The sequence below is a fragment of the Aegilops tauschii genome, chromosome 5 (genome assembly GCF_002575655.3).
Source record: "Aegilops tauschii subsp. strangulata cultivar AL8/78 chromosome 5, Aet v6.0, whole genome shotgun sequence".
In the NCBI taxonomy this organism is placed as follows: domain Eukaryota; kingdom Viridiplantae; phylum Streptophyta; class Magnoliopsida; order Poales; family Poaceae; genus Aegilops; species Aegilops tauschii.
Window position 1 is genome coordinate 350,355,709 of NC_053039.3, and position 72,089 is coordinate 350,427,797.

Genomic DNA, 72,089 nt, shown 5'->3' on the forward strand with positions numbered 1-72,089 from the left:
CGCCACCGGTGCCGAGCTCGCCCCAGGTGAGGGTGCAGGAGGGCGAGCTCCGGTGGAGGCCGGCGGCCCTAGCGCTGGAGAGCACATGCCGGATGGCGATCCTGGGGCGTCGTCTTCTGGGGCCTGCACCCCCCTCCTGAGGCACTGATTATTGAGGAGGTGCAGCATGCGGCTCCCGAGGCCAAGGCTCGAGGAGCCTCGGGAGGTTGTGGTGAGACGGTGCCCGGCTGCTTGCCGCGACCGGGCACCCCTAAAGATATCCTTCCAGGCTCTTCTTCAGCCCTGCTGCGCACTGGTCGTCACATCCAGCGTTTCGGTCATCTTTGTGTGGACTTCGGGGAGCTCCGCAAGAGGAAAGGATCTCCTAGCGGCAACAATATCTTCGGGCCGTTGAAGCGAAGGAAGTATATCACCGTTGACGTGTAAGTGCCGCACTGCCATGGCTTATTGCGCGCTGTCTTCATCTCCTGACGCCAGTTTTTCAGGGCTCCTTCCATCGAGGCTGCTGCATCTCCTGAGAAACGGTCTCCTCCTTCCTCAACTCTTCCGCCAGCCTCAAACGCTCCGAGTCCGCTTGTCGCCCCAGGAGCAGGCTTGGCTGAAGGGGCACTCCTGCCTTCTTGGCGTGCCGAACCTGCGGCCTTGTTGCCCCCCCCGGTTTGGCGTGGAGCTTGGCAGGCGTGCCCAGGACTCCTCCGCTGGTCATGGACGGCAATTTGTTGGCTTCGATCTTCGTCTCCTCTTCAAGCAGCGGGCCCTGGTCAGCTTGGGCTCCTCGCAAGGACTGGTTGACGTCAGGCTCGGCGTCAGCCCCCAGCCCCCTGCCTGGAGGGGGCGCACCACTCGACGCCACGCCCGCAGCCCCCGAGGTGGAGGACGAGGTGGGCCGAGCATTCGAGCTCGAGCGTGGGCGGAGCGTGGTTCGTCACGAGCTCTTCCAGGAGGCGATGGGCGCAATGTGCCGACTTGGTGAAGAGCTCGCGAGTGTCGATTCACGTCTTGAGGCTGAAGGTCTCCGGCTGGCGGAGGAGCGGCGCAAGCTGAAGGTGGCCATCAACCTCGGCCGCTATCAGCGTGACCTTGAGAACGCGAAGGCTGAGGCGTCTCTCAAGGTTTCCCATGAAGCCCGCTCACGAGCTTTGGATGAGGCTCCCGAGGCTGACCGCCGCCGCGAGGCTGCGGAGAAGCACGCGTGGGAGCTCTAGGCCTGGAGCGCGTCTCTTGAGCAGCAGGTGGAGGCGCACAGGGCCGCTCTTGCGTCACTGAGGGGGACGCCCGCGGAGGAAGTGGAGGTCCGGAAGCGTGAGGAGGCGCTGACCCTGGAGGCCGTGGAGTGCAGCCTCGAACTCGAGCAACTGGAGACGAGGGAGCGTCAAGTTGGCCAAGCAGAAGATGCCGTCGGGGCTCGCAAGGCCAGAGTCGAGGAGGAGGTTGATCGCCGGGTGGCCGAGGTTCGCGCAGATCTGGAGGGTAGGTACGACCTGAAGCTGAAGCTCGTAGGCGTGGAGGATGAGGGCAGGGCCGCTGCCCTCAGGCCCGGGTTGGACGAGGCTGAGAGGCGTGCGGAAGCCACGGCCGCCGCCCTGGTTATGGCGCAGGCGGACTTGGCCTCCGCCCGCACCGAGCTGCGTTCCCTCCGGAGGCGGGTTGATGACGCTGAGGCCGTCGCGAGGCAAAACACGGAGGAAGTGCTCCAGCGACGAACGCTGGAGCGCGGGCATGCCCCTATGCTTCAGGACCTCTGGAACATGGCCAATATCGCCCTGGGCCATATTTGCGACGTGGAGCCGCCGGCCCCTCACTCGAATGATTATGCCAGCCATCTGATCTTCTTCACTGAGGTGGTGACGCGCCTGGAGGCTCGATCTGCCAGATCTTGCCAGCTTGTGGAGGAAAGGGGGCGTAGCCTGCTCGAGCGCGCTTTCTCCCGTGTCTTCAGCCACCTTCTGAATGCCGACCCCAACTTTGATTTCGACGCCGTCATCGCCCCTATCCCAACGGTCGTCCGGGATGACTTGGCGCGTTGGGTTGAAGACAACGTGGATGCGTTGGTCAGGACCTTCACTTCGGAAGATGACGGGGTGGTGGTCGCCGCAGACGAAGGTGACGTGGTTGACGACGGCGTCGGGGGCGTCGCCGGCGGTGGCGACGTTTCCGATGAAGATGAAGATGACGCGAGTGACGCATCCGCGGGTGACGCAGCGAGCAAATTTCCTGCTGATCTCATGTTCTCCTGTCGTTTCATCCTGCTCACGAAGCTCGGGCATGGCCCTTGGAAAACTTGTAAGAGCATTTTGGGAGGGGGAGCCCCTCATGTAAGCAAATTGCAGTTTTTACTTTCCTATGCGATGTGAGTTTGTATCCTCGTGAACTCGTGAATCCAGATGTGACTTCTCTGTCATGATTTACCTTTGCCAGCGCCAGCTTTGAGCTGGGTCGCGACGCGTCGAGTTCCTAATTACGGTGCGGAGCTCGTCACCCCGTTAGAGGGGGTCCCACAAGAAGTGAGCACCAATTGTAGTGCGTGCATGCACTTGGCGTGCGCGCTTCGCGCTGTCCCGCTCGCGAGGAGCTCGTGAGGGGAAGGCGGCGGACATGAGTCCCAGGAAAAACGAGATACAGCAGGCAAGAAATTGCTCGAACGAGAAAAGGCTCCCCCACGCACATCGATAAAAACTCTGCTTCAACTCAAATCCAGATCCAGAAAGCAAGGCTACGAAGAGAGAGAGATCCAAAGAAAAAGGCCGCGTCCGGCACCTAGTCTAGTCTTCTGGTCAAGTCTTCTCACCAGCGTGGAACTAAGTGCTGCCACTAGGCGTGGGAGGGAGCCCCAGGGGCTGAGGCCGGCACCCTTGAGACTCCGGGGTGTGTACAGCCCCAACTCATTATTACGTGAGAGTGTCACGGGCGGCGAGCTTCACAGGCACTGGGCCTTCTTCACAGGTACCGGCCTTTCTTCATATCGCCAGATGAGGGCCCCGCCTTGCGCCACCTTTGACCTCCTTTGAGCCGACCGGTCACCGGGAAGACACAAAGGAGGGAAAGAGGACGCCAGCGGTTCCCCCGGCGACCACAGGTCCTCTGCCGGGGGAAGGGTTGTCGAGGCCTCCCCGGCAGAGGGCCTACCTCCGGGTGTCGCCAGGCGTCGCGCGCCGCGGGGAGGGGCCTTGCTCCTGGCTCCCTCCCGGCGGCCCCCAGCGTGTCTCCCTTGTCGGAACGGGTGCCGCCGTGCCAGGGTCGTCGATCGACGCTGCAACCTGATTCATCCGCAGCCCACGGTTAGCATAAGCCTGGTCCTGAGAGATTAGCGGTATCCTATAGTTGCCGTTGTCAGCGCGATCATTGTGGTTCTCCATTGGTTCTTGGAAGGCTTCGGCTCCTAGCGGCCCCTCTCCCCAATCTTCTCCAATGAATGAGCCGGGGTCATCCTCTGGCGCGTACTCTTGGTCCATCATGCGGGGCACGTAGGCTTCCGGGGCCGTTACCCCGAACACCTCGCCGCGGTGCCCCATGCTCCATGTCGCTCGGCCCAGGGTGGCGTCCTGAGGATGGTAGCGTGGCATCCGGCTAGGACCATGGAGGGCGACGCTTGCGCTCGTGCTTGTCGCGGGCGGCATGGGGGAGTCGGAGCCCCCTACGCCGCTGGTCGTGCTGATGTTGATGAAGCCCCCGGGCGTAGTTGATGGCGCGCGGATGTGGTGAGGTTCACCGCGCGGCCCTGTAGTGGCCTGAGGAGGAAGTCGATAGCAGAAGGGTGGTGCTCCCGACGCCGCTGCATCCAGCAGCTCGGCAACACGCTCCAGCAGCGTATCCCGGCCGCTTTCCATCAGCCTGCATCGCAGCAGCTCCCTTGCCACGGTGAGCGCTGCCCGCATGTTTACTTGCTCCCGCCGTGAGTGCAGCACCGTTGCCGCGGCATGGCTCGCTGCTCTTGCGGCAGCCCGTACTTGCCGTGGTGTGAGGGCGGACGACGCCTGGCCGCGCTGCCCGCATCCGACGGGGTTTGGCGGCGCTCGTGCCGCCTGGAGCACAGGGTCAAGATCTTCATGGGCAGGCGGCGCTGCCCGGGTTGGCCAGGCTGCCCAGCGGTCAGAGCCGGCCCTTGAGTCACCGGCCATCGTAGCTGGGGAGCGTTGGTGAGCTGGTTGGTGGAGAAGAAGCTCCGGCGCACCCCTACCTGGCACGCCAAATGTCGGATGTGGGGTTCCGGCAAACCCTTAAGGTTCGAACACTGGGGTGCGTGCGAAGTCTTTCCCTCCTACTAATCTACGCCCTAGCTCGCTAAGATCTCGCGGACGAACTCGACGAACTCGCAACACAAGAAGACACAAGGTTTATACTGGTTCGGGCCACCGTTGTGGTGTAATACCCTACTCCAGTGTGGTGGTGGTGGATTGCCTCTTGGGCTGATGATGAACAGTACAAGGGGAGAACAGCCTCCTGAGGTTGAGGTGTTCTTGTGGGTAGGCTCTCGATCGGGTTGGATCAAGCTAAGATGAGATGCCTCTACTATGGTGGCTAGCTCTACTTATATAGGCCCTGGTCCTCTTCCCAAATATCAAGTGGGAAGGGAGCCAACGACGGCGGGCAAATTTGAAGGGGGACAGCTAGTACAAGCTATCCTGACACAAGTGGTCTTCGCCTGCGAAAAGCTCTGGTGGTGACGCCGTCTTGGGATCCATGATGACCTCCGTCTTGCCGTCCTCCTGGTCTTGGTCTCGTTGCACCAATATAGCAACCTTTGCCTGATGCCTCGATACTCTTCGCCTGCGCTGGCCTCCTTAGCACCAAAGAGGAAACAAGGACGCTGTGCGCGCTGGCGCCCGCCTGGCGCCGTTCGTCATGGCTCACATCACGAGAGCCTCATGAGGTTCGCCCCGCCATGATATCTCCGCTCCTCGTGAGCCTGCCTGGCTAGGCCACTCCAGAGGAGGTCTTGCATCGTCCGCCTCGCGAGGCTTGGACCCTCGCGAGGGCCTTGGATGCCTTGTTGATGAAGATGGGTCGTACGGCCTGCTGGCTTAGCCACGCTGTGGGCCGCAGGCAGGCAAGTCTGGGGACCCCCATTCCCAGGACGCCGATAGTTTCACATTATATATTTTTCCTATTGTAGATATAAATATTTTTCTCTACAAACTTGGTCAAAGTTTGCAAAGTTTGACTTCTTAAAAAATCTATAGGCACTACATTGTGGAACGATGTGTTGCCACACGATCAAAGTTGATTAATACATATTCACCGATTTGATGGAAAAAAGAGTCTAGTTTTGAAATAGGTATATCACTAAAAATATGTTATGTTTCACTCAAAATATATTCCTTTGGCGGTTTTGATGAGATAATGGAGGAATGTTGTTGGTTTCAAGATTCGGGAAGTGGTATATGTCTAATTTCTACTCTTACTAGCAAGATGCCCGTGCGTTGCACGAAACATCAAGATCTTGTGGGAGAAAGGGATGAACGAGGGAAGGCCTTCTCTGCAAATGTGAAGAGGGGTGCGGGTAAATTGCCATAGTTTCCTTCCTGTCCGTTAGATATAGATCTTTCGGTCTATATTGCAGGATGGCAGGCACACCATCATCACCGACTATGCTTTTTATATGAGTAGAGATAAAAAATAGAGTTGGTGATGATGGTGTGCCCGCCATCCTGCAATATAGGCCGCCCGATTTATATCTGGCGGATAGGAAGGAAACTGTGGCAATTTTGCCAAAAGATACCCACACCCCTCTCCACATTTGCAAATAAGGCCTTCCCTTGTTCATCCTTTTCTCCCACAAGATAAACTACTCATACAAATGCATCTTGATGTTCCATGCAACACATGGGCATCTTGCTAGTTGTTGCATAAAGCCCATGTGTGTGTGAGAGAGAGGAGGACGGAGTGCATGTGTGACAAAGACACAAAGAGTGTGTGTGCGAGAGGTATCAGCTTAAAATGAGGCGATAGTGTGTGTGTGCGCAATCGAGAGGGCGTGTCTCAAGAAGGGAAGAAAAATCTACATAGATACAAGGAGCGCGAGAGAGACATGTATGCGATAGTGGAAGCACGAGTGTGCGGGTGTATAAACCTATCTAGAGGCTAGTCGATAAATGTTTGTGAGAGAAATATGAGTAGGGGGTGCGAAAGCGAGTGTTTTGTGTGTGTGAGAGAGAGACGGTAGTCGGGAAGGGGAGTGGAAGCAGGAGTTGTGTATGTGTGTGTGAGAGAGAGGGGGGAGTTTGTCTGATCGGTAAACAAATGAATAATGTCAGTTTTATAACTGGGATGGAGACGGAAAGGAGACCCAAACAAATGTTGTGTCTGCAGGAGAGAGTAATTTTAGTGGTATGAGTCATATCTAGAGACATATAGGGTGTGTGAGAGAACCCCATAGAGAGAAAGACAAAGTGAAAGACGAGTGAGACTATGTGTGTGGCGGTGAAAAAGAAAGCTTAGGTACCTAGTGATACCTGAGAACGGTAGATACGTGAGAGATAATGAAAACCGTGTAATGTATAACGATAGGGAGAGTGTGACACTTCTCAAGGGAGACGTCGAGAGACCATGTTTGCGAAGATAGGAGAAACATGAAGTGAGCGTACGGGTGAGCTGGAGAAAAGAGAGTGATAGCTACATGAAGGAGCATGCATGCGAGAGAGATGGGCGTGAAAGGAGTCAACATAAAAGGGATTCAAATATTTGAATTCGAGATGATGATACATGTAATTCATACTCGAACCAAAATTGATCTATCAAAGATGCATACTCATATGAATTCACGCGCATCTATGTTATTTAAATGTAGATATTACTGATCCATACATTTTAGTAGAACATAATTTGGTTTAAATTTTTTGATTTCAACCTTATGATTTTGAGATCATTGTATTTGTACATCATATTATACATATAAAGGAGCTGAATTCTTTGTTGTGCTTTTGAAAGCATATATATAATAAATGATGTATATAGAATTTTATTCCAATCGAAAATGGATCCTGCCCGAAAAAAATAGAATACAAACTGGATTCGAATTGAGTTGGCACGGTAAACGTGCACTCTTGCTCTGCCAAAATTTGAACGAAGTAGGAAAGTCGCACTAACTGCCTGAAACCAAAATCTACGAGATGGAAATTACTGCCTATCCCTGCCACGCAAAGCCTATCGGCTCGAGTTCTACAGGTTTCGATAGGGGTAGGTTTGTAATTTCACTCAAACGTGACATAACCGCCTCTCACCCGGATTCATACACGGTGGGCGCCAAAACACAGTGTCTCCTCAGCCGAAATCGACTCCCTCCCCGATTCATACATGGTGGGCGCCAAAAACAAACTTTTGTCGGCAAATATTTGGTGTATGCGAGATTACCGTCCTATCCCCAACTGACTAATATTGCTATGATGTAGGAAATTTAAAATGGGGGCTAAGTTTGTAAATTTCCTCGCATTTGAGACAAGCGCGCCCTGAAGACATGGTTCCCCCCTTCCTCTCTCCCTCCATTTCCCCATTCGTACTCCGTGGGCGCCAAAACACCCTCTCCACCCCAGCCTCCTCCGTCCGCCACCCCATCCACCGCCATCATCCTCCACCATGCCGGAGCTGATACCCCAACGCCTTCAGCCATTACAAGAAATCGACCTCTCTCATCCACGGCTTCGGACCAGGATCCTTGCATCGCGTCCTCTCGCTTCATCCCCGCCGTCGTCCACCTTGTTGGCACCGCTCCCACGGCCGTCTCGTCCATTGCGCCCCGCCGCCACCGTCTACCCTCCTAGATCTGCTTCCACGCCGCTGACAGCCATCGCTACCGCAGCACCATCAAATTCTCAGCAGATGCATACACGGCGCTGCACCAGAGGCGGTACTCTTTCGTATCTGCTCAACTTATTTATCGCAGCAACAAAATAGATCGCCACTGCTTTACTCTGTTTTCTTGTCCATCACTTACTTGTTAGTTGAAAGCAAACATTGGTTGCGAAGTTGCCTTTGTCCGATTTGCACCTTCAGATCCGCCATGGCATGCTCAACACTATACTCGCAATGCTTATGGTTTTCCCATTTTATATTCCACACTAGTTAAATGACAGTAGACTAAATTTCAAAATTGGGTCAGTCGATTTTTGAGAGCTCGCCAGAGTTCGCCGGTGCGAAGGAAGGGGCTCGGGTGGGGATGGTGGTTGTGGGGGGCGGTGGTGGGGCCTCACCGAACAAAGAAAACTCGACGCGGGTGGGGCAGGCCTGGGGGGTGGTGGTGGCGGAGGAACACAGGCGGTGGGGGCCGGTGGTTCGGCCGGCGGCCCGTGCGGTGTTCTGTATGGGAAGAATCAGAGACGAGGAAGAAGAAGGGTTAGGAGACGTATGATCTTCATCCAACCGCCTGAAATGGTCGACTGACACAAATGAAAAAAGTCACGCAACTTGCATACAGATATGCCTTTATATTCAGTACCATCATCGTACCTGCTTAGCATTGCTCCTGAATCCATCAAGCTAAACAACGTGCCACTCATAATTCCAAACTTGTTGCTCAAATAGGAATCTGATATGGTGCTGATATTACTAAAACATATAACGTTTAATTGGTCAGCTAATGTTCCTACTTTACTTTCGAAAAGCACGTGCACCACATATAGAGAGACAGCAGGGAGTTGCATTCTTAATGCGCTCTGGTTCATCATGTGTGGGCACTGCGCAACGAACATTTTATTATCCAAAATCTGCTTGCTCTTCTTTAGCATGTTCCGCTTTCGTTCTTCTTTAATAACTACTCTCTCTGTTCCTAAATACAAGTCTTTGTATAGATTCCACCATGGACTAGATATGGAGCAAAATGAGTGAATCTACACCCTAAAATGTACCTGTATACATCTGTATGTGATCCATAGTGGAAATCTCTACAAAGACTTATATTTTGGAACGGAGGGAGTATGATAGTAGTACAGTATGTTCCTTGTAGTGAAGATGAGCAGGGACATTTGCAGTGTAGAGGTCTATACGATCGGTTGTGATGGACACTTTGAACTCTTCGGGCCTCTTTGATTCGTAGGACTTTGTAAACATAGGAATAGGAATTGCAGTGGCCTGCCCACTTGAATCCTATAAGATTAGCGAGGAAATGTGGGGAGCTGTGTCGCCTTTGAGAGTTACACGGATATTAACAGTACCGCACCTTTAGTTGAAGAGAGCAAGTATCCGAAGCCTTTCTAGCCGTACCGGCAATACTAGCACATATATTCCAGCAAGTTCCACTTTGCTGATTTTACTTGTGATGCTTACTATTTTCCCGTTATATCTACACTATGGTCTGCATAGCTGCTTTGTGCCGCACTAGCAGCAGTCCACTCTTGAAGCTAAACAACACACCAATCATAAGTCCAAAGCTTACTTCTTCAAATACGAATTGTGATATGATACTGATATTAGTTAACAGACACACATTTAATTGGTCAGGTAATGCTCCCACTTGATTTTCCAAATGCATGTGGCCACATATAGAGAGACAGCATGGAATTACATTTCTTTGGGTGCTGAGATTCATCATGAGTGGGCAACCAACACTATATGCAATGAAGCGGAACCTCAAGAATATGCTTCCTCTTCTGTTCTTTAACATGTTACTCTTTTGTTATTCTGTATTTAGTACGTACAGTATGTTCCTTGATAGGAAGGGGAGCAGGTGATGAAGCTATGTACCTAGGGTAGGTTCATAGGCCTGACCTAGATACCCTTCCCAAGGACATCACCCTAAAACTAGAAGCATTCAAGGAGGAGTCACCATCCACTCGACCATGGAGACCATCACTCGACCGCCAGAAGATCTAAAGCCACTCTGCGCTGCAACGGTCGAACATTACACCATAGCTTTAATGATCATTATGTCTCTTTATTACTAGCATTACCAGTAATGCCCCACTCTTGATGTACCTTAAATCCCTTGTAACGTGGGCCGGCTGGGGTCCTGGCGCACTCTATATAAGCCACCCCCCTCCACATGCACAAGGGTTCGCATCCCTGTAAACACACATACACATAATCCAATCGACCGCCTCCGGGCTCCGAGACGTAGGGTTGTTACTTCTTGTAAGAAGGGCCTGAACTCGTAAAACTCGTGTGTACAACTTCGCCATAGCAAGGATCTTGCCTCTCCATACTACCCCCCCCCCCCCCCCGCCCCTATTCTACTGCCAGTCTTAGTACCACGACAGTTGGCACCCACCTTGGGGCAGGTGTCCTAGCGACTTATTGGAGAAGTTGCAATTTTTCCGATCACCATCATCATGGTTTCAGGCGGAGGGTTGGCCGAGGGCCGCGAGATCCGTCTCGACGCGCTCGTGTTCGTAGCCGACGACTCCGCTTGGCTCCAAGAGGCTCCACTCGACGTCGAGGCGCTCCCCGTCCGTGGGGCAACGCACTTTCGCGCGTGCGTCCGCGGCGTCCTTCTGCGGCAGCCGTCGACTCAGTATCGATCTGCTCCTGTGACGTCCTCGCTCCCTGCTGCTCGCCGGCGCAAACGTTCCGGTCCGTCGCGGCTCCAGCGGTGGGTGAGGCACGCGGTGGCTCGCCAGTCGGCCACCCCGCAAGTCGCGGCAATCGATCCCGACGAAACTCTCTATGGCCTGTTCGACTGGCTCCGTCGAGACTGCATCCGAGTGCGACAGCAGCGACCCCGCGGCGGAAGTCCTGATGGTCAATGGACCGCGCAGTCCTCCTGGCTTCCCCCGCGACGACGGTGGCGATGGCGGAGGCGATCCGTCGCACGTCCACGAGGAATACCGCCCCGAGCCCCTCTCTTCGCAGCAGAGGGAGGAACTTCGTCGCCGTAACATGGATGCACTTCACACTCCTATCGTTGGAGAAACCCCCGAGGCCCGGGCCTTGGAGGAGGCGCGCCTGGCCAACTTGGCTGAACGCACTCGACTGGAGAATCTCCAGCACGCACTCGTCGAGCGTGCTCGGCAGCGGATTCCTGAGTCTAGTCGACGACAACTTTTTCCGCCTCCAACTCAGGTATACCGAACTCCGATTCAGAATCTCACAGCTACAACCTGAATAGCATAGTCGATTCAGCCCTCCCAGTCAGAAGCTGGCAGAGGTTTGATGCAGATCAGGGCTTTACTCCGGGCAGCGGCAGAGCAGAATACAGCAGTATCTTAGTTGCGAAATAGGATCCATAGCAGATCCGTGGTAGCAGACACAGTCCAGTCAGCTCACAGCCCAAGATCGCCCCCGAGGCGTGAGGGACGTGGAGACCGACGAGACCAGTACAAAAACCGTGAGCAGTATGATCACCGACTCAACCACGATGATCATCGTCGAGTGCCCACGCCTCCCCCAAGGAGTGGGTCATATGTGCCTCGGCAGCACGATGACAGACGCCCTCACAGTGGTGGGCGAAGGATTCCAATCGACCCCCGGGAGCCAGGCCTTGATGCAAGATCTATTCTCGTTCAAGGTATGGTTGACAGGAACAGAGCGCACAGAGAAGGCCATGACAGAGATTTCTCGACTGGCAGCAGAGTGCATGTTTCAGGTCCCGAGTGTTTCAGCAGAGCCATCAGGGCTGCAGTGATTCCTCCCAACTTCAGGTTGGCGACTGGAGTCAGCAAGTTCACTGGTGAGTCCAAGCCTGACACTTGGCTTGAGGACTACCGAGTGGCTGTTCAGATTGGTGGCAGCAATGATGAAGTGGCCATGAAGCACCTTCCTTTGATGTTGGAAGGCTCGGCCAGGGCGTGGTTGAATCAGTTAGCACCGGGCAGCATATATAGTTGGGAGGAACTCGCCCGAGTGTTTGTTAGGACCTTTGAAGGTACATGCAAACGACCAGCAGGGTTAACAGAGTTGCAGTCCTGTGTGCAAAAACCGAATGAAACCTTGAGAGATTATATCCAGAGATGGATCACACTGCACCACACGGTGGAGAATGTGTCAGATCACCAAGCAGTTTGTGCCTTCAAGGAAGGCGTCAAGTATCGAGAATTGAACCTGAAGTTCGGTCGGACTGGGGATATGTCTCTGAGTCGGATGATGGAAATTGCCACCAAGTATGCTAATGGTGAAGAGGAGGATCGGCTCCGGAGTGGCAAGCACAAGACAGTCGCCCATGAAATCGGAGGAGGGAACTCCAGTCGGAAGTAGAAGCGCAAAGCCGAGCCAGCTGCTCCTGGTGAAGCCTTAGCCGTGACTCAAGGAAAATTCAAGGGGAAGCCCAAAGGGCCGTGGAATCCCAAGAAAGTGAAAGATCAAGATGGAAATGATGTATTGGATTTACCCTGTCACATTCATACCAAGAAAGATGAGGAGGGTAACCTGATTTACCCCAAACACACCACTCGACAATGTCGACTCCTGATTCAACAGTTCCGAGAGAAACAACCCAAGGAGAAGGAAAAGGAGTCGGACAAGGGTGAGGATAAAGAAGAAGATGATGATGGTTTTCCCAATGTCAATTCCACTCTGATGATTTTTGTTGATGTTGAAAGCAAAAGTCGATTGAAAGTTATAAACAGAGAGGTGAATATGGTTGCTCCGGCAACACGCAGTTATCTGAAGTGGTCCCAGACTGCCATCACATTCGACCAGTCTGACCACCCAGCACGTATAGCCACCCCCTGGGAGGCAACGCTAGTGGTCCACCCAGTTGTTGAAGGCACTCGACTGACTAAAGTGCTGATGGATGGTGGTAGTGGCCTAAATATCCTGTATGCGGAGATCTTGAAGGGAATGGGCATCGCTATGTCCAAGCTCAGTGAAAGCAATATGAGTTTTCATGGCGTCATACTTGGCAAGAAGGATGAATCACTCGGCCAGATCGCCCTTGATGTGGTTTTCGGTGATTCCAAAAATTACCGCAAGGAAAAGTTGACGTTTGAAGTCGTGGATTTCCAGAGTGCTTATCACGCTATTCTGGGTAGGCCTTCTTATGCACGTTTTATGGCTCGACCATGTTACGTGTACCTCAAACGGAAGATGCCTGGTCCCAGAGGAGTGATCACTATCACTGGCAATCGGCAGAAGGCGGAAGAGTGCTTCCAGAAGGGCTCAAAGATCGCCGATGCACAAATGGCAGTAGTAGAATTGCAAGAGTATCAAAAAATGCAGATCCGAGTGATTTGCTATGAGCCAAGAAGCCTCCACAGACTCTGCATTTCAGTCCTCTGGTGAAACGAAGCCGATTCATATCCACCCGACCGATCCGAATGCTGCTCCGACTCACATTTTGACAACACTTGACTCCAAATAGGAAGAAGCGCTCATCCAGTTCCTCCGTGAGAACTGGGACATCTTTGCATGGAAACCTTCTGAGATGCCAGGTGTTCCCAGGGAGCTGGCTGAGCACCGTTTGCGAGTCGACCAAAAGTGAAACCAGTCAAGGAACATATTCGACGGTTCGCCGTACAGAAGAGAAAAGCAATTGGTGAAGAAGTGGCTCGGCTCCTGGCAGCTGAGTTTATCCGAGAGATTTACCACTCCGAGTGGCTCACCAATGTTGTCATGGTCCCCAAGAAGGACAACTCACTTCGCATGTGCATTGACTTCAAGCATATCAATCGGGCCTGCCCGAAAGATCATTTTCGTCTCCCCCGCATCGACCAAATAGTCGACTCGACTGCGGGGTGTGAGCGCTTGTCCTTTTTGGACTCTATTCCGGGTATCATCAGATCCGACTGTATGGACCCGATGAGATAAAAACGGCTTTCATCACTCCATTCGGGTGCTTCTGTTATGTCACCATGCCATTCGTCCTGAATAACGCTGGAGCCACATTCATGAGGATGATTCAGAAGTGCTTGCTCACTCAAATCAGTCGGAATGTGGAAGCATACATGGATGACATTGTGGTCAAGTCACGTAAGGGTTCTGACCTGCTGGCTGACCTCGCTGAAACTTTTGCCAACCTCAGAAGGAGTGATATCAAGCTTAATCCATCAAAGTGCACATTCGGAGTTCCTGGTGGAAAATTACTCGGTTTCCTCGTTTCCGAATGAGGGATCGACGCTAACCCAGAGAAAGTTGGTGCTATACTCCGGATGAAACGCCCTGTGCATGCGCACGATGTCCAGAAGCTTACTAGTTGTTTGGCCGCCTTAAGTCGATTCATTTCTCGCCTCGGTGAAAAGGCATTGCTTCTTTACCGACTAATGAAGCAGTCTGATAAGTTCGAGTGGACTCCCGAAGCTGATGCAGTGTTTGAAGAGCTCAAAACCCTGCTTTCCACCCAGCCAGTGCTTGCTGCCCCAATCAGCAAAGAGCCTTTACTGCTTTACATTGCAGCCACTGGACAAGTTGTCAGTACAGTACTTACGGTCGAGCGGGAAGAAGAAGGAAAAGCCTATAAAGTTCAGCGCCCAGTATATTATGTTTCTGAAGTTCTGACTCCATCCAAGCAAAGATATCCACATTATCAGAAGCTTGTCTATGGGATTTATATGACCACGAAGAAGGTTGCACACTATTTCTCTGACCACTCCATTACAGTCGTCAGCGACGCTCCATTATCAGAGATTTTGAACAACAGAGATGCAACTGGTCGAGTGGCAAAGTGGGCGATTGAACTCCTTCCTTTGGATATCAAGTTTGAGGCAAAGAAAGCTATTAAGTCCCAAGCAATAGCAGATTTCCTCGCCGAGTGGATCGAACAGCAGCTGCCGACTCAAGTCCACTCGGAGAACTGGACCATGTTCTTTGATGGATCCAAGATGCTGAATGGTTCCGGTGCTGGGGTGGTACTGGTATCCCCCCGTGGAGACAAGCTCAGATATGTTCTCCAGATTCACTTTGATTCCTCCAATAACGAAGCTGAATATGGAGCACTCTTATATGGGTTACGTATGGCCATTTCACTCGGCGTCCGTCGCCTCATGGTCTACGGCGACTCAGATTTGGTAGTCAATCAAGTGATGAAGGAGTGGGACGTCAGAAGCCCAGCTATGACTAGTTACTGTAATGCAGTGAGGAAGTTGGAAAAGAAGTTTGAGGGGTTAGAGCTCCATCATATACCCCGACTGAAAAATCAAGCAGCCGATGATTTGGCAAAGATAGGTTCCAAGAGAGAAGCCATTCCGAGCAATGTGCTTTTGGAACACATTCATACACCTTCAGTTCAAGAAGATCCTTTCACTGAACAGCCCCCGCAGCCTAAAAGTGCCACAGATCCGACTGAAGTCGAAGTCCCAGCCGTGGTTGACTTGATCATGGGGGTTTTGGTCATAACTCCCGACTGGACAGTGCCTTACATTGCATATATCCTTAGGAAGGAACTCCTAGAGGATGAAGAGGAGGCCCGACAGATCGTTCGTCGATCCAAAGACTTTAGTGTGATAAGAGGACAACTATTCAGAGAAAGCGTGATAGGAGTCAGCCAGAAATGCATAACACCAGAAGAAGGTCGAGTGATCCTCAACGACATCCACTCTGGGACCTGTGGCCACCATGCGTCCTCTCGGACCATTGTGGCCAAAGCATATCGAGCTGGATTTTATTGGCCACGAGCAAATGAAATGGCAAAAGATATAGTCGAAAAATGTGAAGGCTGCCAGTTTTACTCCAACATGTCCCACAAGCCTACATCAGCCTTGAAGACCATTCCACTCATCTGGCCTTTTGCTGTTTGGGGGTTAGATATGGTTGGGCCCCTGAGGACTGGTAGGAGCGGCTTCACTCATGTGCTTGTAGCAGTCAACAAGTTTACCAAATGGATTGAAGCCAAGCCTATCAAGAATCTTGAAGCCAGTACTGCCGTTAGCTTCATCAGAGAGTTGACATTCAGATATGGGGTTCCGCACAACATCATCAGTGACAATGGATCGAACTTCGATTCTGATGAGTTTAGAACCTTTTGTGCTTCCCAAGGCACTCGAGTCGACTATGCTTCAGTCGCCCACCCCCAGTCGAATGGACAAGCAGAAAGAGCAAATGGCTTGATTCTCAAAGGACTGAAACCCCGATTGATGCGTGATCTCAAGCACGCAGCATGCGCATGGGTCGATGAACTTCCATCAGTTCTTTGGGGATTGAGGACAACTCCCAATCGATCGACTGGACGAACTACATTCTTCTTGGTCTATGGAGCTGAAGCTGTTCTACCGAGTGATTTGCTTCACAACGCACCCCGAGTCGAGCTTTTCTCTGAAGATGAAGCAGAACAGGCCCGACAAGACGCAGTTGATCTCCTAGAAGAGGAAAGAGAGATGGCTTTAATTCGGTCGACCATTTATCAGCAAGACTTGCGCCGATTGCACGCCAGAAACGTGAGAGGTCGAGCGTTTCAAGAGGGAGACTTGCTTCTTCGAGTGGACCAGAAGAAACCACACAAGCTCGCCCCTGCTTGGGAAGGTCCCTTCATCGTCACCAGAGTGCTTCACAATGGGGCGTATCATCTTTACAATGTCGAACATCAGAAAGACGAGCTGCTCCGCCCCCTTTATACCTAAGCACTCATTCTATTGAGTTGTAATAAGAAATACCTTTGTAGTTTGTTTATTAGAGACAAGAGTTTTACAGTCCTCCAAGAATGATTGTCGCTGCTTATACTTGTGTCTGAAATCCCCCAGTGGGTGACTTGGCCGCGAATCCGTTTCGCCTAAGTTTATAAAATCCTACCGAGTGGTGAGCAGGCCTCTCACTCGAGGGCTTAGCTGCGAATCCGTTTCGCCTAAGTTTATAAAATCCTACCGATTGGTGAGCAAGTATTTCACTCGGGGGCTTAGCTGCAGTCCAGTACTCGCCTAAGTTTGAAGAAATCCCACCGAGTGGTGAGCAAGCCTCTCACTCGGGGGCTTAGCTGCAGTCCAGTACTCGCCTAAGTTTGAAGAAATCCCACCGAGTGGTGAGCAAGCCTCTCACTCGGGGGCTTAGCTGCAGTCCAGTACTCGCCTAAGTTTGAAGAAATCCCACCAAGTGGTGAGCAAGCCTCTCACTCGGGGGCTTAGCTGCAGTCCAGTACTCGCCTAAGTTTGAAGAAATCCCACCGAATGATGAGCAAGCCTCTCACTCGAGGGCTTAGCTGCAGTCCAGTACTCGCCTAAGTTTAAAAAATCCTACCGAGTGGAGAGCAACCCTCTCATTCGGGGGCTTAGCTGCAGTCCAGTACTCACCTAAGTTTAAAAAATCCTACCGAGTGGAGAGCAACCCTCCCACTCGGGGGCTTAGCTGCAGTCCAGTACTCGCCTAAGTTTAAAAAAATCCTACCGAGTGGAGAGCAACCCTCCCACTCGGGGGCTTAGCTGCAGTCCAGTACTCGCTTAAGTTTAAAAAATCCTACCGAGCGGAGAGCAACCCTCCCACTCGGGGGCTTAGCTGCAATTCAGTACTCGCCTAAGTTCAAAAATCCTACCGAGTGGAGAGCAACCCTCCCACTCGGGGGCTTAGCTGCAGTCCAGTACTCGCTTAAGTTTGTAACACGCCCATATCTGCAAGGACGACGAGGTGCAGGTTGACTGCAACCTTCTCCTTCGGAGCTGCGCCACGAGTACAACGTGCGCTCCAACCCGATCCGCAAGGACGACGAGGTGCAGGTCGACTGCAACCTTCTCCTTCGGTGCTGCGCCACAAGTACAATGTGTGCTCCATCCCAATCCGCAAGGACGACGAGGTGCAGGTCGACTGCAACCTTCTCCTTCGGTGCTGCGCCACAAGTACAACATGCGCTCCATCCCGATCCGCAAGGACGATGAGGTGCAGGTTGACTGGAACCTCCTCCTCAGAGCTGCATCTCAAGTACAAAAATGTTCCGAGTGAAGAATAAATTCCAATCGAAGGCAAGCACAAGCATGGTCGGAGATAAACCAAATCCAGATGAATCCTAAGGTCCCGGCCACGGATTAAAGTACTCGGGCATCAAGCCCGAAGGAGTTTAACGGTTACAAAAATCACTCGGCATCCCGAGGCAAATTTAAGGTGGAGCATAAAAGTTTGTTCACTCCGCAGGAGGAGGGCTGGCAGGCTCGACGAATTCGTCCAGGTCAATTCCATCGGCGATCCGAGTGCCAGCATCAATGAAGGTCTCCATGAAGGATTGGAAGTCATGCCTCTTGGTGTTGGCAACCTTGATCGTTGCCAGCTTCTCTTCTCACGCTTCCTTGCAGTGGACACGAACCAAAGACAGGGCCACATCGGCGCCGCACCGGGCAGAAGACTTCTTCCATTCTTGCACTCGACTGGGAATCTCATTAAGTCGAGTCATCAGAGACTCGAGATCATTATGGAGTGTTGCCCCTGGCCAGAGTGCTGTGTCGATCTGCGACATCGCGACCTTCAGTCGAGCAAGATAGTCAACAACACCAGCAACACGAGATTCCAATCGGAGTACATTCATGGCAGCCTCGTCCTTCACCGGAGAATGAATGGGGTCCAAGCTTGTCTCAACTCGCCCAGTCTCTTCCTCGAAGTTCTGGCAAAATTCTACATGTATGATTCAAAGATGAGTCAGCGGTTGTATATCGAGTCGACAATGACAAGTTAGTCGATTCAAAGAAAATACCTTCAAGCATGACGAACAGCTTCTTGGCAAGACCTCCCAGATAATTCTCCAGATCGTCCCTCTTGCGAGCAATGCCTTCCATGTTATCGTTCAGTTTGTTCTTATCCTTCTTCAGACGGGTCGCTTCCTTATTGGCTTCATCAAGGGCAGTTTTCAGCTTGGCATTTTCTTCCTCCAATTTGCCGATTGAAGCTAGCTCTGTTCGGCGAGTGCAGTTTTCTCGTCAGCTGCTTTCTGGGCGGCCGCAAGATCTTGGTCCTTTTTCGCCAAAGTTTGATTCATTTTCTCTGAAGTAAACAGCGCTTGTTCATAAAAAGTAAAATAGAACCTGGTACAAAGACAAACCAGTCGGCAAGCTTTCTCTTACCAGGAGCTTCATCCTTGGCCTTCTGCAGATTTGTCTTGGCCAGTTCCAGATCGACGTTGAGATGAATCTGTTTTTTCTCCAATTCAGCAAAACGAACTCTGAGTTCACAAGATTTCTGTAATCAAGGGACAGTCAGTCGACAGATGGAGAGATCAGTTACTTCAGAACAATAGTTCGATAAATTCAAGTTGTTTTCAGACCGTAGTCGACTGGCCGCAGTCAACCACGGTATCGGGGACTACACCCAGTGGGTGCACTTAGCGTGCCCCCACTGATTCAGTTTCCACTCGACGTGGAATATCCAGGCCAAAAAAAGAGAGAGAAGAAGACCTAAGACCATAGTCGACTGCCCGCAGTCGACCACGGTCTCGGGGACTACACCTAGTGGGTGCACTTAGCATGCCCCCACTGATCCAGTTTCCACTCAACTGAGTGGAACAATCCGACTCTCAGACCACAGTCAACTGCCCGCAGTCAACTATGGTCTCAGGGACTACACCCAGTGGGTGCACTCAGCATGCCCCCACTGGTTCAAAGATTCAATCGACAACAACATAGTCAGCTCAAAGTGAGAGTTTGTTCAGTGGCAAATCAAAACACCATGTGGGTGTACAGATGCGAAGCACAGACAGATGAAAAGATTCTTTGAAAGAAAGTTTTCAGGTACCATATCCTAACAGAACAAGCCAAAAGGGTCAGTCGACAATCTGCTAACCTGGACGTTGCTCTGGAGAGCGGACCTGGCATCATAAGCAGCTTGGCTGGCCTCCCGCACCATCTTCATTTTCTCCATCATAATGCCCGCCTGGCGTATAGCCTCTTTTGCTGCACCCACCTGGTCCTCCGGGACGTAATGTGCAGCAAAAAGTGATGGTGGATCAGCGGGGGTCTGTGCGGCTGACGCTGAAGGCTGAGCACTCGACAGCGGTATGGCGAAGGAGACGGAAGTCCGGTTGGCATCGCCGGCATCCTGAATTACCGGTTCCGCCACCGGTGTCGACTAAGGCGTCTTGCCAGCGGACGTTTTCCTGTTTCTTCTCCCCAAGGGCCTCTGTAGCTCGTCGTCGTCGTCGTCGGGGGGGTCAATGACGTTGAGAGGGGCTGTAAAAAGATCAGTTGCCAAAATTTCATCCCCGATTGGTTATATCACAGTTCAATCGACAAAGCTAAGACATGATCACAAAGATTATACCTGGGTTGGAGGTGACCACATCTTCCATGTCCTCATCTTCGTTTTTGTAAGCAGAGGTCCCAGAGGTAGCGGCACTGCTAGTTTCAAGATTCATTCGGTCAAATCAAGGAAAAATGGACAGCACAAAACTTCAGATAAAATGAAGACAGGACACTCACGCAGAGGCAACAGGGATGTCAATTTTGATTCTGGGCAGCGCTTTCCAGGTCTTCTGCACTACAACCTTTGACTGCTTTGGGGCCTTTTAAGTCGGCGCCGGAGACGACATCCGAGGACGCCTTGACAACTGCCCGGTCTGAACGGTCGCCTTGTCGCGGGCGCTTGCCGGATCGTGGGTGAGCTTGGACCGCCTTTCCCTGCGGGGAGGTGATTCGACCTCTTCTTCATCACTCGGGTCGTCGCTCTCCTCGTCCCCTTCACCGTCAGAATGCCACTCGCCGCTTTCACCTCCGCTTGCCTCCCCTTTTGGGTCCTGCTCTTGCTCTCCGTTGGGCATCGAATACATCTCAGTAAGGGCCTAGAAGAAAACAAGCAGGACAAAATCAGTCAGTGGACTATAAACAATTGCATGATAAATCAAGATAACACTCGGTAATTCAGAGTTGGGACCTTGTCTGGTTCATAGGATTGGTCGAGTGGAGGGATTCTCCTGGCCCCTCTGGGGTTATCTTTGTTGCCAGTGATACCCCTCAACCACTTCTCCACCGTGTCCTCGTCGACTTCTTCTGGATGCACCCGAGTGGAATCTTCAATGCCCGAATACATCCACATCGGATGGTCACGGGCCTGAAGTGGCTGAATATGTCGTCTGAGGAAGACTTCCAGCAGATCCATACCGGTCACGCCCTCGTAGATGAGGTAGACCACTCGCTCAACTAGCACCTTCACCTCCGCTTTCTCCCCCAGGGTCACTTTTAAGGCGGAGGGCTTCTCCACGCGAGCCATGGAAAAGGGAGGAAGTCTAGTCGACAGTCCTGGAGTCGGCTGGTCTTTGCAGTAAAACCAGGTCGACTGCCACCCTCGGACTGACTCGGGAAGGATTATGGCTGGGAAAGAGCTCTTACCCCTCATTTGGCTTCCAAGACCCCCACACATCTGAATTACTTTTGTTTTCTCGTCACTCGGATTGGCCTTTTTGACCGACTGGGAGCGACACGTGAAGATGTGCTTGAAGAGGCCCCAGTGTGGTCGACAACCCAAGAAATTTTCGCACAGCGACACGAAAGCAGCAAGATACACGATGGTGTTGGGGGAAAAGTGGTGAAGTTGCGCCCCAAAGAAGTTCAAGAAAGCTCGGAAAAAAGGGTGCGGAGGCAAAGAAAACCCGCGGTCGATGTGGGTGGCGAGGAGGACGCACTCACCCCCTGCGGTCGAGGCTCAGTCTCATTCCCCGGGAGCCGCGCAGATCCATGGGGAATCAGTCCCTCCTCCGCCAGATCGTCGATGTCTTCCTGGCGGATCGTCGACCAGATCCAGTCGCCCTGGATCCAGCCGCGCGGCAGACCGGACCTCGACGAGGATCCGCCCCGGCTGGATTTCTTCCCCTTCGCCTTCGTCGTTGTCTTCTCCGCGCGCTCCAGGGCCTCCGTCTTCTCTTTCCTCATCACAGCGGACAGAGCTCGAACGGAGCGGTGGCGCTGGAGCAGGAACGGACGCGGTGGAGAAAACTGAGAGGAAGGAAGAAGAATGAGGGCGCACTGTTCAAAAAACCCCAGTCCGGCGCCTTATATGAGGTTGCTTCCGAGTGACTGACCTGTAGGCCCGGGCGATCTTATCAAATCCCACAACAGTCGCGCGCGCGATACATGGCGTAAAAGGTGGCGCGGAAATCGAGGCGACCTTGCCTTATCCAGCCTGTTACTGCGGCCTCCTCCGCCCTGCGCGCTTCCCAAAATTCGAATCCCGCGAGATCTGCGGATAGCAGAACAACCTGCCAGATGGAAGATCTTCTCTGTATTAACACTCTAAGTTCTTTCAGCAAAAGTTCACTCGACAAAACCAGGAATGGACCAAGGCAACTGAAAAAGAAGTTGGTGTCATCATGCTGGTCCGTCGATCCGAACAAGACACATCCAATCGCAAAAAGTTAGTCGGAAGTATTTCCAACTCCTTCTCCACTCAAACCCTGATCCATTCGGGGGCTAATGAAGCTATGTACCTAGGGTAGGGTCATAGGCCTGACCTAGATACCCTTCCCAAGGACATCACCCTAAAACCAAAAGCATTTGAGGAGGAGTCACCATCCACTCGACCATGGAGACCGTCACTCGACCGCCAGAAGATCTAAAGCCACTCTGCGCTGCAACGGTCGGACATTACATTATAGCTTTAATGATCATTATGTCTCTTTATTACTAGCATTACCAGTAACGCCCCACTCTTGATGTACCTTAAATCCCTCGTAATGTGGGCTGGCTGGGGTCCTGGCGCACTCTATATAAGCCACCCCTCCACATGCACAAGGGTTCGCACCCCTGTAAACACACATACGCATAATCCAATCGACCGCCTCCGGGCTCCGAGACGTAAGGCTGTTACTTCTTCTAAGAAGGGCCTGAACTCGTAAAACTCGTGTGTACAACTTCGCCATAGCTAGGATCTTCCTCTCCATACTACCCCCTATTCTACTGTCAGTCTTAGTACCACGAAAGCAGGGACATCTGCAGTCAACAGCTGATAGAGCTGGCCTGTATGTGATCGATAGGCTTTCAATTAGTAGCGGCAATACAACACGTAATTTCCAGCCGGTTGCACTTTCCCGATTTATATATCTTGGTTATGGTGTACCCCTTTTATGTAAACTACGATCTTCCTAGTTGGTGTGTGCTCTTGTTATCATGGTTTGGCCATAAACTCTCTATACAGTATATTATGAACCTATCATCTGCCAACTATCCTTACTTTTGGAGCCTATTTTTGTGTACTTGCGCCAGATTATATTAATGCACGCACCATATTACAGCACACATGGGCTCTCTCATCAGAATCCAGTGATAGCACACAAGGGTTACAGGGGCGCCCCTATATTAGAATATCCTCTGCATTACAAAGATAATCTCACTACTATTTATGTTTTCATGCTTCTCAGATATTATACGTAATCACAGTGAATATCAGAGTCCGCGCATCAAAAGAATATTGTGGAACACTGCAATGACTTACAAAATTGGCACCAAGGCATTGAGTGCCATTCTGGATGCCATGAAACTCATTCGCTCCCCACCTATAGATTCTTGTTCAGAATATGATCCTAATGACTATTCTGGCCTCGAGGAGTCAAAGGCAGATGGCCTGTCCTGTTCACCCATCAAGGTGCCTGTTCTAACTTGGAAAGGTTTTATTGATTGCGCGTATCTTGCATAAGTTGTCCTACATTTCTTCTACTTTGTAGCACCGCCATTTGCTTAGTTTACTCATCATATATGTCAAGATGCCATGCCCATTCATTATCAATACATATTCCATCTCTCATCATACCATGTTTTTTCACTCAAATGCTGTTCTTGTGCATTAAACATCAGAAAGGAAGAGGGTGATTGACGAACCTGAAGGAGCACCAGCAAAGTCCTTGAAAAACATGGTGGTGCTGGAGAAATCGGACAGCACCCCACTTATATTGGCTCTACAACTAGTGACACAAAACGTAGGACCGACTCCAGCAGACTGTACCCATACTTCACTGGCCACACCACTAGCCCCACCACACAGGACCTACACTCCAGCAACAGGTATGCCGATTTCAGTTGCCATAGCACCAGCCGTACCATAGAAACATCCCACTCCAGCAAAAAGTACAGCAAGTCCACCAGCGGAAGACCTATCCCAACTGTAGAGACGGCCAATTCCTGCAGATTGGAACCTCATTCTAGTTATTCTTAGTTTAAAAGACAATGCTTTCAATGTTGTTAGGGACTACGTGCATATCTTCCCATCATGGGAAGATTATAGTGAAGACAAACACCATTTTCACATCTTCCTGTCCCACTTACGTGTAAGTGCTATTATTCATGGTGATTATTTTCCTGTTTTCTGCTGATTGAACACATCAATGATTTACATTACATTGTTGTAAGTAGGTGAGGGTCAATCTAGATAGTCATGGCGAGCAAAGCTTGCTTGCGCTTTTCAAGGAAGCATTGCAGCAGTATCGGTGTTACCTGAGGAAATCACACTTTGATGGCAAGTCTATAAACGAATTTCCGGTGAAGTCTCCTATGCTAAATTTAGAAGACATTGAATGGAAAAACCTTGTTATGCACTGGTCTCGTTCCCAGGATGAGGTACTATCTATGATATCACATGACAATTTGAACTTCTACTTTTCCGCATGTGCCTTACATATCTTTTTTGCAGGAAATTTGCTCGAAGAAGAATTCCGGTTTGAAAAGGATGACAGGATATCGCAAATATGCTGCCCGCTGCTTTGCTCTTGTTAGTACCTGTTGTCCTGTATCACTGTACTTGCATACATACCTGGTTCATTATGTGACAGCTTGCTTATCAATTGTTCGCTCCAAATTATCTGATTTGTATGAATGGTTACATTAGTGTAGAATATATCCAATGCCAATGAATTTTTTAGCTCTGCATTGTTCTTGTAAGTACCTGTTGTCCTTTATTAGTGTACTTATATTGACAGCTAGTTGTACATGCACTTTGCAGCTTATTTTCCTTTGCCCTCCATTTTCTACACATCCGATCTATATTTACTCTTACCATAAGGTTGGATAACACCGATGGTACTGAAGAAGTTTAGCTCTGCATTCCTCTTGGCTGTACCTTTTGCCTATATCACTGTACTTACATTTATAGCTACTTGGTTATGTAGCATCACTCTTCATCTTATCTTAAATATTCTCCATTTTTCTTATATTATCACATCTATATTTACTCTTAACAAAATGTAGAATAAAGGCAATGCTTATGAAGAAGATTCTGTAGTAAACTTCTTGAATTGCCCCCCCCCATCAGCATGGACAAGGGCTTTATAGAGCCTGTCTTCACCAATAATGTAAGTTTGTCCTTCTCAAGCCTTCAAAGTTTATTGTGTATATTTGGTTAGGCATGACTGCAACAGCTGTTTATTTTTGGTGTTTGCATCAAATTGCATGTTTAAAGTTTATTATGTAGTTCATAAACAAAAGTCTGTCCTTCTCAATTTAAGTTTTCAGTTGTACAACCAAGTTCCTTCTTCATACCATGTAAATTAAACTATACAGAGCAAGTGATCTTCTTTTGCACTGCATGTATGATTCTGTTCTTGATCCGTAATCCAGTGGTGTCGTGAACCTACCCACTACAGCACAATGTCATATTCTGCAATGTCTTAACTATGAACAATATCATATCATTCTACTATTATTTAAGCTGTCTCTTTATTTGCCAATTTGAAATGGGATAAATTGACAGCACACTAACCATTGATACTTATGAGTTCTTGATCTGTAATCCAGTGGTGTCGTGAAGCTGCCAACTCCTTCACAATGTCATTTCCTGCCATGTCTTGACCTGAACAATACCATATTGTGTTAATGCTATTCTAAACTGTGTCACTTTATTCGTTAGTAAGAAATGTGATGAATTGTCAACACTCATACTTATATGTGCAAAACCTGTCATCTGTCTGCTTGTTTATCTTTCAGAGTGAGGAGGATATAAGTGCCAAACAAGCGCAATCTCATCTGCTTGCTCAGCTGCTTGCGCTGCAGCTCCCGAGCAGGGCTAAGCTTTCTTGAACTCTATTGAAGTGCTGACGGTTTTGTATATTATTTTGTCGGCGTGTTTATTTGCACTGGTGGCGATCTTTGATGCCCAGTGTATCTAATCTGCTGTCTGCTTGTGCTTTATTATCATAGTGGCGAACTTTGATGCCCAGTGGATGTAATATGCCATAATTTCTTTATTTTATAGTCTAGGTTTTTCTTATTCACGATGCTACTGTTATTTTACTGTATATATATCCTGTCTTCGCAGTAAACCGGCCAAACCGTAAAATTACGGTACATAATCGGGCCGTCATGCAAATCACTATGTATGATCCGCATCATGGGCCCAGTCATCTTGGTCCGTCAACATGCCTAAATGTAAACTGTCCCACAAGTAGATTCGGGCCTTTAATAGGCCGAGTAAACCGTCGGCCCTATTTTTGCAAGAAAACTCAATGGGCTTTTAGGAGGCTAAAAAGTAGGTTGGGCCTGAAACGTGCCGAACAACTCACGGGTCGGCAGCAGGCCGAAATAGACCCCGGCCCATGATTGTGCCAATCACATCACGGGTCGTTAATAGGCCAAAATTTTCTCGGTCCTTGTTTGGCCCAATCAGATTATCGGCTGTGAGTAGGCCGGATGCAAACCGGGCCGTAGTTAGGCCCAACTATATGAAGGGCTTTTAACAGGCCAAAATAAATATAGGGCTGAAATGTTAAATGGGCCTTTAACAGGCCAAAACTAATATCAGGCCGAATTACTAAATGGGCCTTTAGCAAGTGAGCCCAAAAGTATAGCGTCCAGTTGACGGGCCGAATCTGATATGGGCTATAGTTTGGCCCAAAGCCTCTTAAAGGGCCGGATCTTATCTGGGCCGTAATTTGGCCCAGAACATGGTAGGCTTTTAACGGGCCGGATCTCATATGGGCCTTTATTAGGCCCGGAACGTGGCAGGCTGTTAATGGACCGGATCAAATATGGGCCGGCATTTGGCCCAAAACATGACAGCCTGTGAATGGGCCGGCCCACTAGTGTCCTCAAAATCTTGTGGGCCTTTAGCTGGGCCGGCCCATTATGGTCGGCAAAATCTTGTGGGCCTTTAGCTGGGCCGGCCCATTATGGTCCGCAAAATCTTGTGGGCCTTTAGTTGGGCCGGCCCATTATGGTCCGCAAAATCTTGTGGGCCTTTAGTTGGGCCGGCCCATTTAACCTATATGGGCCTCTATTGGGCCCTGCCACGTGTAGACGTATCATAGGCATGTCTCCTCCAATGGACGCGCGACATCTGGCCCACCGAGGAGCAGACACGTGTTTCCTCCGGCCAATGAGAATTTTACACGTGGAAAATCACCATTGGTCCGGGCTGTTAACGGGTTATCAGATTCAAAACCGGGCCCGATAGCTTAACGGCGAGCCGTTACGGTGGATGCCACGTGTCGGTCACCCTTGACGAAAGCACTTCTATGACGCGAGATTTATCGTCATGGAAGTGGACACTTCCGTGATGATAATTTTGGTAATGTCATGGAACACTTCTACGATAGCACAAGTATGACTATCTTGATTCTGTCATAAAATCGTCATGGATGTACATGCATGACAGAAAACGTGACCTACTGTGACAAACACGTATCATCATGGAAGTGTATTTTTTTTGTAGTGGACCTGCCCAGGAGGGGCCGGGTCATGCCATTGGCGACTTAAATATGAAGAGGCCCGATAAGGTCCAAGAAGACATGAAGATGGCGGTTCATGGAGTGAGCCTATTGAAGGCCCAAGACCCGGAGGCGACTGGAGGCCCAAAGGGGTGAGCCGCGATATGTTTAACTTGTTCTGTAAGGCAAGCTTAGTTAGAAGCCGAGCCGGTCACGTTTGTGTGAGCGGGTCGGGACTCTGTAAGCCGCCGGGCATCAACCTGTATATAAAGGGGTGACCCGGCGGCGGGTTAACTCAAGAAACAATCTATCAAGAACTAGGTCAAGCATATTCGCTCCCTGGTAATCGAAACCCAAGAAATACAACCTAAAGCAGGAGTAGGCTTTTACCTCATTGAGAGGGGCCAAACCTGGGTAAACTCTATGTGTCCTTTGTCCCGTTCAACCCCTTTAAGCTAACCTAGTTGCGATGGCTCCACACCTAAGTCCTTTTGCTAGGGCATCTGCCATGTTAAGTCCACGACAGTTGGCGCCCACCGTGGGGCCACCACACGGTGGTTTCGAGTTCTTGAAGGGCAATTTTGCAGGGATCAAGGGATACGCCGTCGGCCGGATGACTAAGAGCCGCCGTGGCAAGCTCTATAACGACGATGCTGGCTGGGGCCCCGAGGCCGGCTCAATCGAGTACAGGTACTGGGTCCCCTTCGGCGGAATCCACATCTTCATCAGCAAGATCGGCGAGTCGGAACCTGAGCCGCACATTTGCACCGACATCATCCAGACGGCTCAGCGCACACGACCCGCCGAGGATCAAACCACCGTGAAGCACGCTTTCGTTGGTTTTATTCATGGAGCGGGTCTTGAGGAAGGATCTGTGTCCGGTGGAGAGACAACCATCTACACTGATGATGAGTCCTCAACCGGTGAGACCAATTCCATGTATCAATTGCAAGACGGCGGGCTTGGGGGCTATTCCGATGGCAACAGTATTCCGGACCCCGCCAAACAGGGTCGTGGTCTTCATGGCCGGCACACAACTGGTGCTCAATTCAACGACCGTTGCGGCGATGACCTCTAGCTCAACGGCTGCAGCGATGGCCGGGGCGAGCGGCTCTGGGCGCCCGCCGGCTCAAGTCTTATCTGAGCTCTTGGATGCTTTGGCAATCTTATTAGCTACAGAGGTAACCCTGGAGAATCAAGCACAGCACAAGGTGGATGTCGCGAAACTGCGAGATGAGATAGCTCAGGCTAAGGAGGAGCTTCATGCTGAGAACGCTAGGATGCCGATGGAACAAGCCGCCCTGGACACTGAGTCACAACGGATTCAAGCCAAAAATTTCCGGTTAAGCTTGGAACAGAATGCATCTAACGCCATTCTGCAAAGGAGGCACCAGAGTCGTTTACCTTCAGAGTACGATGCAAGGAATCTTTTTAGCACACCTGGGGCGGGACCAAGTAATCCACTTGAGATAAATCGGGCTGTCGAGGCGCCTGTGATCGGACCGACGGTTCAACCACGTGTTGCAGACCTGCCTCGTTTGAATTTAACCCCGCCTCAGCAGGTGTCGACACGTCTGTCATTATTCTAACCCTCTGGATAACTTGGTTGCTGCGGCGTCGCGGTTGGCGGCTCTTCCAGTGCAAGGTGAGTCTCCCATGGCGGTTGAGACCCGAAGGGCTATCGAGCTTCTTAACACGGCGCTAGCTCAGCAGACGGCTTATTCGTACAGCCGTGAGCGGATTCATTCGACTCCACGCCCCAGTCAGAGTTATAGCCGGCATATTGAGTCACCGGCGGTGTCGAGCAGTGAGCGGCACCGTAACCAGCCGCGTGGGCGTGACCCGGCACCTGCTGGTAACCATGCTCAGGCTTTGGTGGATCAGGCTAGGGCACGTCGGGAGGCTGAGCTGGTGGCTCAACTAGCAACTCATCAGCAACCTCAGCATAACCCGTCGGTGTCTGTGGAAGATGGGATTACTTCTAGGACCGTGGGTGTGCCGTGTCTAGTGCCGGCTTTGCGTGATGAGCGCCTGCCAGAGGATTTTAAGGGTCCCCACAAGGTGCCCAATTACACAGCGGATCAACCCCCGGAGGCTTGGATTGAGAGCTATGAGATGGCCATGGAAATGTTGGACGTCAGTGACGCTGCGTGCGCCAAGTATTTCACCATAATGTTGGATGGGCCAGCTCACACCTGGTTAAAGGGATTGCCCCCTAATTCTATCAGATCATGGGCTGAATTGAAAATGTGTTTTATTCAGAATTTCAAGGACACGTGCAAGCAGCCTACGTCGATTCTTGATTTAGACACTTGTCCAGGGTGAGGGCGAGTTGACAGCCCATTGGGTATGCCAGATCTCGGCCATTATCCACTCATCGGACAGTATCAACGCCGGCTCAGCTGTCCTGATTTTGGAGAAGATTTCCCGGTTCCTTCCCCTCAAGCAGAAGCTGGGGCGGCTTAAGCGCCACTGTAATGATATGGGAGAGCTCATGGCAGCTCTCGTCAAGTACGCCGAATCTGATAATACTAAGGACCCTGAGTCTGATGAGGAGAAGGCTGGCAAGGGCAAGAAGAACAGCAATGCAAAGGGGCAACAACACAATACGGCGGGTCAAGGAAATAATAGTAAGCGCAAGCAAACTGATGGCGGTTCAGACTTTGTGGCTAATACCAACACGCAAGGTAATAATCAGCGTTGTAAGGGGAAATCATCAGTGCCCCGGTTTGGCAGGCCAAAATTCAACCCTGAGGCGATAATGAATCAGCCTTGCCCAAAGCACGATACTCAAGATAAGTCGGCCACTCATCTCTGGAAAGATTGCTTCATCATGAGCAAGTATAGAAATTCCGACTTTTATCAGGATAACCAGGGCCCGCACGGCGGGTCAGGATCCGACTCTCACGGGCCTGGCTTTGGGGGTGGCGGTTCAAACTCTGGATTTCAGGGCCAAGGTAATCAAGGCAGTTTCAATCAGCAACCTAATCAAGGTAATCAACAGCAGTTGTCTGGTTATCAAAGTAATCTGAAGCAGCTGAATAGCGGTCAATATCATGTGTTTACCATGAGTTTGTGCAAACGAGACCAAAAGATTCATAAGCGGGCGGTGAACGCGGTTGAGCCGGTGGTCCTTCGATACTTACGATGGTCACAGCAGCCCATTGTATGGAGCCGTGAGGATCACCCGCCCCGGGTGGATAACCTGGGTCTGATGGCTTTGGTTGTTGCTCCTCAGGTTGGAGGGTACAAGTTCACGAAGGTGCTTATGGACGGGGGCAGCAGTATCAATATCCTTTATTATGATACTTTTCGCTGTATGAATTTGACTGACAAAGATCTTAAGCCGTCTTCTACGGTCTTTCATGGGGTGGTGCCTGGTAAGTCGGCATATCCGGTGGGTAAGATAACTTTGGAGGTGGCTTTTCGCAATGATCATGACTATAGGCGCAAAAAATTGACTTTTGAGGTGGTCAAGCTCAAGAGCCCTTATCACGCCCTGTTTGGACGACCGGCTTATGCCAAATTTATGGCACGACCTTGTTATGTTTAATTGCAGCTTAAAATGCCGAGTCGTAAGGCTACCATCACTGTGCACGGTGACATGAAGATAGCTTTGGAGTGTGAAGAAGGCGATGCTGCCTATGCTGAGTCTGTTTGTGCAACAGAGGAGTTGAAGTTCTACAAAGATAATGTTGACCTGGCGGATATGACCCCCTTGAAGAAGCCAACCACAGAGCATGACCCTTTGTTGAAATTTAAGTCGGCAGATGATACCAAACAGGTCAATTTTGTTCCTGGCGACTCATCCAAATAGTTCAGTATCAGTGCCAATATTGATCTGAAATAGGAAAGCGCTCATCGAGTTCATCCATGAGAACCGGGGACATCTTTGCATGGAAACCTTCAGACATGCCAGGTGTACCGAGGGAACTCGCTGAGCACACTCTCAATGTTGATCCAAAGTTTAAACCGGTCAAGCAATTCCCTTGTCGCTTTAATGAAGAGAGGCGCAAGGCCATTGGTGAAGAAGTGGCCCGGCTCTTGGCGGCTGGGTTTATTATTGAAGTTTTTCATCCTGAATGGTTGGCTAACCCAGTGCTGGTGCTTAAGAAAAATGGCACTTGGCACATGTGTGTGGATTACACAGACCTTAACAAGGCATGTCCGGCTGGTCCTTTTGCTCTCCCTCGTATTGATCAGATCATTGATGCCACGGCGGGTTGTGAGCGTTTGAGTTTCTTGGATGCTTATTCTGGTTATCATTAGATCAAGATGGCAGTTAAGGACCAGGAGAAGACATCTTTCATCACTCCCTTTGGAGCCTTCTGCTATGTATCTATGCCTTTTGGGCTCAAAAGTGCTCACGCGACTTATCACACTCCAAAAAAAATACACTTCCGTGATGATACGTGTTTGTCACATTAGGTCACGTTTTCTGTCATGCATGTACATCCATGATGATTTTATGATAGAATCAAGATAGTCATACTTGTGCTGTCGTAGAAGTGTTCCATGACATTACCAAAATTATCATCACGGGAGTGTCCACCTCCATGACGATAAATCCCGCGTCATAGAAGTGCTTTCGTCAAGGGTGACCGACACGTGGCATCGACCGTAACGGGTCGCCGCTAAGCTATCGGGTCCGGTTTTGGATCCGATAACCCGTTAACAGCCCGGACCAATGGGGATTTTCCACGTGTAAAATTCTCATTGGCCGGGGGAAACACGTGTTTGCTCACCGTTGGGACAGATGTCATCCACTTATTGGACTGGAGGTGCCTATGATACGTCGACATGTGGCACGGCCCAACAGAGGCCCATTCCATTGAAAAGGCTGGCCCAGCTAAAAGCCCACCATGTTTTTTCAGACACTAGTGGGCTGGCCCGTAACAGCCTGCCATGTTTTGGGCCAAACAGAGGCCCATAGCAGATCAAGCCCGTTCATAGCCTGCCGTCTTTTGGGCCAAATTACGGCCCATATCGGATCAGGCCCGTTAACAGGCCACTGTTCTTTTGGGCCCATTCTAAGACAGGTATGTATTTCAGCATGTTAAATGCCCGTTAACCAGTTCGGTCCGATAATAGTTTCGGCCTGTTAGCGGCCCGTGGTGCATCTGGGACGTTGTGGGCCCGGTTTAACTTTAGGCCCTTTAACGGACCATGCAGAAACTGGGCTATATCTTGTCCCAAGGTACTTTAGGCCTCTTAACGGCCCGTTGTCTTTGTGGATAAATTTCAGCCCAACAGGCCTATCGGCCTGTTAATGGCCCGTAGAACAGTTGGGCCTAATTACAGCCCGCGTTGAATTCGGCCTGCTTACAGCCCATCTTATAATTACCCGCGAAACTTTTGGGCCTATGGCCCACGTGGATACCGGCCTGCTTAAAGCCCATAATTTTATTGGGCCAAACAGGCCCGAGATATATTTTGGCCTCTTAACCCCTCGTCCTATTTTGGCCAAACATGGGCCTTAGGCAGTTTTGGCCTGTATTGGCCCATGAATATTTCGGTCCAACGCTGGCCCAATTTAGGTTTTAGCCTATTAAAAGCCCATGGTATTCTCTGGCCCAGCTGGCTAGAACTTTACTCGGCCTGTTAAAGGCAGGAAACTACTATAGGATTAGACCTGCTAATGGCCCAAGATGATTATAGGCCCACGTTTTGGCTCATATGAGCAACGGGCCGGCTTGAAGACCGACAACACTGAGATCCACTTAACCTTCCGGCCCAAATTACAGCATACCGACCAAAGAATAAACCTAGACTATACAGTAAAGAAATTACGGCATATTACATCCACTGGGAATCTGTCGGGTGGTAGGTGCGACATATGCCAACGGGTGGCTTATCATTGTGGGAGCCAGTAAGACGTCGCCGGTGCCTGGAAACGGGATGAGGCGAAGACATGCACGCCGGCGGATCTTACCCAGGTTCGGGGCTCTCCGTGGAGATAACACCCCTAGTCCTGCTCTGCGGGGTCTCCGCATAATCACTAGATTAATACAAGTAGCTACAAGTGCTCCTTGAGCTGTTTGGCTAGAGGAAGAAGAAGGGCAAGGCTAGCTCTCCTTTTTCTCTCTATATGGTGTGTGGAATTCTCTGGGATCAACCCTTTGCATGGGTGTCCCGGGGGGTTTATATAGGCCTACCCCCCAGGGGTACAATGGTAATCCGGCTAGGCGCGGGTCCCAGCCGTCAATGTCTATGCTCGCCGGCTTCTCCGCCGGTCATTGGGGCCCGCCGACTGGTGGGTCCCGCCGGCTGCCAGCTTCTTGGCCGGCACGCCGGTCCCACCGCATGGGGGCTTTGTCGGTGGCTGGTTACTGTTGCCTCGCCTCTGATGACGAGGGCTTTGTCGAGGTAAGCGTGGCTACGGCTCCAACGTCCATATGGACCACGTCGAGTTCCTCCGCAAGACGCGGCGGCTGCCCAGCGCGGACAGGGTGGGGGTCCGTCTCGCGCCTAAGAAGGAGATCACGCCGGAGACGGAGGAAGGAAAGCGGGTGGTCTTCTGCTCGCATTTCCTGCGCGGCATCGGCTTGCCCGCGAGTGCTTTCTTCCGTTCCTTCCTCGAATTCTATCAACTCCAGCCGCACCACCTCACCCCGAACACGGTGGTGCTGCTGTCCGCCTTCGTCACCTTGTGCGAAGGCTATCTTGGTGTTCTCCCCACCCTTGAGCTCTGGGGGGAGTTCTTCTAGTCCAAGCTGGGCACGCGTATGCAGGGCGTGCCGGCCCAGAGTGGCGCCTTCATCATGATGCGGAGGGTGGCAGCCGACAAGCCCTTCCCCGTCATCACGTTAATCCAGTCGGTGAAGCTCTGGCAGAAGTCATACTTCTACGTGAAGAACGTCGCCCCGCAAGGCGACTATGTCAACTTGCCGGCTTATGTAGCTGGCCCGCCGGCGGGTAGGCGGCCCCAGTGGTCCTATCGGGCCGTGACACTGATGCCGGCTGGAGCCGCGGCCGTCGCCCGACTGCGGGTGATGATCCAGTCGGAGGGCCTGACTGGGTCTGACTTGCTGGCCACCTTCGTCGCGCGCCGGGTGCTTCCGCTTCAGAGCCGCCCTCACCTGATCTGTCAGATGAGCGGCCAGCTCGATCCGAGTCGGATGTGCACCAAGGACATGCCGCATGACGAGGTGGCCCATATGGTGAATTACCTTGCGAACTGCAAGCTCTCTGCAGAATGGCAGTTTGGCAAGGAGCCATATTCCCGGGCACATCCGCCACCCACGGTATGTTCTCTTTTTCCTTTTCTTCTCTTAGTTTTGTCGCCGAGTTCCCTCTGGCCGACTCTGACCAGTCGGCACGTCTCGGCAGAGCCCTCTCCTTCGACCTGCAGGCGGGTCAGAGGCGGAGTGCCGATTCCTCCCTGACCGGGCAGAGCACGACCTGGAGGACCCCGACTTGGGGGCGGCCGCCATGGATGACAACACCGAGGCGGGTGGCGGCCAAGCTGGCGGCGAGGCAGGCGGCTCCAGGCTTGGAGCCATCTTCGATGACTGGCCGGATGACGACGAGGCGGAAGTCGTCCCACGCCGCCAGCCAGCGTCTGGCCACGGCGTTCCTCCGTCGTGCCGCCTGCTCGGGGCGGCGGGCAGAAGCGTCGCGCCGCGTCGGGCTTGTTCGGCAGTCGGCCGAAGAAGCCCAAGGGCAGGGCGGCGGCGACCAGGCGGGATGAGGCGGCCGCGAAGGCGGCCCCCTTCCGCAAGGTGGTGAAGCAGCCGCAGACGGTGTCGGCGTAAGTGTATACTCCTTCGCGCGTTCTTTCTTATTTTCTTTGGTGATTTCTGAATCCTTGTCGTTTCTCAAAAATCAGGGCTCCGCTGTCGCTCGAGCGGGTTGCTGCCGCCTCTGTCATTGGATCGCCGGGAGGATCCGGGAGCACCCGCCGCGTGGACCCCCGGGCCGAGCTTCAGGCGGCGACGGAGCGAAACACGCGGGAGGCGCGGGAGGAGCGGGAGGCGGAGGAATTGAGGGCGGCTGCTGCCAAGGCGGCGCAGGAGGAGGAGGCCGCGAAGGCGCGCGCCGACGCAGCGGCCAAGGCCCAAGCGGAGGCTGCGGCCGCGGCGACGGCGGAGGGGGCCTTGCTCGTCACCCCTCTGCGCGTCGCGGCGCCTGGGGCCCCAGAGCCCCCGCGAGAGGAAGCCTGTGGCGACCAGCCAGGACTGGAGAGGGAGGACGACGTCGTCGTCCTGGAGAGGGAGGCGGCACCGGCCCCGCCGACTGGAGCGACCCAAGGCGGCCAGCCTAACTTGCCGCCTGCGCAATCGGCCGGGGGCGAACCGGCCGTGAGGACGGATCTGGTGGTCCAGTCGCCATCGCGCCAGCGTGCGGGGAAGGCTGCATCGGAGCCGCAGAAGGCCGCGGGCTCCAGCTCGTCGGCCCAGGATATGGAGGCGGCCAGGGCCAGCTCGGGGTGGACACCGGGTGGAGGGACAGCTATGGTGAACGTGGCAGCGCAGGACGTCCGGAACCGGCTTCAAACCCAGGCTGCGGCGCTGAGGAAATATAATGACGAGTTCCTTGCGACGCGGGCAGCCATTCAGGTTAGTCTTCCTATTTTTGCTTTTTTGATCTTGTTATCTTCCGTGGGGGCGCGTCAGCGCACCCACTGGGTGTAGTCCCCGAGTTCCGAGTCGGCTGCTGTGCAGGCGGCTTGGAACTTCTTAGCGGGCCTTGTTTTGCTATTCTTGTTCTCATTCGCTCCTCTGCCTGACTTGCAGGACTACCACAACCTCCGCGCGGCTGTCTTCAACTCCCAGGCTTGGGAGCTGACCCAGAAGACTGCTGACCTATCTGAGAGCCAGGGTAAGTGCTTCGTCTTTTATCTTACGTGGGGGCGCATCAGCGCACCCACTGGGTGTAGTCCCCGAGATTCGGGCCGACTGCTGAGCAGTCGGGTCGGATTTTCCTTGATGACTTCTCCCTTAGTGCTTCTTTCTTTTCTGCCATCACTGCAGCAGCCAACGCCAGTCTGAGGGAACAGCTGGGCGGGACTCAGGTCGCCCTCCGCGCTAAGGAGGCCGAGTTTGCCGCCTTGGCACAGGAGCGTGACCGCCTGGCCAAGAGGTTGGCCGACCAGGAGCAGAGCCACAAGGCGGCCCTGAAGGCGGTGCGGGACAGCGAGGCCGCCCTCCAAGCCGAGTATGAGACAGAGGCGGCCAGCTGGGCCGAAGTGAAGCAGACGCTGATCAACGGCTATGGCTAGATCGAAGACTTGGTTGACGGTAGGCCGCCTTCCTCTTCGTCCTTGCTTGCCGCTTGCCGCTTTAGCTCATTTTCTGACTTGGTGTTTTTCTCTTCTTTCTCTTTCTTCTTTGTGCAGAGTACTTCCCTGGCTACTCTACCGCCGCCAACCAGGTCGTCGAGGCCCACCGCGAGGCACGGAGGCAGGTTGGCACCGAGATCGCGCCAAACGCTCGCCGGTCGCTGGAGGAGCAGCTCTTGGCGATTCAAGCCCGCCTTCAGCCGGCTCACCGCATGCTCCGCCGGCTTCAGCGTGTTGGGGCGCAGGTGTTAGCCGCCCTTTGGCCCGGTGAGGTGATTCCCCGCACCCCCGGTCGGACTGCCGACTGGCTGGAGGTGGCGGTCGGCCGCTTCGAGGCCTGGAAGGCTTCGGCGGCTCGGTCCGGCGCCAGGCGGGCGCTGGAGTTTGCCAAGGCCTGGTATCCTGAGTTGAGTCTGGACCAGCTGGCCACCTGGCGGCAGGAGGCCGACACGGAGCTGGAGCCGGCGCGGCTGGCTATCATCCAGCGGGCTTCGGCGATCGCCGACTACACCGACACCAGTGTCTTCGCTCCTGAAGTGGACGACAACGGTGTTGCCCAGCCGGAGGAGTGGTTCAGGCTGAACCCGGCAGACGACGAGGACTCGGCGGAGGAGATCGACTCCAGCGACGAGGGCGAGGAGGAAGAGGAGGAGGGTGAAGACGCCGGGCCAGATGGCGGGGTGGCCGGTCAGCCTCAGCTTGACCGTATCTCTAGCAACAAGGCACGCGCGGGTGCACCGCCTGCATCCGGCGATGATCAAGCCGAGACCCGTCCAGCCGGTGGCGCCGTCTGCACCGACCAACCTGGCTCCCATACTGCGCCCTTAGTCTAGTCTGCTGCCTTTATTTTCCTGTTTTACCGCTCATGGAACAGTATTTTGTTAAGTTTGCACAATTCCACCCACTAGGTGTATTCGAACCATATTGACTGCCGGCCGGTTTGGGGCCTTTGTGTAAATACAATTATGCATGCGTTTGGCTTTCCCTTGTTCTTTGCTTTTCATCCTTCTGCTGTTTCCTTTGCCACCCTCTCTTGGTTGCCACCTCCCTAGTCGGACAGTTGCTCTGCAATCTGCGGCTGGAGAAGTGCTTGGCCAGTTGGGAGGGCAAGTACTCTAGCTTTGTTGGACTTTAGCGAAGTGACTGGGAGGCCAGCCAGCCGGCTGTTTTGACAGCCGGTAGGCGTGGTTGGAGGCCGGCTTGCGTTATATGAGTTCGTTAGTCCTTAGCCGTTTTTCGTGTGGGCATCCTTGCCGCCTTTGCCTCTAGCCAGTCGGGCAGTCGGTTCTTCGAGCTGCGACTTTCAACAAGAGAAGGCTCGGGTGCCGGCACACTACTTTGTCTGACTTCAGGTAGAACTTTTAATATAACTTAAGGCGGCCAGTCCCCGGGCCGACTAGTCGAACCCGATGCCAGACAGAAAATCAAATGTAATAATACATTCATGAATATGACACTCGTCATTCATAGATAAAGGAGGGCAGTCCCCGAGTGCTCCTCGGGGGGCCTGTTGTTTCGTACTTAATACAAAAAGGTGGCATGATACATACTGCTTTCAACTGTAAAATCTTCTCAGGAGGTTCGCGTTCCATGGTCGCTCCGACTCCTTGCCGGAATCATCCCTCTTGCGTGCTCTTGGTTTTTGTGCGTCAATCAGGTAGTAGGAATCGTTGCCTAGTGCTTTGCTGATGACGAAAGGGCCTTCCCAAGGGGCCGAGAGCTTGTGCTGGCCGGCTGTTCGCTGGATCAGCCGAAGCACAAGGTCGCCCTCTTGGAAAGATCTTGGCATGACCTTTCGGTTGTGGTAACAGCGCAAACCCTGCTGGTAGATGGCAGACCGGCTGAGTGCTAACAGCCGGCCTTCTTCCAGCAGGTCGAAGCCGTCTTCTCGCGCTTCCTTGGCCTCCGCCTCCGTGTACATGGTGACCCGAGGCGAGTCGAACTCGATGTCAGTTGGGATGACAGCCTCGGCACCATATACAAGGAAGAACGGAGTGAAGCCGGTTGACTTGTTTGGGGTAGTACGCAGACTCCAGAGGACAGCCGACAGCTCATCGTTCCAGTGGTACGACCAGTCGGGGCTTGATGCCGGAGAGGATGAGTCCATTTGCTCGCTCGACCTGGCCTTTTGACTGCGGGTGGGCAACGGACGATAAGTCCAGTTGGATGCCCTGTGTCGCGCAGAAACGTGCCAGTGCTCCTTTGGCAAAGTTTGTGCCGTTGTCGGTGATGATGCTGTGCGGCACGCCATACCGAGTAGTGATGTCGGCAATGAATGTCACGGCAGTCGGCCCGTTCAGCTTCTTGATCGGCTTCGCTTCGATCCACTTGGTAAATTTGTCCACGGCAACAAGCAGATGTGTCAAGCCGCCGCGGGCTGTCTTGAATGGGCCTACCATGTCCAGCCCCCAGACGGCAAAGGGCCAGGTGAGAGGGATGGTCTTGAGTGCAGAAGCCGGCAGGTGTTGCTTGGAACTGAAAACTTGGCATCCTTTGTAGCTTTTGACTATCTCTTTGGCATCTTCCAAAGCAGTCGGCCAAAAGAAACCATGGCGGAAGGCTTTGGCCACAAGTGATCTTGAGGCTGCGTGGTGGCTGCATTCGCCTTGGTGGATATCTTTGAGGATTGCCACACCTTTCTCTGGCTCGACGCAGCGCTAGAAGACTCCAGTGACGCTGCGCTTGACAAGTTCTCTGTTTATTATTGCATACGCTCCGGCTCAGCGTTGCACTAATCTTGCCGAGATCTCATCAGTCGGCAGCTCTCTGTTGACTAGGAAGTTGAGGATGGGCTAGGCCCATGATGGAGCTGTGACTTCTTCTAATGTTAATACGGCCACTGTGACTCGGGTGGGTGGGTTGGGTGGTGGAGAGTTGGAGTCGGCCACCGCTTCTTGTGTCGCTGCAGTCCCCGGGCCGACTGCTGTAGTCCCCGGGCCGGGTTCTGAAGTCCCCGAGCCGGGTGCGACTACGGCAGTCCCCGAGCCGCTTGTCGAAGTCCCTGGGCCGCCTGCTGGGTTCCTCCAGTCGGATCCGGCTGCATCAGGGGCGGGCGGTACGAAGATAGAATCCGACTCTGGAGACGGCTTGATAGACGGTTTGAGGAGGCGCTGGAGAGAGCCACCGGTTGGTATAGCCTGTCGGGTGGAGCCGATCCGTGCCAGGGCATCTTCTTGGTCGTTGTCGGCCCGTGGCACGTGAAGGAACTCGCACCCTTCGAAGTGCCCACTGATCTGCTGGACGAGGAATCGATAGCTCGCCATGTTTGCATCCTTGGCGTCCCAGTCGCCAGATGACTGCTGGACCACCAAGTCTGAGTCGCCATAACACAGGATCCGGCGTATGCCGAGCTCTTTGGCTAGCCGGAGCCCTTGTATGAGCGCCTCGTACTCGGCCACGTTGTTGGAGGCGGCAAAGCGAATTTGCAGCATGTATTTGAGCTTGTCGCCTTTGGGAGAGGTGAGGACGATGCCGGCTCCCAAGCCGGTGCGCATCTTGGACCCGTCAAAGTGCATCCGCCAATGAGTAGAGTCGGGAGCCGGCGGTAGGTAGTGGGTCTCGGCCTAGTCGACGAGGAAGTCGGCCAATGCTTGGGACTTGATGGCGGTGCGGGGCTGGTAGAAGATTGTGTAAGGCGCCAGCGCAATGGCCCATTTAGCCACCCGGCCGGATGCATCCTGACTGCCTATGATCTCGGCAAGCGGGGCGGTGAATAGGACCGTGATGGGATGCTCTTGAAAGTAGGGCTTCAGCTTCTTGGCGGCGACGTACACTCCATAGCACATCTTCTGGTAGTGCGGGTAGTTTTGCTTTGAGCTGGATAGTACTTCGCTTAGATAATATACCGGCCTCTGGACTAGCTGGGCTCGGCCTTCTTCCGGGCGCTGGACCACGACAACTATACTGACCACTCGGCTAGTCGCGGCAATGTAGAGGAGCATGGGCTCCTTCTCAGTCGGCGCCGCCAGGACAGGTGGAGTAGTCAGCATCTTCTTCAACTCATGGAAGGCTTGGTTTGCTTGGTCATTCCACTCGAAATGAGTGGATTTCTTCATGAGTCGGTACAGGGGGAGAGCCTTCTCTCCTAGCCGGCTGATAAAGCGGTTCAAGGAGGCCAGGCACCCAGTGAACTTCTGCACGTCTCGCAACTTGGTGGGAATCTCCATTCTCTCAACGGCCTCGATCTTCACAGGGTTGCACTCAATGCCGCGTTCGGAGACCAGAAAACCTAGAAGCTGGCCGGCTGGTACTCCGAACACGCATTTCTTGGGGTTGAGCTTGATCTGGAATCGGCGCAAGTTGGCAAATGTTTCTTTGAGGTCCTCCAGCAGGGTGCCGCGCTTCTCTGTCTTCAGCACAATATCGTCTATGTAGACGTGGGCATTTCTGCCGAGTTGCTTGAGGAGGCATTTCTGCATGCAACGCTGAAAAGTGGCACCGGCATTCCTCAAGCCGAATGTCATAGTCAGGTAACAGAAAGCTCCGAATGGTGTGATGAAGGCAGTCTTCAGGCGGTCTGCTGGGTCCAACTTGATCTGGTGGTATCCTGAGTAGGCATCCAAAAAACTCAACAGCTTGCATCCGGCCGTGGAGTCTATCACTTGATCAATCCGTGGCAAAGCAAACGGATCTTTGGGGCAGGCCTTGTTGAGGCTGGTGTAGTCTATACACATACGCCATTTGTTGTTCTTCTTCAACACCAAGACTGGGTTGGCAAGCCACTCTGGGAAAAATACTTCCATAATAAAGCCGGCGGCGAGGAGCCGGGCTATCTCTTCTCCTACGATTCTTCACTTCTCTTCTAACAGTCTGTGGAGGGGCTGCTTGACCGGCTTCGCGTCGGCTCGGACGTGCAATTTGTGCTCGGCGAAATCCTTCGGAACACCCGGCATGTCCTTTGGGGACCATGCAAAGATGTCTCGATTCTCACGGAGGAAGTCGACGAGCTCGCCTTCCTATTTACTGTCCAGGTTTGCACCAATGACTGCAAACCTTTCCGGGTTCTCCGGGTCCAGAGGTATCTTCTTCGTCTCCTTGGCCGGCTGGAAGGAGCCCTGCGCATCATAATCCTTGGGGCCAGGAGACAAGGCCGGCTGCTTGCCGGCCATGGCCACAACTCGCTCCAACATCTTCTTCTCTTCTGCCACTACGAGGGACTCGGCCAGCCGGCTGCTGGCTGCAGCGCACTCGATGGACTTCTTGTAGTCGCCGGCTATGGTGATGATCCCCTTCGAACTCGGCGTCTTCATCTTCAGGTAGGCATAGTGGGGCACAGCCATGAACTTGGCCAGAGCAGGTCGGCCAAGCAAGGTGTGGTAAGGGCTTTCCAGGTCCACTACCTCGAACCAGATTGTTTCTCGGCGAAAGTGATCCTTGTCTCCGAAGAGAACATCCATCTTGATCTTGCCGATCGGGGAACAGGACAGGCCGGGTACAATGCCATGGAACACGGTCTGGCTTGGCATGATCTGCTTCGCCTTGAGGTTCAACTTCTCCATGGTATCGCGGTACAGTATGTTGATACTGCTTCCGCCATCAATCAGAACGCGGGAGAATCGGGCAGCTCGCCTCTCCGTTGCGAGGGTAACATCCAATACCAATGCGTAGGAGCCAGGGGACGGCATCACTTCTGGGTGATCGACCCGGCTCCAGTTGATAGGCTTCTCGGACCAATGCATGAACTCGGGGTTGCTGGAGGCGACTGCGTTGACCTCTTGGTGCTGTCGGCGCCGGCTGCGCTTGTCTTCAACCTGGCTCGTGAAGATGACGTAGGCGGCGTGCTCTTCGGGGAACTCATCTTGAATGGCTCCGACTGCTGGTCGAGCAGCCGGCTGCTGGGGGGCTGGAGGCGGCGGGCCGGGAGGCGGAGGCGGCACCAGTCCCTCGCCCTTGGAGATCCGTGTGAGCCAGTGGCACTTTCGGGTCGTGTGGTTGGACGGCTTCGCGCCGCTATGGAACTTGCAGGGGGCATTGAGAGTTTGCTCGTAGGAGAAGGCCGGCTTCCAAGCCAGCCTGCCGCCCTTCTTCTTGGGAGCGAGCCGTTCTTCGGGCTGCTCATCTTCGACTGTGGCCACCTGCCGACTGGTGGAAGGCGGCATAGGGGCCTTGCGCTTGTGGTCGTTTTGGTAGGGGCGCCGATTGGAGTCGCCAGCCGGCGTCTTGGGAGCTGGAGCGAGCACCTTCCCAGAGGCGTCCACTCGGAGCTCGGTCTTCATCGAGGAGTCGGCCGTGGCGTACTTGTCCGCAATGATCAGCAGCTCGTCGAGGGTAGCCGACTCGTCGCAGAGGAGTCGGTGCTTGAGGAGGGTGCCCTCTCGGCACCCGGCGGTGAAGTATTCGATGGCCTGAACCTCGTGCGCCCCCTCGCAGGAGTTGCGGAGCTCGGCCCACCGCGTGAGGTAGTCGCGGGTCGACTCGTTGGGCCCTTGGACGTATCGGGAGAGCTGGCGGGGCTTGGGAGGCCGCTTGTACGTGCTGGTGAAGTTGCAGACGAAGACTTCCGTGAAGTCCATCCAGCTGTTGACGCTGTAGGGCTTGAGGCTGTTGAGCCAGGTGCGTGCCGTGCCTTGCAGCATGAGAGGGACGTACTTCACGGCTACGCGCCTGTTGCCGTTCGCTATGCTGACAGCAGTAGAGTAGTTGATGAGCCAATCTTCCGGCTTCGCAGAGCCGTTGTACTTGGGCATGTCTCTGGGGAGCGAGAACCCTTTGGGGAAGGGCTCGTCGCGGATGCGGGGGCCAAAGCATGGCGGGCCGACATCATCTTCTTCTTCTAGCGCCAGGGATCGAGCTAGGCGGTCGATCCGGTGGCGGGCGTCGTTCTCGCCGACTCCTTCGCGGTGGCCTAGTCGGCCACCAAGAGTCGGATGCGTGACAGGCGGCGGGGTGGGATATCTCTCCCCTTGAGGCGGGGGGAGGCGGATTTCCCTGGCGCTCCACTGCTCGAGGGCGGCCTTCCGCGTAGCGCTCGATGGTGATCCGAGTCCGGCTGCGGCTAGCAGCCGGCTCTTTGTCTTTCCTAGCGCGGGCGCCGCTCGCAGTCGGCGACCGGGATGTCGCGGCGTGCTCTCGGTGCGGGGGAGGACTCTCAGCGCGGGCGCCGGCTTCATGCCGTTCTGCGGCCGCGTCGATCAGCTGCTGGATTCGCCTTGTCATGTAGGGGAGCTCATCAGCCCCCAACCCATTTAGCTCTTCAGCGGAGGCCTGAGCGGCTCGCAGATTCTCGAGCGGGGTGGCGTAGACGGGGCGGTCTGCCCCCAGCATGCTGGCGATGGCCGCGCCGCGCTTCTTGACGAGGCCGGCTCGGCTCGGCCCGCCATGAGGCGGTGTGCCAAAGGCGGCGCGGTCGACTTCGCGCTGGTGAGCCTCGGTGAGGCGTCTCATGGAGGCTATCTTCTGGCCTTCCACGATGAGGGCGAGGCGGTGTGCCTCCAGGGTCTCGGCGTCGGCGTCGGCCGGGATGGGGACGGACAAGTCATGCATTGCCGCTTGCAGGGCGTCGTGGGCGTTCTCGCCCGAGTCGGCGACGTGGCTGATGACCAGCACCTCAATGACAGCGCTGCTGCCGCTGTCAGCTCGGGGGAGAGGTTCATTGAAGACTACCACGTCGGAGGGGTAGGCGTCGAGTGATGCCGTGTCGGAGTCGATAAGCATCGGGTCGGTGGAGCCGACCGACTCCAAGTCTACAGCAAGCTCGCTGGAGACGTGAAGTTGGTCAAGGAGGCTGACGAGGCGACTCTCGGGGTAGTCCGTGCCTGCGTCGGACGCGGGCTCGTCGGAGATGTGAGCCTCGCCGAGCAGATCGGCAAGGCAGCTCGCTGCGCAGGCGTCGTCGACGCCTTGCAGCGCGTCGGGGCTAACGCCGTCGGGCGCAGCAGGCTGGCTGCGCTCGCGGGGGAGAAAAAGGGTTTCCGTCCAGAACAGGTCTCCGAACGACGGTGCACCTGGCCCCACGGTGGGCGCCAAATGTCGGGTGGTAGGTGCGACATATGCCAATGGGTGGCTTATCATTGTGGGAGCCAGTAAGACGTTGCCGGTGCCTGGAAACGGGATGAGGCGAAGACATGCACGCCGGCGGATCTTACCCAGGTTCGGGGCTCTCCGTGGAGATAACACCCCTAGTCCTGCTCTGCGGGGTCTCCGCATAATCACTAGATTAATACAAGTAGCTAGAAGTGCTCCTTGAGCTGTTTGGCTAGAGTAAGAAGAAGGGCAAGGCTAGCTCTCCTTTTTCTCTCTATATGGTGTGTGGAATTCTCTGGGATCAACCCTTTGCATGGGTGTCCCGGGGGGTTTATATAGGCCTACCCCCAGGGGTACAATGGTAATCCGGCTGGGCGCGGGTCCCAGCCGTCAATGTCTATGCTCGCCGGCTTCTCCGCCGGTCATTGGGGCCCGCCGACTGGTGGGTCCCGCCGGCTGCTGGCTTCTTGGCCGGCACGCCGGCCCCACCGCATGGGGGCTTTGTCGGCGACTGGTTACTGTTGCCTCGCCTCTGATGACGAGGGCTTTGTCGAGGTAAGCGTGGCTACAGTGTCGCCGCCTTGCGAGCTCTCACTGTAGCCTTACCTCGTCTGGTCTCCTTAATGGGGCGCATGCTTCGAGGGAGGGAGGTAGCCGGCTATTGGGAGCCGGCCACATCCCTGGCCGACTAGAGGAGGCCGGGCCGTCTTCAGATATCTCTCTGGCAAAGGGGCACGCCGCCCGCGGGCCGTTCTGGCACCTGTCGTGGGTGACATCGAGGCCAACATGGCTACAGTGCTGGCCCGTACGGCGCCCTGTGACCACGCCTGCTCCGGGAATCGGGGGTAGTGGGCTGTACTTTGGCCACACCCCATCGTACCGCCGCTATGAGGGTTCAATCTTGGTGGGTGTAATCTTGGCCGGCTTCCCGGGAGCCGGCTTTCTTCGTGGTCGGCTTCTGGGAGTCGGTCTTCTTGGGGCCGGCTTCCCGGAGTCGGCCATCTCATATCTTTCTTGGAGGAGGTTTCTGGGGCTGGGTTGCCTTCTGGGAGTCGGCCCTGGGGGTAGCCGGCCGGGGGAAGGTGGCCCTAGGCTTTGTATGCTTGAAGGCCTGAACGGCCTGATAATTTTCAAAGAGCCAGGGGGGTCGGTTATGCTACCCGTGGTCATTTACTCCGACAGAATCAAAGTTCGCTACCGGTGATAATAAAGTGCAACGTGACCGCGGATTACATACATTGGGCATCAACGGTCGCCACCATTGCATATAAACGCGCCGACAAAAGAACATACAAAACTGAGAGCACTTTAGAAGGCACTAGGCCTGGCCAGGATGGGCCCCGCAAGCAGCCGAACAAGCTAATGAGACCTCAGTTGTGTCAACGATAGATGCTCGATCCCTAGTTGTAAGGCACGAGTGTGCGCATGGCAGTCCTCTGTCATCTTCTTTGCATCTTTGACTTCAAGTCGGAGCTGAGATGAAGCAAGCCTTTCCGCTTTAAGTTGAGACTGAAGCAGTCGAACTGATTGAGGCAGCGACTGCACAGAGGTTGTCTCACACCTGCTGGTGAGTAGCTTCAACTCACTGTCTTCATCAAGACAGGACCTTGGGGTCATCTCGCTGTCCTCAATAAGATTTGGCTCACTATCTTCCCTAAAGTTCTGCTTGGCGTAAGAGGTACAACTCTGAAAGAGAAACAAGGAGACACGTAACAGGTTTCACAATTATATAAGCAAATAAATGGATCTGCTCTGCATAAGGAACATGTTTTTACAACTACAATTTAAAACTGGTAGTTGTTGCAAACATCCAATCAGATGTAAACAGCAAAGTAAGCAGCAGTGGAGGAAATGATGCCTATCCAACTCTATACTAGAACAAAGTTTGAAGGCTTGAGAAGGATGAACTTACATTACATGTTAACACGGGCTGGACAAAGCCCATCTCCATGTTGACGGAAGGATAATTCAATAAATTCCCCAAAGAAAATTCTTTATAAGCGTTGCCATTTTTCTACATTTTGCAAAGAGTAAATATAGATCAAATAATATTGGAAGAAACAGAGGATAATGAAGCTCAGGTGCAGACTGATGATACATAATCAAATAGTAATTAATTAAGTACAGGGTTAGAAGGCAAAAGGTACTGACAAGAGGAATGCAGACATCAATGTGTGTAGTGGCATTGGCTTTATTCAACACTTTGGTAAGAGTAAATGTAGATATGATAATTTGGAGAAAGTGGAGGGCAGGGCAGATAAGATGCAGAGTAATGCTGGACAATCAACTATCTCATGATGCAAGTACAATAATACCACCACTGTCCGTTATTACTTGTCGCTCAAATGGATGTATCTAGCACTATTAAGTTCTAAATACATCCAATTGATCAACAATTAATTCGACACAGAGGGAGTACATGACAACAGGTACATACATGAGCAATCCAAAACTTCATAACCATTGTGTTAATTCTACATTTATCTAAGAGTGAATATAGATCTTATAATTTCAAGCAAAGGGAGGATAAATAAGTGAACATTTACAGTGATGGTACATAATCAAACAGCAATGAGTGTAAGTATGCTGACAAAGGGCAAGAGGTACTGACAAGAGCAATGCAGAGCCGAGTATTATTGTGAGATCCTATGATCCTTTGAGCAAGGAGCTTCATCTGAAATTAGTTTTCATACAAGAGAGAAGGTAAGGCACATGTAGAAATTTAGGAGTTCAAATTTTGAATTGATATCATAGACAGTACCTGACGCTGGGCTCTCAGCAGTTCTAATAGGGGCTTGGCCAGTGGAGTAGGCGTAGAGGGTGGTACAGTTGGGCCTGTGTTTTCTGTGGCTGCTAATCTATCTGATTTATCAGGTATCACTACCTTTTCCAAATACCTAGTTTGTACTCCTTGAGGATCTGCACTCACCCTCTTCCTTCTGGACATCTATTACGAAAGAACAACATTTGACTGGAAAAACATAGTATGACGACACATGGAATAGGTACAGAAAATGGATAGGTATGGCATATACTCATATATGATGCTTGAACTAAGCAAGTGGTTTAACAAAGTAGAAGTAATGCAAGAGGTCAGATGCAAAATATGTGCGACCAATACAACCTTGCCAAGTTAGAGCAAGCACCTTGATGGGTGAATAAGATAGGCCATCCTCCACCATGCCAAGTTTGTTAGCTAGTGGATTGTTCCGCAATATTCCTCTAGTGCACACATTCTCATATTCATTTTGATAATGTTCAGTACCTAACATGCATGAAAACATAGAAAAACAAGTGAGATTATCTTTGTAATGCAGAAGTGATTCTAATCCAATACTGCCTCCATGTAAACCCATTTGTGCTATCTCTGTAATTGTTCTGAGAGATGACATGCATGTTGTAACTTGGTGTGTGCATTAATATAATGTGGCCTACTACTCAAAATATGAGAGCCCCAGAAGTGATGATGCTTTGCAGATGACAGCTTCAACATATAGTAAAGAAGAACAAGTCGACCTGACCTTACAGATTCAAAATATACTAAGGGAGAACAACTCGACCTGACCAGTCGACCGCAAATGTCTCTGCTACTCTTCCCAACAAGGAACATACTTATTAAAGAAGAGAAGAGGGTCATCTTAAAGAAGAGCAGAAGAGCAAGCAGATAGAAGATATTACAAGTCTTTCTATACAGTGTCGGTTGCCCACCATTGATGAACCAGAGCGCACAGAGAAATAGTATTCCTTCTGGTATCTCCATATGTGGCTCACTTGCATTTCTAAACTAAAGTAGGAACATTTAGCTAACCAATTAAACATCTCTCAGTTTTACTAATATCAGCATAATATCATATTTGAATTTGTACAACTAAGCTTGTTTAGCTCGATGGGTGGAGAAGTGCTATTACAACACGAACCACGTAGGCTGATCGTGGCCATCATATAATGGGGAAACTGTAAGCATGATGAGTATAGTGTTGACCGTGGCAGTGGGATGGCAGAGCTGAAGCTGCAAACCGCGCAAAGGGTAGTTAGCAACCGATGTTAGCATTGAAATAACAACTAAGATTTGCTATGGACAAGAAAGTACAGTCAACAAGTGACAAAGAAATGCAATTCTGCTGTCTCTCTATATGTCGCGACATGCATTTGGAAACTCAAGTGGGACCTTTAGCTAACCAATTAAATGTGTCTGTTAACTAATATCAGTATCATATCACAATCATATTTGAACAACTAAGCTTTGGAATTTTGAGTGTTGTGTTGTTTAACTTGAAGGGTGGAATAATGCTAGCACGACAGAAAGCACCTACGCAGATCATAGTAGAGTAGATAAAAGGGGAAAACCCTAAGCATCAAGAGTAAAATCAGGAAAGTGGAACTAGCTGGACCAGTGGGTGGCGCACATGCTTTTCGAAACGAATATAGGAACATTAGGTGACCAATTAAACGTTCTCTGTTTTAGTAATATGAGCATCATATCATATTCATATTTCAACACCTAAGCTTTGGAATTATGAGTGGCATGTTGTTTCGCTTGATGGGTTGAGGTCTCGAGGAGCAGTGCTAGCATGACACGAAGCACCTACGATGATGGTAGTGAATATATAGGGGGAAACCATAAGCTTTACGAGTATAGTGACCGTGCCATGGCGGATCTGAAGGTGCAAACCGGACAAAGCTACTTCGCAACCAATGTTTGCTTTCAACTAGCCACTACGATTTGATACGGACAAGAAAAGTACAGTGAACAATTTACGATTTTTTTCCAGGTGAGATTAATTACTTAAGCACATATGGAAGAGTACCACCTCTCTTGCGACTTCGTGTAGGCCCCTGCTGATACGTGGAGCGTGCTGCGGGTGCAATGGCTGTCGGCGGCGGGGAAGAAGACTTTAGACGACGATGGCCGGGTCGGGGGATAAATCCTGTTGCCGTGGACGAGGCGGTCGTAGGAGCAGCAACGGCAAGGTGGAGGACGGCGCCGATGAAGCGAGAGGACGCGATGAAAGGATCCTGGTCCGGCGCATGGATGAGAGACGTCCATCTCTTGCAGTGGACGATGGGGTAGCGGCTCCGGCAAGGTGGAGGATGGGGTGGCAGTCAGAGGAGGCTGGCCGCAGTGGGGAGGTTGTTGTGGCGCTGACGGTGTATGAATGGGGAAATGGAGGGGGAGGAAGGATCTCAAACTTTGGGACGCGCTTTTCTGAAATATGGGAAAGTTACGAACTTATCCCCCGTTTAAAATTTCGGACATCACATCGGTTGGGGATAGGACGGTAATCTCGCATCTCCCAAATATTTGCTGGTAGCGATTTCGGGCGAGGAGAGGGTGTTTTGCCGCCCACTGTTGGCGCCCACGGTGTATGAACGGGGCTGACAGGTAGGGCGGTTGTGTCACGTCTGAGGGAAGTTACACATCTGCCCCTATTTAAGATATTTGCCTACATCCATTTCGGGCGAGGAGAGTTTGTTTTGCCGCCCACCGTGTATGAATGGGGAAATGGAGGGAGAGACACATGTCTTTCGGACGAGCTTGAATCAAATGTGTTTTGCCGCCCACGTTTGGCGTCCACCGTGTCTGAATGGGCTCAGAGGCGGTCGTGTCACGTCTGATTGAAGTTACTAGTCTACCCCTATCGACAGCAGTCTAAATCTAGTCGATAAGGATGTCAAAGTGTCAGGGGTAGACAATAATTTCCTTCTCGCAAACACTTGCTTCGGGCAGCCCACAAATGATAGTGGGTGTTTAGCCGCTTCGTTCAAAACTTGGGATAATTAGCATTCACGTTTGCCCTGCGCCCTGGCAACTAAATTCAAATCCAATTTGTATTCGATTACGAATATCCATCGATAATTCTATGTTTTGTTATTTATTTCTTCAAAACCACAACAAAGATTTATTCCACCTTCATATATGATTATGATTTAGAAATGCCGTGATCTTCGAATTCAGTAGGTTGGATACACTTTGAGTCAAACAGTTATTTCATCCAATATAATATGCTCACACGAAAAATAGTTTACCTTATGTTAATCATACAAGTACTGAGGATTACCTCGCCTAAAAAATTCGGATCATTACAACACATGGACAACATAGGGGGTCTTACAACATAATCCATTCAGACACATGACACAACATGCAAGTACAATAATCTATGGACAATTTCAACTGGTATCTAAAGAAGAACTGGGATTACCCTGGGCTTCAGATAGCAGAAACAGTAGGACCTCCTCCGTCTTCAAATGCAGCATTCTTACTTCCTCCAATTCTTGGGTTGATTGCATAATGTGTGCAGCTAATTGCATAATGTCTAGCCTCGAGATCAAGATTACCTCATTCATGGCAGCCACACCATCTCTTTCTGCCTCTAGTAGAGCCTCAAGAACTATAATATCTGTGCTTAGACTGCTCTCCGGCGGTGTTGCCTCTGAACTGCTACCATCTGGTAACATGGATGGCGCACTGCTTCCACAAATAGATTCTGGGGTTGTACATTGTGTCCTAGTGTGAACGGCATCCTGAAAGGTTTCCGCTGGACATAAGTAAGAGATAGTTATCGCATGATCCAGGCAGTAAGCTTACATGGTAAACGACATACGAATTATTGTCGAGCATGGCAAGCTATATTTAAATTGTTCGAAGCAGCATCAGCCGAAAAGAAATTAAAATGGAAAGATGAAACTAGGGATGTAAGTGGCAAATAAACGGCATCCGCCAATCCCATCTAGTTATTTTTTGCTAGCTCCCTAGTTCATTTTCCTCAAAAAACAAAAACTCTTTTGAACTATCATACCACTAGTGGACTTTAATCGGGATTAAACGGGACCCAGTTGACATCCCTAGTTGAAAGGGAGTGTACCACCGCTATATTTAAGTTGTCAAGGCATCTAAGCAGTTCAAATAATCTGAGAAAGCACTTAACAGTGTGGCCTCATATAAACTACGAAGACGGTCTTGTGATGAAGTTCAGAGGAAAAGTTAAGGACTCAAATGAAGTAGGCATGCATTTCTTTATGATAGTACAGCAGGCACTGTTGACATATTGGCCAACTCAGGTATAGCCTAACAAGTAACAAACAAGCATTCGAATCAACCAATACAGCAAAGCAGACAACTGAACTATTTGTAATTCTATAGGATTACAGGTTGAGGGCACAAGTCAAGAAAGCAGCCCACACGCATTACATTTCACATGTACTAAAACACACTGGCTTACCATATGTTGTTGTGAAGCCTCGCTGCTGTTGCAATGTTCTTTGAAGATATCGTCAGCATCCCGTGGTTGCAAATCTAGTTGTTGTAGTACACTTTGTCTCCTTGTGCACCACTCTCCTCTTTCTATCTCTCCCACATGCAGACCCGCCCTAGCTCCTTCCCTGTATACATATATGTCGTGACTCTTTCCATAGCTCCCTAATGTATCATCGTTCTCAATCTCGCACGTTGTTCTCTACACCATATATTCTAGATCTCTCATGAAGTCCCTATCACACACACGATGACTCGCTTCCCTTGTGTCTCCGTACATAGGCCAATTTCGAACAACATCAACATTGTCTCCCTATCTATATGCCACTTATGGACAAAAACGACCCCTCTCCCCCCCCCTCTCTCTCTCTCTCTCTCTCTCTCTCCGTCGCTAGCTCTCTCTCTCTCTCTCTCTCTCGCTCTCACACCCCTCTCCCACAGACACTCGATGTCTCTTCCAAATAGTCTGCTCCCCGCCCGCACCCATGCTATCCCGCTACTACACATGCCTTTGTCTCTCTTTGACACACATGTCACACCATTGCCCTTCCCTTATACTAGGTTTACATCATTAGTGGTCTCTCTACTCCACATACACACACTCCCTCTCACACACAAACGCGCGCACAAACACACACAGACTCACACAAACACCCATCTAGCTATCTGGATCCTTCTTTTAAGACACACCCTTGCATATTCTCTACAGCTCTAGATATGTATATATCCCCCCTCTCTAGCTCAGATGCACACCAAAATTCTCCATCTCTCTAACTAACACATCTCTCCCCATGCTCGCATGTGTATCTCACACACTCTCTGATTATTTCTATGTGTCTCCACGTTACACAACACAAAGCCCCATGTACATGTCTCTCTCTATCCTCCACACACATAGACACAAAGAATCTCTTATCATTGCCTCGGTCTCTAGACATATCACACACACACACTCTCTCTCTCTCTCTCGCAAACACGCTCAACAAGGGTTTCCCCGTGAATAACTTACCGCCTATTCATCAACAGTTGTGGCAGTACGTCGAACACGAGACATGAAAAAGAACAAATCTACACGTGCGTAGACCACCTAGTATGACTACTAGGACTAAAGCAAGCCGAAAGCGCGCCGCCATCACCCCCTCCTTATCGGCGACGGGAAAACCTTTGTTTTACACAGTCGAGAAGTCATTGTGCTAAGGCCCCACATGCTGAGCCGTTGAATAGAATGTAGATCCTAGTTTACGGAAACAAGTATCGATAATACGTTTGTATCTCCATACTTATATTTCTTCTCTTAAAAAAAACTGAGTTGGTGATGATGGTATGCGTGCCATCTTGCAATAGACCGTCCGATCTATATCTGACAGATGGAAATTAAACTAAAAGATACCCACACCTCTCTCCACATTTGCAGACAACAAGGCCTTCCCTCGTTCATCCTTATCTCCAACAACCTCATTGTTGAGCAATTAAAAAAGGAAGCCTCTGGAACAAACTGGCCTGGTGGCCGCTGCCGTCCGGTGTCGTCCATCCCCTTGCCTCCGCTCAGTCCGACCACCAATCACCACCACGCCCCACTCCTCTTCACCTTATCTCCTCTTTCTCGAGATTTCATTAGTTTTTACACATGGGATTACTCCTGCATGGGTCAATCACAACAAGTGTTTTATAAAAAAATGCATCTTGATGTTTCGTGCAATGCACGGACATCTTGCTAGTACTCCTATAGAAGACTAAGTTGGTGATGATGGTGTGTCTACCATCCGTTATTTCTGACCATTAGATCTACATCTAACGACTGTGAGGTAATTGTTGCCTTTTCTCACCAACATCCCACTTCTCTACCAATTTGCAGAAAAACCCATAATTACTATCTTAAAACCAACCACACCCCTCCCTCACCTCAAAAAAACAGCCCAAGGAATATTTTCTGATTGAAACATAATATATCTCTAGTGATATATGTATATCAAAATTAGAGTGTTTTGTATCAAGTTTGTGAATAAGTATTATTCTAATTATGATCCGTTGCAACACACGTGAACATTGCTAGTATTTCCACCCATTCCAAAAAAAGTGCTAGTATTTCCATAGTTTCGAGTTTTCCATCAAGATATTAGTCACTCATGGTTGATATTTACTTTCAATCACGTACACATAGGCACTATGTAACTAGCCTTGCTTATTGGCTTCCAAAGCTTAACTTACTCCTAATTACAATATGTAGAGTATTTAACAAAAAACTACCACTTTGAACCAGCCCTAGGAAGAAACTATTGTACAAAAAATAGCAAAAACATACCCAAAATTTCATAATCCGTGCCAAAAACTACTACCTAGTGTCGATTAGGCTCGTTTAAACCCGTTTATGACAGGGTTGGCCCACATGTACGTGCTGATGAGGCAGCTTAAACCAACACATCTTGTTTGACCGTTGGCATGAGGGGCCCACATCTGACCTTCTATCTTGTTATATTCCCCCTCAAATCATTATTTTTCCTGAACATTACTTCAAACAGTACTGCGTGTTCATGGGTGGCGCCGGTGATGAGGGAGTTGGTCGCCGCTCCGCCGGACAGGCCGGACGCCGCGCTGGCCTCCGCACGGGTTGGCAGGCTGGCCCAAGCGTGACTCACGCGCGAGGAAGCCGCCGCGCCGCCGTGCCAATCTAGCTAGCAAACCTTGCAGACAAGCAGCTGGATGAAGCTATCTTGGCTTGCTAGCGGTCGCGAGCGCCGGACGGAGCTGGCATCTGGGCTGCCGCAAGATGGGCTCCGCACCGCCGGCGGTTTTGACCTCGCCTTCTGCCGGCGGCGGTAGCTGCGTCCCATGGCCGAGGATGATAGGTGGACGGGCTGGAGGTAGGAGGTCACTCGGGGATTTTTGTGCAGACTGACATGTAGGTCCCACAAGTCATAACGCCTAACTTGTCGGTCGAATAGAAGGCGTTGACTTAAGGGGTGACATGGATTGAAACGTGCCTATAACGGCACTTTGTAGAGTAGTCGTTTCTTGGTAGGGCTGGCTGGTAAGGGCATGTACAATGGTTGATAAGGTAGTATTATCTTAAGTCTGCCATGTATGCAAGTGGTAGTAGTTTCTTGGCATTATTAGTGGTTTCTTGGCATTATTAGTGGTTTCTTGTAAGGAACAATGTACTAGTAGCGACAAAAGGCGATTCTAGGTTGCGTTGTACTCCAACGAGTACTACTAGTGGTCGCGGGAATGTATACCTCGTTTTGTGGGTTCGATCCCGGCCGAACGCATGGCGGCCTTTTTCTTAAATAGTAACTTCGCTGCAGCTAATATTGTACACGGGTAGTTTGAGTTTTGAAATCGAACAGACGTGTGGCACCACAATCTGGGTGCATTGGATAGCCCAGCCACGTGAACAGGTTTTCCTTCCCATCATCTCGTGGCTCGCGTGCTCGCCCTAGCCGCACCTCACTTGCTGCTTCCTCATCAGCTAGTAGCATATTTAAACTAGCGCCTCCCAATTAAGCCCGAGGAGCCGGAAAAGCCTGGCGTGGCATTGGGAACTATGCAATATGGCTCTGTATGTAGTAAAGTGCTAGTACTCTACTACTATGTAGCTTGTGGTGTTGCACGCATGGACTTCACTCCATTATCGGCTCTATAAAAGAAATTCCTCTTGACGTGATTTTTTTTGTTTTGAAACGGAGGCAAAAGCTTTGCCTCATCTCATTCATAAAGAAGGAACTATTAACAAAGTTCGACGAGATCCATTACACCTCCACAAATGGAAGCGAAAAGCCTAGTCTCGCTGTATCAAATAACTCAAATATTCTGCCCCCGCAGTAACCGTCGCTGATAAACAGGCTGCTAGTGTGTGCGTGAGAGTAGCGGCTGAGTAGGCCAGCTACACGCTTGAATAGAGCACCGAGAGTACCCACTACGCGGGTGTACTTTCCCTACATTGATAGTACATCGATGGTTCTAGAGAACAGTACTACCCTCCACTTCCAACTGTAGCTCCTTGGCCCTGAGATTCAAGAGTTCAAAACTGGTGCACTATACTAGAAGTACAGTACTACATCGACTACTAGTTGATAAAGTAGTACTAGTACTGCTACAGTATGAGTACATGGTAAATAATAGCCGCACCCCTTCGCTAAGGAGCGATCGAGGAGGTACAGTTGGAAGGGACGAGGCCCTGCGGTTACTAGGATCTTATCTCCTCCTCGCCAGTTCCCCTTCCCCTGAAGAGAAGACAGTTCATCGCTGCCCCCATGGATTCGCCAGGCGGTTCCCCTCCTCGTCGGGACTTCGAGACCTTGGACGACGATCCTCTGGGAGAAATCGCACGCTGCTCCGACGTCCTCACCGCCGCAAGACTCCATGCTTCCTGCACCAACTTTTTCAAGACGGTGCTTAAACAGGCTTGGGAAAAGGCCATGCTTGTTGGTCTTCCATGCGTCCTCGAGGAGAAGGTTCTTCTATGGGACAATCCTTCGAATAGTCCTCCGCTCCCTGGCCATGGTTGCACGTTGACTCCGCTAGAGTTGCCGATGTTGAGAGGTAGTCGGATTTTGTCCGATGAGTAGGTCAGTCATGGAGTTTGATCATGTAGTACATAGTTATTCCATTTCCATCCCGTAATTTCTCCGCTGCCCACCACCTTATATATAGGTCTGGGTCGGTGCCAATGAAGATTGGCTTGCATACCTCTAGCCGGATACCACCATCATTTTGCACAACATCCACAGCAGTGCGGCCGTTCCCGTAGACCCCTTCTCAACCATTGGGATTGGTCTTCCAGACTGGCTGGGCTTGAATACGTATGATGATGCCTACATGAGATTGAAGAAGGTAGCAATTGCGGACCCGCCGACAAAGCGACGCAGCTATGATGATTACTATCTCATCGCGGTGTTCGACATAAGGATTGCCATCAATGCAAGAGGCAGTAATGGCAGAGGCTGGCGCATGTTGGTCGCGGCAGATTTGTACCCCTACACGTTCGAAGACGTCGTGCGCCATCTAGGCCACATCTTCGCGGTGACAAGCTAGGGGACTTGTTTCATCTGGTTGAGATCCTACGGTACGGGAGATTACAAATGGAATGCACAAACCATCATTTGCATCCCTAACGGTACTCCATTATTTTGCAGGGACCAGTCACCCCCCGATCAAAATAATATTGCTGATCTTGGATGTGCATTTGCTTTCGCGATTCGGTCTAACCTGGAATCTTGTAGCTGACTTTGGCATATTGGGATCAACTATCTTAGCAGTCGTTACCCATGGTACCACTGATGTGCAACATGGTCACACAATCTACCACGATCGGACTGTCACCATCTACCCAGGTATTCCATTTAGTATTATATTATTTAACCCTCTCGCCTTCTCTTTTTTTGTTGTACTACTTACTAGTACTAGTAGCAGTACTTTTTACCTTGGAGGACGCGTATAGCTAGCTAGGCCCTTGAAGACTTGAACCCACTAGCTGCCACCATTTTTGTTTTTCCATGTCTTACTATCTCATCCATGTAGCCAAGAGTGGCTATATATAATAAGCCGGTTATTTTACTTCCTCTATACCGGAGTAGTACTATTTGCTGCACAGTATTACTGACCGCCATATCTGGACAGTATTACTGTCCAGATCTGAGATGCCGCGTGTACCAGATGAATGGCGCCGAGTTTGACCCCCGTGATGCTACGTGAGTGCCGAGGAACATTCTTGGAGAGTACTCGCTTTTCATTGGGACAGCTACCCCATTGTGAAACGGATGCCACCTTCCATGCACGACAACGAAGGCCTGCCGTTCATGAAGCATGGTTGTGTCTTTAGTGCGCACCGCTGGATGAACGACATGCTGGGACACGCTATCCCTGATTTATGTCGCTTCAGCTTGGATTAGTCTCCATCGTGTGGAACCGGACTAGAAAGCTGTGACAATGATTCCTGTTGACCACCGCTATGGATCGTGCCATCCATGAAGAACACCTGGGACTGGAACCTGGAGGAGGACATTTAGCCCATCTATAACATGTAAGTGGGGTATGGTAAATTGTGAACGGTAGCGCTGTGAATATATGTAGACTAGTCGTGCACAAATTTATCACATGAATTGGAGATGAACTTGTGTGGCATACTGGCATTTGTCATTTAGAATTTATTACTAGTAAATGTGTTATGTGTACGTGCAACTTGTGTGGTTGTTGCACGGGGTCCAACATGCTCTTTGAGAAAAAAAGGCGGCACCGCTTTGGATATAAGTGACGTGGCGGCACCATACAATAGCATCGTTCGCTATAGTTGTAGTATACTCCTACTAGGACGACAACTCCTATAAAACCTTGCGCTTGTTTCTTTGCCTCTTCGGGAGGTTCAATAGTTCGTACTCGTGTGAACCTTGCACTTGGCTCTTCGCCTCTTCGGAAGGTCCAACAATGATGATACTATAGTACAATATGCTTCTGGCAATCTGACACCGATTGAACAGCTGCACGTCCACCGCGAGGGCGAGGGCGAGCAAGAGGGAGAGGGAGAGGGCGCTGTAGTCAAAACCCTCTCCTCGTCCTGCGAGCCACCGCGCGCGTGGGCGAGGGAGAGGCGTAGTAAGCAAACTTCTCCTCGTTCGATGAGTTGACGGGACACATCAAAGCAGTACTAGTACTAGTCCTTTCCGGTGAATATGGCTTAATTTGAAACGAGAAAAATGCGATCAACGTATGTAACAATGGTCGCATGCACACATAAATCTGCTACTTTTGGGCGTTAATTATTCCCTGGTCAATGTGTAAATCTCTAAATGTACAGTCTTTCACGGACGTAGGGAGTAGGTTGAGCACTTGAGCGTGAGCGTGTGTGTTGCGTCGCGTGCTGTGTGCCGCATGGGTGCGTGAGTGTTGCATGCGTCCATGTGTACGTGTGAGTGTTGCATGTTGCATGCATGCATGCATGCATGCATGAGGCTTTTACTCCCTCCCATTGACATGTTCATATTTCAAGCTTCCTCTGTTCCCTCCATATGGTGATACTCCCTCTGTTCCCAAATACGGAGTAAAAACCTCCCTCTGTTCCCACGGAGTATTTGTCTTCCTAGAGATTTCAACAAGTGACTACGACGGAGCAAAATGAGTGAATCTACACTCTAAAATATGTCTACATACATCTGCATGTTGTATTCCATTTGAATGTCTATAAAGACAATATTTAGGAATGGAGGGAGTAGCAAATAAACATTAAGTTCTCTTATTTTTCCCTCCTTGGTCATGGTGCACAACCAAAGATGACTTATTCGCCTGGATGGAGGGAGTAGATGGTCAAAGTTTGACACAAAATTAATGCATTGGTAAACATAATTTTTTGAGGAAAACGAGTGCATTAATTGAGTGTTTTTGCAAACTACAAAAATTATTCCATCACTCATCATCTACCTTGGTTGATGAGATTTTTGAATTGAGCCATATAAACCGGAAAGGAGGTAGTACTAGTACTCCTACATTATTGGCGCTGGGTGCCTTGGCCAATGTTTCATGTTGTTGGACAGGATGAGGCTACTTCCAATGCATCGGTGCTTACATGGGGTGCTAAGCACATTAAAAACTTTAGCAACTAAAGCTCCCAATGCTTACATGTACAGGTGCTTAACTTGTTGGTGCTAAGCATCCTTTATTTAATGATTTTGTAACTAAAGTTCTTCATGCATTGGTGGGATTCTTCCATTTAAGTCTTTTGTCTAGGTTCTCGCGCTTAGTACTAGGGTCACCACACTTATTTCTCCTCTAAATTACCTTGCCACATCAGACTTTTTGCCTACATGGCAGCCTTAGCACCCATACAAGGCGGAGCAATGGGAGGGGCCTAAGCGTACCAGCATAGGGATACTGTAGATAGGAAGTCTTCGCGATCCATTAGTCTTCATAGTGAATTGACAGTACACGCTGCAGCAGATGGGACACTTGATTAATAAGCTGAACCAGTGTGTTGGTGTTACTAAATCGGCCTTACCCAGTACTGCCATCATGTTTGCCAATGGAGCACGCTTCCGCAAATATGACTACGCACCTCTCTCCTCCATTAACTGACATGTGGGCCCTCTTGAGGTAGACCCACATGTCATTGGCGTAACTATTTACACTCCGAAGGACGGTATATCCTGGTAGTAGTACTAGTAGAATTGAGATTTAATGCACTTTCTTCCCCGTCTTTCACTCTGCTTCCTCCTCTCTTCCCCATCGTTGGCCGCACACCATTTCCCTCTGCTCACTGCTCGCCCGCCCGCGCCATCTTCCTTGGTAGCTCACGCGTACCATATCCCCCCGCTCACTGCTCGGCCACGCACAACATCTTCTTCGCTCGCCCGCCCGAATCCACTTCCCCGTTGGCTCGCAGGCACCAAAAACCCAGTCACTCAGCGCCCTAAAAAACCCTATGGAAGAACCGACTGACACGCTGAGCCGCGATTGGAATTCCCTCCCCGATGTTCTCTTGGAGTAGATCTGTATTCGTACGGACCTGCTCAGCACCGTCCTTCTGGCCGGATGCTCAGTGTCTTTGTACCGCCTACTCGTCTGCAACTGGCCGGCTCTTTTCAGGACACCCTGCTTGCTGATGCCCGATCCTCGCAGATGGCCTAGACACCAACTTGACGATCCTACGGAGGTTGTCGTGGTGCCCCTCGACATGCTACCACTACCCGTCCACCTGTCCTTCATGCGCGGCCACTACTGGGCGGGCATGTAGGCCAACTGGATCGTCATCATCCACCAATCCAGTAGTCCATGGCATCTCGTGGATATCTACACCCAGTGAGAGATCACCCTTCCATTGTTGGATATCGCCACCATCGAGCCTCGCAGCCCGCCGGACACTCCTGCCTACTACGCACGAGACGCGTCGAGCTTTTGGCTTGACCTCTGTTTGCTGAAGGTTGTAATCTGCGACGTGCCCACACCAACAGAATACTACATGGATTACAAGCTCATTTCCGTGTTCAACATGGAATTAGTCTATCTGGAATCCGGTCACCATACATGGTTATGGCTCATCGTCCATCCTCTTCAGCCAACATTTCTGTATGATGCTATAGTGCACGATGGCATGGTTTATGCGGTCGACGCACAGATTGGCTGCCTATACTGGTGGAATCTATCATCGTGTAATTGTTCTATCTTATCTCATCTTTACCTTAAGAATACGACTGCCTATTCATTGTTACAAATTTAGAATATATAGTATGACTATAACCACATCATTGCTATATGTTCCTCTCATTTCCTAGATTTTTATGACCACACACGTTATTGTTAGAGTTGATATGAGAACAATTGGCATCTAATGATTGTTAGAATAGATATTATGAGTATAACCTCATGATTTCTATATGTTACTCTCATTTACAGGATTTTTATAACAACGCATGTTATTGCTTAGAGTTGATATGATAACTATAGTAAGTGCTATGGTAGAATATGAGTAGGCCCTGTCATATATGTTTTCCTCTCATTGTTACATGATGTTTGAACCATGATATATTGCTAGAATATGAAAGCCATTGGCTTATTATTTTAGCTTGGGGTATGATTATGACCACAACATTGCAATTCTCTGTCTATGATATGTGTCACTATTATACTAATCTTAATTCCACACATACTCTGAACATGATTGTTTATTTTTGTCCTTTTGGTCTCCAATTTGAATTGTTGCAGCAGACGCAAATGCGCTGGCCTTCATGATTCCAGGACCTGGAATCATACCAGCCGATGGGTGGTGGTTTATCGCTCGTTCAGCTGACGGCGGTCATGTGATGCTCATTTGCACGTACCAAATTGACCAAACCATTTCATCAAACCACATGCAGTACAATGCCTGGGGCATTCGTGACATTGATGGCTATGGCTGCTTCGTGTTCGAGAAAGATCCCAGCTCCATTGGGCCAGGCTTATTCAACTGGAGGCGGGTTTACAACCTCGGCAACCACTCCATGTTCCTCGGGCTCAATTATCTGATCATCCAAGCAATCGTCGATCATATCACCGGCGATGATTACCATGCTATGCAACTTCCATTCGCCAGGGGGAACTGTGTTTACACATCATACCATGGGTTTCATGAATCACCATATCCAGAGATTCGTCGACACAGCTTGTTGCCAGATAGTCTTCAGTGTGTGAAAGGCATCAAGCTTCCATGTGATGGATGGCTTTTGCAAACCCCACATGCGGCGATGTGGTTCATGCCAACAGCAAATATGCATAACTTGATTCGTACTGATATCTAGACTGAGCCATGTATCCTGCTGCTGTAGCATCACCCTCTTTTGTTGGATATTATGTAATGTTGTTAGTTTGAAGCACTCCTCTGGTTTGAAGGATAGATACCTTTCTGGGATCAAGTGCATCCTAACTCACCTGTGTGCAGGATGTACTGATAATGATGATGGAGATGCTGTGCAGAAGCCATATATATCAATTAGGCTTCAAGTGTGTACTTGTTGGTGAAAGTGTTGTCCAATGGGAATTATATTTTATACTACTCATCTAGCCTACAAAGTCTATCGCACAGCCTTGTAACTTCTTACCCCATTTCTAAATTTGTACTAGTCCTCTATACCGTATATTGCGCTACTCGTACTACTACCTCTGGTTTGCTGGTCCCCTTTGTAATTTGTGTCAAATTTTGACCATAAATTTCACTAACTAAATGTTAATGCATGTCACAAAAAATTATATGTTTTATGCGTATTTGAACATAGTTTCCAATGGAATAATTTTCGGTGACATGCATTGACATTTTGTTAGTTAAACCTATGGTTAAAATGTGACACTAAATACGACTAGTAAGTAGTACAGTAGCAGTACTAGTATACGTCGGTCAAATTATTCATCATGTCCTCACATTGAATTGACGTGACAACACGCTGCGCGTGAGGTAACATAAGAATCCCAGCGGCGTGTTCGGGTATTGTGGACTTCAGATATGGAGTACTACCACTTATCTGTCGAAATCTTTCATCATTCACTTAAAATAGTCGATTGATCATACATTGAGTACCATATAACTGGAATTAACCGATGCAACTCCAAGAAGGATTGGCCGGTGCTGCCGGCTGGCGTCAAGTTCGATCCCACGGATCAGGAGCTGATCGAGCACCTTGAGGCCAAAGTGAGTGCTGACAGCGCGAGATCTCACCCTCTCATTTATTTGTTCATACCAACCATCGACAGCGAGCACAGCATATGCTACACCCATCCTGAGAAACTTCCAGGTAAGACACCGATCGGTCGTCTACTTGCACAAACATATTCCTTTGTTTATAGCCCTATTTTTCGTTTTAGACGCAGACCTAGTGAAGCAATTACAATTTAAAGTTAATAAAAAGTGAAACAACACTACAAAAAAAGGCACATCCATGACATTTTGGGCCGAACGAATTTTTTTTCTGTCATACATATGACACTTCTATGATGATAATTGTGACAAAACCAGGTATCATCATAGATGTGGTGGGCTCCTACTTCTATGACAAAAAATCATGACAGAAAATGGGCTTTTCGTCCTGTTCGGGCCGGAGACGCAGCTGCATGACATTCTTTGGGCCATCCATGACGGAAAAAACTGTGGTAGAAGCGAGGGGGAGGAAAATTTCGGGGAGTTCCCGGTTACCTTGGGAGGTTGGGGGCCGAGCGATGCGCGTTTCTCTCGTACACGTACGCGCGTGTGTGCGAGGCGTTGGCTCTAACTGAACCCGAGTGAGGCGTTGGGCTCTAACTGAACCCGAGCGATTGCACTGCAGGCTACGCGTTACTGAACCCGAGCGATCGATCGACGGCTGTTAACTGAACCCGATCGAGCGATTCCTTCGCTACTGCTGCTAACTGAAGCTGATCGATTGGATGAACAGTGAGTGTTGCGGGGGGGTGGATGAACAGTGAGCGGTGGCGTTGCCTCTGGATGAACAGGACCCCGTGGTGTGGACGGCTGGATGAACAGTAGACAGTGGAGGGGTGCCCGTGGAGGGGTGGTTGAACAGGACCCTGTGGTGTGGAGGGCTGGATGAACAGTAGACGGTGGAGGGGTGCCCGTGGAGGGGTAGTTGAACAGGAGCCCGTGGAGGCTGGAGGAGGTCGACGGTGGAGATGAACAGTATCCCCTGGAGTCCCGTTTTGCGGTACGCCACACCCCTCCCGATGAACAGGACCCCCGTTTCGACCGTAGGAGGTCTGTTTCGTCCATTTTGCGGTACGCCGTTTCGACCGTAGGAGGTCTGTTTCGTCCGTTTTGCGGTACGCCACACCCCTCCCGATCAACAGGACCCCCGTTTTGACCGTAGGAGGTCCGTTTCGTCCGTTTTGCGGTACGCCACACCTCTCCCGATCAACAGGACCCCCGTTTCGACCGTAGGAGGTCCGTTTCCTTCGTTTTGCGGTACGCCACACCCCTCCCGATCAACAGGACCGTGTTCCGAACGCAGGAGGTCCGTTTCCTCCGTTTTGCGGTATGCCAGGCCTCGTTTCCATCGCCTGTTCCGTCCAAGCCCTCCCGATGAACACGGCCATGCATTTCATTCTGACCCAGCCGGTTGGCTCCCACGCGTTCCGTTGCCTCCCGATGAACACGACGCATTCTGTTGCCTCCCCATGAACACGAAGCATTCCGTTGCGTCCCCATGAACACGACGATGACGCTGTTTCTCCGTTCTGACCCAGCCATGTACACGAGCCCTGGCCGTACGTATGCGCGAGTAGGCGTTCGAGACCCCGCCCGTATGTACACATACGTAGCCGTATTTTCTCTCTTGCACCCTGGCCGCTGTACGTACGTGTACATGCTAGGTGCGCGCCTCTACTACGACACGTGCGCGCCTCTACATCGACCAGTATGTACGTACACGTCCGCGACCAGAATGACAACACTACGTACGCTTCGACCAGGTGGGTCCCGACTGTCACGCACTTCCTTGCCTGTGAAGATGTAGCTGGTGGGTCCCAGCAGTCAGGGGGCGAATCGTTTTTTTTTTGCCCGGACGCACTTCCTTGCGTGCGAAGATGTAGCCGGTGGGTCCCAGCAGTCAGGGGGCGAATCGTGTTTTTGCCCGGACGCACTTCCTTGCGTGCGAAGGTGTAGTTGGTGGGTCCCAGCAGTCAGGGGGGCGAATCGTTTTTTTTTTTGCCCGGACGCACTTCCTTGCGTGCGAAGATGAAGCTGGTGGGTCCCAGCAGTCAGGGGGAAATGTTTTTTCCGCAAAATACAGTGGCCCGTCCGGTGGGTCCCAGCTGTCAGGTGGAGGAATCATTATTTTCCGCGTAATAAGGAGGCACTTCCTTGCTGCGGCCGTGGACCCAGCTGTCAGCCTCTCCACGTACAGTCCACGTCCGATGGAAGTCATTCCTTGACCACGTTGACCAGGCCGCGCCGAGAGCACCACGGCGGTGGACGACGGCGAGGCCTAGGAAGGGGACAACGCGGAGCCAGGGAAGACGCGGCAGTGGAAGCCCGCGTGGAGAGGAGTACGAGGGTTCACTGGTTCGGCTGCGGTGTGAGGCTGCTGTCGCCGCAGGGCCTGGCCAGCGGTGGGAATAGTAGGGGGCGGTGAGGCCTCCGCGGCAGCACAGCCGGCCACGGGAGGCAGGAGCATGCGGCACGATCGGCGCTGCTTTGGGCGGCTGGAGCAAGAATACCAGAGGTTGAAGAAGCACTACGGCCGTTGGATGGACATCGTACGGTCACTGGAGCTAGAATCGTTCATATTGACTAAGTTGACAAAGCCCTCCGTCCCCGTCAACTTAGTTGGCCCACAAGTCATCCTCCCACTATGGTGGGTCCCAGCTAGCAGGGGGTATTCATTTTTTTGTGCGTAATAAGGAGGCACTTCCTTGTGTGCGAATATATAGTTGGTGGGTCCGACATGTCAGCGGGGGGAACGTTTTTTTCGTGAAATACAGAGGCCCTTCCGGTGGGTCCCAGCTGTCAGGTGGAGGAATCATTATTTTGCACGTACAGTCCACGGCCGTTGGATGTCGTTCGTTGACCACGTTGACCAGGCCGCGCCGAGAGCACCATGGCGGTGGACGACGGCGAGGCCTAGGAAGGGAACGACACGGAGCCGGGGAAGACTCGGCAATGGTTGCCCACGCGGTGGGGAGTACAAGGGTTTACTGGTCCGGCTGCCGTTGCCGGAAAATAACAGGAGGTGTGGGTGAGTAGAGGAATGGCCTGGCCAGCAATGAAGTAGGGTGGGGCGGTGCGGCCTGTGCGGCAGCACAGCCGGCCACGGGAGGCGGGAGCAGGCAGTCCCACCGGAGCTGGTTTGGGCGGCTGGAGCAAGAATATCAGATATTGAAGAAGCAGCACGGCCGTTGGATTAACATCCAACTGTCACTGCTGCTAGAATCGTTTGTGGACTAAGTTGACAAAGCCAAAGTACACGTCAACCTAGTAGACCCACAAGTCAACCTCCAAATTTGTCCCAAACAGTATATAGCCCAAAATTTCTAGCCAGATTCAAATTAATTTTAAATCTAAATATACCTTAATTTAAATTCAATGAAATTTTACCCGCACAAAAACAATGAAATTTAAAATATCAAAATCCGAAAGAAAACAGTATTTTGGAACTAATTGCCTGTTTGCTGTATTTTTTCATTTTACAGCCCATTTATTATTACTTATAGCCCATTTCTTATTACTTATAGCCCATTTTCTGGGCAAAATGCATCCCTCCTCGTCTTGAAAGATTTCCGGCCCAGCAGGGCCTAGAAAAGCAAGTAGGCCTACGTTGGTTATTCTGCAAAAAACAAAATAGCTGGCTAGCCATTTTCAGAAAGGAAAAAAACAAACTGGGCTAGTCATGTGCTAAACATATGAAATAAAAGCCTGGGCTAGACGGGCCATGGGTCCCGCACAACCCAGTTGATACCCTTCTCCGTCCCGAAAAAACAAAATTACTGCGCGCGCTGCTGGGTCCCTACTGTCATCCTCACCATGTACAGTCATCTCCTTATTCCTCTCGGTTGTTGACCATGTTGACAACACCGGAGGGCGGCGCCGCGGCGAGCGAACCAAGGCGGAGGACGATGGTGAGGCCTCGGACGGGAACGAACAGGAGCCGGGGAAGATCACAGCCAGCCGCGGGAGGCGGGAGCAGGCGGTCCCGCCGATGCTAGTTTGGCTTTGGCGGCTCGAGGAAGAAGAGACTGAAGAAACGCGACAGATGTTGAATGTCAATCCAACGATCAAGGTTGGCACAATCGTTTGTTGACTAAGCGGACACCAAGTAGCATACTTTTTTATATATAGGAAGAAAACTGCGAGGAAAATGCGTTCGTCTGCCGTCCTCCTCACAGGGAACGTTCGCCACATAAGTGACTAGCACCCTTGGTTTTCAACCGAGAGGTCTTGGGTTCGAGTCCCAGGAACTGTCAATTTTGTCCTCCTTCCTTCCTCGCAAAAAAGGGAAAGAAAATCAAAGACTTGGGAAGGCGTACAGAACAAGCTAGTGTACCAGTAAAGAGACGTTGCCGAGTTTTAGAAAAAAGAAAGACGTGCTCCTGTAGCTGGTTCGAATCCAAACCTAGACTATGACTATATATGGTGCTATGCTACTCTGCAAGTAATGAAACTGACATATCCAACGTTCGCTTCTCCTCTTCTCTACTTACTCTGCCTAGCATCAGAAGCTCTGGCCGCAGCAACCATGTCCGCTGGCTGCTCGTCCACCTGCTCTTCAGCAGGCAACAACCAGATATGCGCCAAGTCGCCACCCGTACCATCGCCTGTGGGTCTCATCACACCCCCGCCGGCACACGCACCGCAGCCGATTGCTCATCGCAACCCGCTGCCGTTGGTGTGGTGCCACTGCTGCAAACCACGCAGAGTCATCCATCGCGTCTCAACCACAATCCGCAACCCTGGCCGAGTCTTCTACAAATGCCTGAATCATGGGGTAATAATATGTTTAAGTGTTGTTATGCTGCTTTCAGTTGCTGATTTTTTTAATAGTTTGGTTGATGATCTTCCAATTTGATTCGTGCAGAAAAGGGAAGATTCATGTGATTTGTATTTCTGGGAAGTTGCTGATGTGGCGGAATGCAACTACGCTGATTATTTGGTTAGCCAAGGAATCCCAACACCAGCAGGTTGGGGTGTTGGACAAGTAACTGAAGGAACGACAGAAGAGGAAGATGCAGAGCAGAAGGTTAAAGATGCAGTTCCTCTAATCATGGCCAAGCAACAGTTGTTGAATGGCCTTGACCGCAATGAGGAGATGAAAGAGCTTGTGAAGATAATGGGCAAAATCGATGTGCTATGTAGGATGATTGTCTCTTTATTTGCAGTGTATGTAGCACTCGTGATGTACTCAGTGGCTACGACATGAGCACTTTGCTGAAACTAGTAATGAATGAAACCTGTGTAGCAGGCTGGGCGTAGTGTTGTGAACATCTAATGATTTCTATTAACGGAAATCAGGGGGTATCCCCTTTTGCTCATATAAATAAATAAATAGCAAAGGCCCTGTCGGGTCAGCTTTGTTCTCATTCGAGGACGTCGAGCAAATTGCAGTCCAACAGCAAACTATGTCATCAAATTCAAGTTTCACAGCCAAATATGAGTACAACTAAACAACAATGTCATCATGTTTTAGTTGTCATACAATCACCAAACACAAATCAGCATACATAACAAGTGATGTTCTCACAGCAAAATACTAAACAACATGTTCATCAAGTTTCAGTTGTCATAGCAAACACAATTTCACATAGTAGATAAAAAACGTCTTCTGACAGGCAAATACGACAAAAGCAATGTAATCATCATCCGCAGCTGCAGCGTCAACATCTTCGCCATGTGTATCAGTCTGAATCGTAATTCCCCACGGTGTCATCTTCTTCTTCGTCCTCAACGTCCTCAAATGTTGGCTTCTTCTTGATCAACTCTTGTATGTCCACAGCACGACAGGCAGTCTTTTCGCCGGCGTCATTGACGTGATGGTTCTCAAAGATATTAGAAACATCTGTGTTATCTTGTACATCAGGAGCAGTGTAAGCATCACCTTGTTGTGCAACTTCATTAAACGAATTCCTCTGCTCAAACCTTTGCAATACTCTCCAGTCATCGCTACGTGCAAATGTGTCTTCCAAGAAAAATATCTGTGTTGCTTGATTTGCCAAAATAAAAGGCTCGTTGGTCTGGTACGCCGCCTTGACATTGATGGATTTGAAATAATCATCAGCTCTGGGTTTTGCGATCCTGGAAAACAGGTTATACCAACGACAGCACAACAGAACCACACACCGATGATCCTCGAAACTAGAGATATACTGCAACTGAACAATGTCTGTTATGTTAGCATACATTTCAGTTGTCTCTTTGTCATACGTATCCGTGCTCATGATGGCACTGTTTTGTGTCTTCCTACCTTCGTCTCGTGCAAGGGTGTTGTAGCGCACATCTCCAACAACGCAAGATTCATAATGTCTTACCCGAGTATCAGGACCCATTGCTAGTGAGTAAAGGGCATCATCAACTGCCTGCCCATCCTCCCGCATCTTCTTAACCTATGGTTAGAAAATAGACAAGCTGATCATGTACTCAATATATTTAAAAAACTGACAGTGCACTTCAAAAGCTTACATGGTTCTTGAACCATTTCGCAAATCCTGCCATAACCAGTTTGTCAATGTTTCTTGGATTTTGCGAAAGTAATTCCTCTTTGTAGATGCTGCACAACATAGTGATCGCGTCAAACATCTAAATATATAAGAATGTGCTGCAAGTTTAGTAGATTACGATGTATAAGCTGCAGTACTGCACTTACTTGATATAAGGTAGTATCTCAGGACAGTTATTCAACACATACCAAACCATTTTGTCCAAATCTTTAGGTTTGTCCTCTTGTCGACTCTTCCATGTAACTCGAACAGAATAATCGAAAACATTGAGCTCGGGATTGTCTTCACCCACCTCTTTGCTAAGCTGATCAGTTCTTTCAATGTATTTTGAGCAGAATATCAACGCTTCTGTAGCAATGTAGGCCTCTGCAATGGAACCCTCGGGTCTAGCTCTGTTCCTAACATAGCCCTTGAAAGTGCCTAGCCGCCTTTCAATAGGGTACATCCAGCCATACTGTACTGGACCTCTAAGTAGTGCCTCATCAGGTAGATGAACAGGCAAATGCACCATCACATCAAAGAAGGCTGGAGGATATGTCTTCTCAAGGTCGCATAGGATAGTTGGTATCTTGTCTCTAAGACGCTCCAAAGCATCTATCCTGATATTCCTACTGCAGAGTTCCCTGAAGAATTGTCCCAACTCTGCAACTGCTTTGTATAATTCAGGGCGGCCCAATCCTCTAAGGATAACAGGTAAAACCCTTTGAAGTAGGACGTGGCAGTCATGAGTTTTCAACCCTTGTACCTTGTTTCCATCTGCACTGACTCTCCTTTCATGGTTGGAAGCAAATCCATGTGGGAATCTCACACGTGACAGGACCTGGCAGAATTCTTTTCTTTTTACCTTGTCCAAGACGTACACAGCTGGTGCCATATCCCGTGGTTTACCTTCATCTTGCACCTGCAAATCCTGTGTCAAATCAATCCTAGATTTTAAGGTATCTTTCGTCTTGCCTTCAATATTAAGAAGTGCGCCGATAATGCTGTCACATATATTTTTCTCGATGTGCATCACATCAAGATTATGCCACAGATCCAAATCTTTCCAATACTCCAAGTCTGACAAAGTGGACTTGCGGGTAAACAATAATCTCTCTTCTACCCTACCACGCTTCCTTTTCCCGCTACCATTACCAGGATGGTTTCCTGGTGTAATATGCCTGACCTTCTCTAATTCCACTTGCAACTCATCGGCGGTGAGCCTCTTTGGCGCATCACGGTTTTCATGCTTTGCATTGAACACATGTCTTCGGTATTTTCTAGGATGCGGCTTGTCCTTGGCAAGGAAACGGCGGTGTCCAATGTAACAGATCTTGCTAAGTATTGCGTATGACAGTGGATTCCTGTCACAGCGAACACATGCATTGTAACCATGTGTCGTTCGCCCTGACATAGTGCCCAAAGCCGAATAATCATGGATGCACCAAATTATAACAGGACGCAGAAAGAAATCAGCTGGTGGGCTGCTATATAGGTCTCGAGTGAGAACACCCTTCCATAGTTGTTGAAGTTCCTCCACAAGAGGCTCCATGAACAAATCAAAATCCTTTCCAGGACTTTTTGGACCTGGGATGAGCAAGGCCATCATGTAGTTTGATTCTTTGGTGCAGACATTTGGAGGCATGTTGTAAGGGATAACAAGCACTGGCCACATGCTATATGTGGCGCTCTGGTGGCCAAATGGGTTAAATCCATCTGAAGCTAAGCCAAGTCTAATGTTTCTCGGGTCAGCAGCAAACTCTTTGTGTTTATCATTGAAGCTTTTCCACTCACTACCATGAGATGGATGGCTCATTACATTCTGATCTCTGTACTCCTGGTTCCTGGAATGCCACAGTACATCCTCTCTTGTTTCAGCATCATGAAACAACCTCTGCAATCTTGGTGTAATTGGAAAATGTCTCAGAACATTATAAGGAATCCTCTTCACAGCATCGCCATCTTTCCATCTTGATGATTTGCATTTCGGGCATTCACTTAAGTTGGCATAATCCTTCCGGGACAGAACACAATTATTCTTACAAACATGGATCATATCATATCCAATTCCAACTGCACCAATTAAATTCTTCATTTTACTGTAGGTGTGTGGCAGCTCAGACGCATCTGGGAAAGATTTGTGGAAAGCAGCCAACATCGCATCGAATGATTTGTTGCTCATCCGCTCAGATGTCTTCACCTGAAGAAAGGTGACCATAGCTGAGCATACTGACAGCTTATTTCCTGGGGTGATAGCAATGTTGCATTGTTCCAACATGCGGGCCCACCGTTTTTCTTCTGCAGGTGAAAGTTCACGGAATGCACGAGCATTTCATCGCATTGTTTCAATGTTGGTCAAACTCACTGGCTCCGCCACCACCACCACCTCCTCCTCTTCCACCTGAGCATCAGGCAGATCAAGATGGTGATATGCTGCTTCCACGTAGTCAATAACATTGACGTTCACAGATTCACCATGATGAACCCACCTAGTATATGTGACCGACATCCCATACAAGTGTAGATGATTTTGCACAGTTGACTGGGGTCTTGTAATTGAATTCATACAACTGCTACACGGG